General features: G+C 40.0%; 1 protein-coding gene and 1 long non-coding RNA gene across 5 annotated transcripts; one reads left to right on the plus strand and one right to left on the minus strand.

The window, feature by feature from the left end:
* Positions 1–848: 848 nt before the first annotated feature.
* On the minus strand, positions 849–42,635 carry mamdc2a (MAM domain containing 2a). 4 transcript variants are annotated; one of them, XM_042421699.1, is made up of 14 exons: positions 42,403–42,635; positions 42,086–42,211; positions 30,134–30,384; positions 27,328–27,412; positions 27,079–27,216; positions 23,545–23,801; positions 13,663–13,756; positions 11,556–11,702; positions 10,273–10,538; positions 9,975–10,071; positions 6,230–6,376; positions 5,638–5,897; positions 3,463–3,547; positions 849–3,243 (listed from the first exon to the last, which is right to left on the minus strand). In XM_042421699.1, the coding sequence occupies exons 1-14, from the start codon at positions 42,428–42,430 to the stop codon at positions 3,182–3,184; spliced, it is 2,043 nt and encodes a 680-aa protein (XP_042277633.1). In that variant the 5' UTR covers positions 42,431–42,635; the 3' UTR covers positions 849–3,181. The 4 variants fall into 4 exon arrangements, with proteins under 4 accessions (XP_042277633.1, XP_042277635.1, XP_042277634.1 ...); XM_042421701.1 differs by lacking the exon at positions 42,403–42,635 and adding an exon at positions 41,640–41,742 and having other exon boundaries at positions 42,086–42,176; XM_042421700.1 differs by lacking the exons at positions 42,086–42,211; positions 42,403–42,635 and adding an exon at positions 36,862–40,466.
* A 6,863-nt stretch (positions 42,636–49,498) lies between these two features.
* LOC121904419 lies at positions 49,499–51,753 on the plus strand. Its single transcript, XR_006098222.1, has 4 exons — positions 49,499–49,734; positions 50,401–50,615; positions 50,925–51,133; positions 51,416–51,753. It is a non-coding gene; the product is annotated as an uncharacterized LOC121904419 (long non-coding RNA).
* Positions 51,754–54,583: the final 2,830 nt, after the last annotated feature.

Here is a 54,583-nt window from a genome sequence, read left to right on the forward strand (position 1 = left end):
CTATTGCCTTGATTGTGATATAAGATTGAAGCTGGACTCAAATCCTTTGTCATAGTGGAACTGACATAGAAAAATGACTGTGTGAATTCTATGAAGAAAATGCCTGCATTGCCTTGGTTATATTCAGAGTTGAGATAATGCACGTAGGGAGAAATATCCACAAAATTATATGGTATTGGCATTCGAACTTGAAACTTGTCCATGTAGCAAAGCTTTTTTTTTTCATGTGCCTCTTAAGCAGGACCATTTTCAAATTCTAACAGCTGATATTGCAAAAAATACATATATACAGAACAGTGCAACACTGGAATAAGTAAAATTATTATAAAAACATTACATAATGGCAACTTTAATTTCTCAAAATGAATGGCCAGTCCTTTTGTTTCAGAAGCTGGATTACTGAGCTCTTCAAGCAATGGAAAGATCACAGAATGGTACGGCCCAATCTTCGTCTACAAAAGCAGAGTGTCTTGCCTACTGTTAATGCGTATGTGGTGTTTTTGAATGGATTATATGCTTTGATTCCTCTCAGTGGAACAACATGGAATCAGTAATGGTCCAGTGCTACTACGCACTGAGGTGCGTGCAAATGTGGTTCACTCCTGGTTTTCTTTTCTATGGTTTTCCAGAGGTCCTAAAGCCCAGTTAGGATGATCCATAATTAAGTCAGAACTGAAATTATATCTGACTTAAAAGAACTTAAGTCAAATCAACAATTAATTGATCTACTAACAAGTACTGTGTGTGTATCAAAGTCTGATATATATTATTCCTCTGTGCCATAGAGCTCCATTGTTGTCCAAAAACACATCAATGAGCCACACTGCTGCACTGGGTGACATGTTCCTTCGTTACCATGAACACATACACTGTAGTTTATTTTCACTCAATCCTCCACACACCATCCTGCTGCCAGAAATACTCAGTAGAACAAATGTGGATTACTCGGACACGGAAAATAATTGCCAACAAATGCACTATTTCTCCTTTTTGACTAATGTTTTACACTATATTGTTATAGGAAATTACTGAGCCTTTTAAAAAATGAAACTATATATTTTTGAGCTGTTTTTAAAGATTTACATCTTCAGAAGGCCCCAATGGACACGGACTGGGTGGTGAAGTCGAACAGTATTGAAAGATGGACTAACATTGTTGGTTTGGGTCTTTTCACATGATTTCTGGACACTATAGAATATTGCATTCTCATAGAAATAAACCAAAGTGGGATTGTCATTACCTCTAAGCTCCAGTAAACATGCTTTTTCTCACTTTATACACCACTGCAGATTTAACAATTCTCTTGTAGCGCCAAGTGTAGTTTTGTGTAATAGTACAGTTGGCAGAGCCTTAATTCACCTGGAACGCAGAGAAAACATTATTTGAGACAGACTATGACAAACCATGTTTGCTTTCTAGTTTCCACTGTATATTTAATCTGTTTAATCAAGTATCCTCCCTGTTTTCTGGTTTTCTCTCCTTTGCTGTGTTCATTTGCTTTTGCTTTTGTTTGCTGTAAAGGCAAACTCAACACATCAGTTTTATATTAAAACACTTCCAGGGGTTCCTTGTTTTTTCTGTGGTATGGGACACCTGGCAAACAGGCCTTTCTTACAACAGTTTACCCTTTTCCTCATGTAGAAAGTTTACATATTTTTAATTATTATTATAGAGTTTGAAAGACATGGGTGTACCACGCGGCGAGTGTCTGGAGGAAAGATGGTAAAAAACGATGCGATTGAGCTGAATTATGGCAAATGTGGGACTTTGACCAACACTAGACACTAACACAGACTGCACAGATTTGGACAATTCTTTTTAAAATTTGCCTGAATTTACAGAACAGCAATACTAACTTTTAGTATTCTTTATTTTTAAGTTGTGTCTCAAAAGGGCTCATGTCAAACTGTCAGTTATCAATGCACAGTGAAAAGTGCCAAACATTGGGTCAGCATTCCTATGGAAGCCCAGTATTCATGTTAAATTATTTTTTGACCCGCCATTACACCCTGCAGTGCGTATCAGACTGTGACGCCATTCTCTTGCACTGACCTAACATACCTTTAAGCTGCCTTTAAATCCTCTTACCTGAGCAAATAGCAGATACTCTTTATTGGCCGACTCCACTGGCTTGATAGGCAGTATTATCTGAATGCCACTCAGTAGTCCAGCTTGCAATCTTACAGGGATGCACACTGCGCATGGTCCTGTCACCAACCTGCTGTGATGAGGTCACCCCAAGGTTGGCATCAGCTATTCCTATTCCCACAAGTGCATTGAGAAAGTTCCATGGGTATCAAAAATGTCTGATATTGGCAAAACAGCACACCAATCAGATCACTCTGTCTCTGCCTAGCAACTTTCAGTGTTCAGTGTTTGAGACTCTTTTTGTCTCTGATATTACTAGTCATTTTAATTTAGTAAGTAACCACCAATGAAAGGACCAAAGAAATATTCAGGTTTTCTCTAGTTCCTAGTAAAATGCAAATGGGCCGACATTTGATTTATGTGTCAGCTGAAGCGAGACATATACCGTCTAAGAATACAGAATTATAGACAACAAGCATGTAAGCCTGAAAACAAACTTCATATTGTTATATACTACCCTGTGTTCCCCTTGTTTAGTGTGTCCATTGTTCCACTGTCACAAGATTATATGAGAGCTTCGGGGGAAAAATAATATAAGTGTTTGTCCTAGGATGACGTCATCATACTCCACAATGCGAGTTTCCATTTACAGTTATGTGTATTTGTGAATTTGTCTCCTGAACCTGGGCTGTGAATGAATGAACGCAGCAATGGTGCTTTTTAACTGATATCTCTGTTTTTTTCAAATCACCAATTGCAAAGAAAATAAGTGACAAAGTCTTAACACTTGATTGTGATTGTGTAATTGAGTGTCATGCAAATGAGGCGTGACTGTTAAATTATGTCATAAGGAAAAATAAAGATTTGTTAGAAATAATGATACAATACAATTCATGTATCTTGAAGGGTAATGAGAGAAACACTGAGAATTAGAAAGAGATGAGAGACAGCAGTGCAGTGTGGTGGAGGTCCTGGCAGCAACATAAGCATCACTCTACGACTTTGTAAATTGTCACATTTGCACCTCTGAAAGTCACCCAGCCAAGTTCTGAGAACCGAAAAAGCATTTATACAGAAAGGCTTCCTGTCAGTATCAGTTCTCAATCTCATTGAAGTACTCCGAGAAGCCTGAGTATGAAATAGTGTCACCAGGATCTGAGGAGGAGGACAAAAAAAACACTGACGTGAATGAAGAACTGCTTAAACTTACACACTGACATTGTACAAATATGTGCATCAAGACAAATTCAATAATTAAAAGAAACAGAATTAGAATTTTGCTCTTGTGTAATAATGTGTCTCCATTAATTTGATGTAGAGGTGACATGACACATCTGTTTAGACTTGAACAGATACAAAAAGATTTACACTGACCTTCACATGGTCCCCTTCTAAAACTGATGTCATCGATAGCCATGTCACTTCGTAGTGATGGGCCTCGGATGGCTTCAAATATAATCTGCAAGAAAAAAAGCCCCCCTATTTAGCATTTATAAGCAGTATATAAACAGTTAATAAATGTTTATAACACACTGTACTGTAGTTCTAAGCAGATATAAGGATATTTTTCATTTTATTAATGTACAGCATTTGTCAACAATTATAACTTCTCCTATTAAAACATTTTATATTATTACAACTGTGTTTTACTATATTGTGGTGGTTGAGCAGTATGCACTTTATTAGTCACATTATCATTTCCTCCTTATTTTTGGCCTGTTGGTAGTGGGCGGGCCTTATCAATTAACCCAGTGGCCCAGGTGTGATACATTTTCTTGGTAGCAGCATCCAGGAAGTGCTTTTTGTGCTGAACCACTGTGAGATTGAGAGCCCTGACACCTGAGCAACCTTTATCTCTGGCCTTGAGAACTGGAAGCTGACTACCTCCAGCTTTGTTTCCATTTTAGAACAACCACCAACACTACTGACGCCGTCTGACCTGGCTGCTCATGGGAAGCTCTTGGTTTGAGCTAGCCACTGTTGCTGAATGGAGGTAAGCCCCACACAACCCTCTGTCAGCCAGGCTTCTCTTCCTTCGCTGTACTCTGTAACTTAACTCTTCCCCAAACGGACACTTTATTTTAGAGGAATTAAGTTGACCTAGACACGCCAGGAGCCGAACTGCCAGTCATTCTCGTAACAATTGTCATTCATTATCTGTTTATACAGCAGCAAACACTTATGGGTTCCCACAGGAGGAGTTATAGTTCTTGACAAATACATTAATTAACACTTCTATCTGCTTATTACTACATTACAGTGTGTTATAAACTATTTATTAAATTGCTGTATACTGCTTTTGAGTGCTAAATTACCAAGCAAGAGTGTCTAAACTAATTCAGATAGAGAAAAATATTGTTTCGTTTATCATTACAAAGGTAAATGTGACAATGAGTCATGATAGGGAGGTCAGGTTGAGATGTATATTGTATGTTCAGAAAAGTTTCACATTTTTCAAGAGACTTATTTTTGACCAGGACAGCCCCTCCAGACCCCAGACACTGGCTGTAGTCTGCTGGTCGACTGGTCAATTAGTTGGTCGATATGCTCTTGTCCAACCAAATTTTCATTAATCAAATAATCGCTGTGTTACTTTCGTAAGGAGAAAAGTGCTGCATCAATAGCTTCCCAGTATTAATCCATTATTTCCTGCGGTTGGAGGGACAGATAGGAAACACTTCGGCTGACAGGATGTACCAATCTGTTTGGAAAAAAAACTTCTTCTTCTTCTTTTTGGTTTATAATGGCGGTTGGCAAGGTGGACCAGAGATTAAATCCTACACATTAATCCTGTCTGTCTAATAAACACAAAGAAAACTCTACTGCTCCACCCACTTGGCAGGTTCATTAAAGTTTTAATGCTGAGCTCCTGAACTCCAGTCTTCCTAAGTTCTTCCTTCATATATTGTCTTTCTTGATCATACTTAGTACAATCTATGCTTGCATGCATAATAGTCTCCTCAGCCAGCTGGAAAAAAATATGTGCATATATCGGTATCGGCATCGGCAATTGGCCACAGTGAGTTGGAAACATTGGCATATCGGAAAAAAATCCAATTCGTGCATCCCTACCAAATATCCATTCATTCGGAAATCAACAGCGTTTGGGAGCCTCTGTGCAGCGCTGTTCCAATACGTGAGTCAACCTCTGTGTCGTTGCCTGGGAAACTATTGGTAGCATAGCTCAGTTAAGGAATATGGCATTGCGTAATATGTGTACATAGTGGGTGGGAACGGGTGGGTGGGCGAGCACCAGAAAAGTGACGGTGAATGCGAGCGGAGCAGAGGAAAAGGTTAGCAGTAAGTTGTCAGTCTGGCAGTAAATGTACAGTACAGACTACAGTGTAACAGGTAATAAATGCCGTTGCTTCTTAAGACCGTGAAAAGTCACGTCTGTTATTTCCCCAAGTGCTGGAAAAGTGAAGGGGGTTAGCTCCAAAGTTAGCAACAATGGGTTAGCCTAATCTGAAGACGAAATAGTAAACAGTGAAATAGAGAACGGAGAACTGTGTGGCTGCTGAGCTCACACTGTTTTAATCTTTTTTGTACCTGGTGTCGGACATTACAGTGGTAGTCCACCATTGCTCTTATCCAGCTGACGCTCTGCTCACCACGCCGTCTCCACAGCAGTACGTCATGCTCTCTGCTGCCGTGGCGCAGGAGCACGCTCAGTATGCCGGTGCCAGATCCATACATGTGGTAGTAGAAGATTAAACACTGAGGAGTGGAGGAGCCCCGCAGGTCAGAAGTCAACAGCTGAGCTTTTTGACCTGGACGCATGAGTGACGCCTCGATGTACATGAAATAACCTGAAGGAGGTACACAACGGACAAATCCATGAATAACACTTTACAGTATTAAACTTTATTGATCCCAGTGGAGACTTTGCAGCTGTAAAAATACAATACGCACAGAATACTGTACTAATGAGAACAGAGAAAATGGAAAGTATTAAATACACAGTCAACAACTCCTGTAGTCAGACACCTTAAGCACAGTTGTGACTGAGTGGTTGTCAAAGTCTGGCTGTTGATATTAAAATCTTTAACAGTGGGGTGATGTGTCATCCCTTCATATATCACCTTATACAGGTTTCAATGTTCTGTCTATGACTGAAGCAGTGAATGGGGAAATGACTCACCCACCCCAGTGGTGTGGTCTCCTCTGGGTCCTGTGTAGGAGGTGGGCGTGTATCCTCGGACTCGCAGCCAGTCGGCGTTGTCTTCTTTCTTATCCTGGATGTATCCACAGACTCCACTTTCAAAGTTACACTGGCCTGGGAGGGAACCTGTGGAGGACACACATAGTCAGTAATAGTCGGTGGCAGATTTACAGAGAGAATGCGCAGTGTTTACAACATTTTTCATTTAAACTTCAGGAGCATTCTGTGAGTGAAGGAGAGCCCAGCAGGTCAGGTCAGTGGTGGGATTTCTATGAGATCACTATGTTCAGAGAAGGAATGATAACATAGTGATATTGTGAGAATCTGACGTCATCAGGGTTGTCTTGACTTGAGCTTCATCTTGCTAAAAGAAAAGACACTAGCTGCATTATGGGAAATGTAGGACCAGGCATTTTTTCTGGATATCTGGTTTCAGTCAGGATGTCTTGGCCACTGCTGCTTAGCTTTTGAAATATATTTGGAAATCTGTCAGTTGTGAGTCCCTCAGCTTTATGGAGGTGCAAAACTATCCTTTAAAGGGTGCTCCAGTGACTCTAGTGTGAAAGTGTGAAAGGTCACACTAAGGTTTCATACTTAGGTCATGTAGTAAGTGAACCTTTTGAGTTATTATTTTGTCACAATTACACTATATTAAACATCTATATTCACCTATTGATTAACACCCATATGCTGTTTCCCAGGTCAAGACTAAACTTCCATGCCCAAGAATAAGAATAAGACAAGAAGCAAATGCAGTGAAGTGTATATCTGTGTGTATTCCACAGGTCTCAGCATTGGGCACCACCACCATGCCCCCAGGTGGTCAGGCATGCCACATCCAGGTGCGGCGCCAACCTTCAGTGCTTGTTGTTGGCACCTCTATGGTCTGGCTCGTGGCTGTGTGCAGTGGCCAGACTTTCTGCTATCCAGGTGCCTGCGTAAAGGACATGACACCCACCACTCTGCAGCTGATTGAACAACATATATCTGCCTCTGCAGTTGTTGTTAATGTTGGTACCAACAACATCAAAAATCCAAATTTGGAGCTTCTCAAAAAGGAGTTTGTGCGCCTTGTGGTCTGTCTCCTGGATACCAGAAAGCAAGTAAATATTTTTGGCCTCCCACTGACTGCATATCTGGCTAAAGGTTTACTACGAGAGATATCCAGACAAATGTTTGTTGATAATTTTGCCGCCTTTTTGAATGGGCTTCAGCTTTTTAAACTAGACAGCTCCATCCTTGCCAGGAAGGCTCACGTCATTTATCAACCAACACTGAACTGACTTTGCAATTGTGTAAGGCTTTTACCTCCTGACTTGCAGTCAGCCCATCTGACTGTACTTTCCTGGGCTCCTACAGTATTCACTCAGTTTCCCCCTCTAGCTCCCCCCATCTGTATGGTAGTCCTCCCACTCCCACACTAATGATCATTCCAAGATTTTCAATCTTATAATCACTCATGCAGCCAGTTTAAAAGGAGAAAATTACTCACTCTGCTGTTTTGTGCTACTGCGTGCATCGCATTGAACATAGAAAACAGAGGGACAATTAGAGAGTGGTCTGAAGACATTAGAAAAAGGTAGCCAAGCATGGTCAATGTAAAGGTTACAAGACCATCTCCAAAGAGCTCCAAAGAGCAAAGATGTTCCTGTGACCACTGTTGCCAATATTATTAAGAAGTTTAAAGTCTCTGGAACTGTAGCTAACATCTCTGGATGTGGTTGCAAAAGGAAAATTGGCTCGAGATTGAACAGAGGGATTGCTCAAATGGTCGAGAAAGAACCAAGGAAAACTTCAATACAGATCCAAGCTGATCCTCAAGTTTGAGGTACAATAGATTCAATTCACACCATCCGTCACTGTCTGAATGAAAATGGGCTGCATGGTAGAAGACCCAAGAAGACTCCATTTCTAAGAGGGAGAGACAAAAAAGCCTGACTGGACTTTGCCAAAATGCATGTTGACAAGCGACAGTCCTTCTGGGAGAATATGCTTAGGACTGATTTGCATTAGACAAAATTAGAGCTTTTTGGTAAATCACACCAGCCCTATAGTTACAGAAGAACAAATGAAGCCTTCAAAGAAAAGACCACCCTGAAACAGGGAGGAGACTCAGTGATGTTTTGGGGTTGCTTTGCTGTTCTCAAGCTATCTAGGTTTGTGCTTCTTGGTGATTTTAACATTCACATTGACGATGCTTCTGATAAATTTGCTTCTAGTTTTATTAATATCACAGAGCCTTTTAGTCTTACTCAACATGTAACAGGCCAAACATCATTTCCTCCCTGATGACGTTTTCCTGAAGCTGATGGAAAGTCTTGGCTCTTAATCTTCTTCTGTTAAACCTACCCTCCGTAATCTGGGCGTTTCTATGGGTCAGGCTTTGAGTCTTAACCAGCATGTAAATTGTTTGGTTCACTCCTGTTTTTACCAGCTAAGAAACATTTCCGTTTTTGCCATGTGATTTTATCTGGATGTCTGCATTTCATGTTTGTTGCTCTGTCTCTTATATGCTTTTTTATTTGCTTTTTGTTTGTTTTTATTGTGATGCACTTTGTGACGTCTGCTTTTGAAAGGTGCTATATAATCAATCAATCAATCAATCAATTTTATTTATATAGCACCAAATCTTGGCCCTATATAAGTGTCTCGAGGAATGTGAGTATTAATATGACTGAATATTAAATAAACTTATTATTATTATTATTTGTGACTTGACCTCAGTCTTTAATAGCAAATACCGGTATGAACATTGCTGTGTTTTTCTAATCCAATGCTACTTTTTTCAGAAGCTTTGCTGGCAGCTGTTTTGCCATGAGTTTTTGACTTGCTCCATATAAAGTTAAGAATGTAAGCACTTTCGCAAACTGTCATAAGTGGATGGGAACATGTCCACTGAAACAAAACATCTGTTTACAGTCTTGCTTTAAGTGATGTCTTTCATCGCTTTGTTATTTCTTTAGTTCCTGAATACACACACTGTAACTTTTAACATGTGGTGCTTGATATAGAGTATCTTATGAGCTCAAGTCTGCATGTTCTCCATGTGCCTGTGTCTCTGCACACTGATGAAATTGAGTCAAACTGGGATGAAAATGTCATTCTGGTGGATGCACTCTCACCTCAATGCACGCCACATACAGTGAATCCATATCTTTGTGTCTGATTAATGCAACTAAATGTTCTTTCATGTTCTATCAGAATGTGTTGTATATTAACAAAAGTATGTGGACACCTCAACATTACACAAATATGTGATAGTTGTATAGGTGCTATGATTAGTTGATTAATCAATTAGTTGCCAACTGCTGAGTTAATTGTCAACTATTTTGGTAATTGATTAATCGTTCTGAATCATCTTTTAAGAAAAAAGTGCCCAAATTCTCTGATTCCAGCTTCTCAATTCAGGGAATAATGCAGTGTTACTGTTTGTAATTTGACCTCATTGATACCAGCTTCATTTACTGTTCTCTCATTAGGTTACTGCTAATGCTCTCAGCCAGTGGCTTTTATTCTGAAGCAGCCACATTTGTCACAGCATTTTCACCAGCAGCTTATTTTTTGCATATGGAACATATAATAATGGAACAGTCAGGAGCAGCAATAGTGAGCTGCTAGATGAAGAGTTGCAGATCCCCAGCAAAGTAACTTTACTGTGCCCTGCTGTTGTGTAGAAAAATGCAGCATGACATGCAGTCAGTGTATGTCTTAGTGAGTCTTCTACCTGCTGTGATTTGACAGTCCCCCAGGCTGACAGTGATGTCATCAAGGGCTACCAGGCCACACTCCCAGAAGTTCTTACATATGCTGACAAACACAATCTAGGAAACAGAGAAAAAGACTGAATACTGCTGTTCATCCAGTTATCATCCTAGTTCATTCATCATCCATCCATTCATCCATCCATTCTTTTACTTGAGCATCAATAGTAAATTGATCACTGTATATGGTAAGTTGACTAACTCTGTCACCATGTCTTTCCATTCAACCTCCACATACACCACTCGTCTAATGCTTCCTACCTTGGAAACCATGGGCTTCATGTAGGTGATCTCCACTTCTTTCCAAACAGCCCTGGAAGAGTAAGCCAGGCTCCACACCTTCTCCTGCGCCACGTTGTTCTCATCATAAATGTACAGAGCCAGAGCATTATCTACTTTCCTAAATCCATAGAGCATGTAATAGAACCTCAGACAGTATTTGTGGTTCCCTGGTAAAAAGGGTCCATGAAGCCGACCCACATATCCAGGCCTGGAAGTGAAACGAGTGTCTGCCAGGAGGAAACAGCCTTAAAAAGACAGGACAAAAAAATCAATCAAAACAGGAGGGGTATTGTTTGTTCAGTACAGTATGTTTAACTATAGATGTACATGCACAGTAATGCTCTGTACATCATGAGGCAGTGAGCAGTGGTGGAAGTACTCAGATCATTTAGTTAAGTAAAAATACCAATACAGTAATGTACAAAATACTCAATACAAGTAAAAGTCCTGCATGAAAAATCCTACTACAGTAAAAGTACATGAGTATTATGAGCTTGATGTAGTTAAAGTATTGCAGTAAAAGTAGTGGTTTGGTCCCTCTGACTGATATATTATTATATATGACATTATTAGATTATTAATAGTGAAGCATCAGTGTTAGAGCAGCATGTTACTGTTGTAGCTGCTGGAGGTGGAGCTAGTTTACACTACTTTATATACAGTTAGCTAAAGGGTCCAAGGTGACCAAAGGGTCAGCAGATAAATCTGAGGGGTCGTGAGATGATTAATGGGAGAGGAAAGAAGAAAAAACAAAGTTCTGATACACAAATCTGTTTTCAGTTTTTGGACTTTTTCTCTAATCTTTGATTTTTGCTGAAATATTGGATCATTTGAACATTTATTGAAATGAAAGCATGTGAGAAGTTTAGAGGGAAAAATCACTATTTGGTGGAGCTGTTAACAACTCATAGACATGTGAAATGTGACCCCGACTACACACTTTTTTGTAAGACGTCAAAAGCCAAAAAGGTTGGAAACCACTGGTTTCATCTTTAACAATGTGTTGTATTTTAAAAGCTTGTTATATTATCCATTGTGTCAAATCTTCCTCTGAAAAGTAGAAAGTACAATATTTCCCTCTGAAATGTAGTGGAGTGGAAGTATAAAGTGGCATCAAATGGAAATACTCAAGTAAATTACAAGTAACTCAAAATTGTACTTAAGTACAGTACTTGAGTAAATGTACTTAGTACTTAGTTAGAATGTTAGTATTGCCACTGTGCAGTATGATGCACTGGAACCTGTGGTTCAGGCTGATTCACCTGTTCCTGTAGTATGGTCTCCTATCCTGTAGGCATTAGGCTTGACCGAAACTCTGCTCCACACCTTACTCTCTGCTCTCTCCTGATAGTACAGACACAGCCCATTCTCAAAATCACAGTTGGCTATGGAGGGGTCAACGGTCGGCTCTGGAACAAAAAAACACAGCACCTCCAATGTGAACTTGCCTTGTTAACAGAGGTCAGTGATATAGGTTATGATGATGTATTAATGTATAATCTTTCACATATTTACCACTAAAAAAGACAAAGCATAAATATATACATGAAGATTCATTTTCATGTTAATATGAAGACGATACTGTGTGCAGCAATTTTATTGAATCTTTGAGACAAATTCTTCTTCAAATCTTCACTCAGGATTTGGCTGTTTAGATGAAGAAGATAAATAAATCCAAAACTCTGCAAGTCATACAGAGGACACTAAAAACTGATGAATACAGTATGTCAACTGCTCATCAGTTATGTTGGAAAATAAGCTAACAATGTTTATTTTAGTTTTATGATTTGGTTTCCATAATACTCCCAATATTACTGAAAATATTGGCTATACGCCTAGTGTTAGCCTTTTTAAGCATAACTAGCTTGTTCAGAAGTTTTACTGTCACTTAGTTCTGTTACTTGCAGTTTTGTCTGTTTGCAGTGCACTGAGCTCTCTCAGTCACCAAACTATCCAGATAATTAACATTGCTGGCTTTATTTACCTGTTGAAGAAACTGCTTTTTGCCATTAAAAAATAAATGTCCATCATGTGAATGTTTGATGACGACTACATTCAAAAATGAATTGAGCTGCATCACTGAGGGATTTTACAACTGCATAATTTTGCAGTTGAATGAGTGTTCAATGTGTGAGGGAAGCTCACACTTAAAAAGGTGGTCTCGAGTGTACTCGGGTGCAGTTCGCATCAGGTGTGAAAACTATTGTACCAAAACACAGAAATGGACTGCTATTTAGAATGTGACGTCATAACTATTTGACTGTCGTCTTCAAACATGGCTGCGAAAGGATCTCTGAAGAAATTCAATGCTTGCTTGAAATTTGAGCAGATGACAACATACAATCATAACTGGACATTACACACAAAAATATGATAGGCATGGTGCGAAGGTCGACTCCATTGGATGGGCTTGGGATCTTGCGATTTGTGTGCTTTTCTACACTGGAGCGACGACATAAACAAATGTCGCGCAGTTGATGACGCTAGTGTACTCTTCTTCTTCATATTCTTCTTTGTGTTTATCGGCAGATCGCAAACCAACTAGCTGCATACCTACTGTACCAGAGTGTGTAGATACGCAAGTGTACTCAGGTACAGAACAGCATTACTAATGTGAAAGCTGAGTGGTGGGGGAATGAAGAGGGGGGGCAGTCATACTCAGGCATGGTAGCCCTAACTTGTTTGATCTTTATAACATAACATGCTGAATTTTAATAACCCCATGACATTTTCTTTAGCACAAAGGACTAGGACTCTAGGACAACATTTACATTTTTAGTCCCACTGTCGTTTAAACCACTAACCCTAATCCCAACAGATAAACTTGAACCTAATCCTGTTGTCCTTATCATTGTCCCCATTGTATCACTCTCTCTCCCTCTTTGTCTCCCTTCTCTTCCCCTCCTTTCTTTCCCTTCATCTTTTATTCTTTTCTCTGGCCTTGTCCTTCCCTCCTCTTTCTGTGCTTCCTCTTGCTTTCCTCTCCATGCGTCCTTTTTCCTCTTCTTTCTGTTTTTTGGCTCCTTTTTTTTCTCCTTTTGTTTCTGTGCTTCTCTCCTCTGCCTCCTATTCTTTTCTTACATTTTGTCTTGAGGAGACATGGCCTCAGACCAGAAGGCTTGGTGGGGGGAGTTGTTGAGAATCTGTACACCTAACCTTCTTAAGCCTAACTCCATAAAAATCGTTGGTATATAATGCACTCTGAGTTGTAATTAACATTGCACTCTCTAGTGGCCACAAGTGGGACTTCAGACTTACAGTACAGCATATATAACAGCCAGACAAAGTGAACCAGGAGTGAGGTACAGAACATCAAATAGTGATTCTGATCCATTTTTATCCCCCTAAAATCCAAAGGTCTCCTCTCACCTGTGTCTGTGTGGCAGAACTCAGGAGAAAAGGAGATGTCATCTATGGCCACGTATCCACCTCTGGCACTGTTAAATGCTACCTCGAACACCACCTGGTAACACACATAGACATACTCAGCAACCACTAACAGATGGCCAATATATGACTTAGGCCTTTTCATCCTGAGATCATGTTCTGTGAATTGTTTAAGACACGATGGGAACTGAGAGATGAGACAGCTGTAGAAAGCAGACAGTGACATCAGTGTAAGGGTACATTCAGGAACATGGGTTAGTCAGTGGGGCGCTGTTTGATGGAAAAGCTCTGTACAACCCTTGGCTCAGCTGGATAGAGGAACTGACCCAGTTAGTAATGTTATGCAAGCTTCTTTCCACAGCGACAGCAGCAGCCCGTGGGAGGCGTTCTGGCTGAAAGCACAAGGAAAGGAAACCATGGAGTCATGAAGGAAGAATACACATCTGAAAGTTCACTGGAAAGCCACAGAGGAGTGTTTTTGCTACTCAGCTGCACACATCAGAGCACACACATGCACACACACACATGTACACACACACACACACACACACACACACACACACACACAACAATGAGAAGGAGCGGCACCACATGTTTTTCTTGCATGATATTTGGAAAAATGTGATCTTTCTGCAGCATAATATGAAAAATGATAAAAGAACTCAAGGGGAAAAAAGATCCTTATAGCAATATCCGCTTTTACATCAACAAACATGTACTGCCGTATCTGAAAAACACACTGGACTAATGACAGAAACACTTGAAAAAACAAGTTTATTACAAAGAAAATGAGGCGCTAGCAGCAACCATCTATCACGAGCCAACCAAGCCAAGAACACACCACTGATAGCGAGAGCAATTACCCAAAACATTTCACAATATTCACAATATTCTGAAAACGTTCCAGTCCAAAGCTGTTCATATGAGAGCACTCTGAGTAAAGGGGGTCACGACTGGACTTGAATGATCAATCTTTTTTTTTTTAATAATATATTTTCAGTCAGTGCAGAGAGACAAGAAACATGGGGAGACCACTTTCAAACAGCAGATGCCTGTATGACGTGGGTCTACTGAGGCACATTGGACCCATTCATATCAGACTATTGGACACTGGTCAAACCTGTGTCTTTGCCATTCATATAGAGACGCAAGTCTGGCCCACAGCATTTCTGCACACATCACTACTCAGCCAGGCGTTGCATCTGGCATCAATCAAATCTATTCTATCTAATCTATTAATAAATCTGAGCCTCATTTTCTGATATCTCTCTGCAGTCAGCTATCAAATAAAGACATAAAATCCTCAAATTATATTTTAAAAAATATAATTACGTTAGTATTTATTAATTAATAAAATCAAAAATAAATTCTTCACTGTAGTCTGTTTAATTTGCTCACTGCATGTAGGTTCCTGCACTGTCTACACTTGGCCAAAGATGGTTCTGTCAAGGAAACGTTTTGAAGTTTGAAAAAATTTAAAGTTGTTCCAGATCCTGGTGATTGCCTCACATCAATTACAGACAAGTAGCTACCAGGTAGCAAGTGCAAGTGTAAGTGTAAATGACAGACAGCTGGCGGGGTTAGCTCAGAAGCTAGTGCCTTCTACAGTATCACTCGGATTCATCAGTCTGATATCCAAACATCACAGACATGACTTACTTTTTTAGAATGTACACCATTATTGACCTCTGTGTATTTGAATTTTCATGGTGGAAAAACAATGACATCTGCAGCAAAGTGTTGTGTTTGGCAGCTTGTAGCACAAGGAACCTTTATCTGTACAGGTTTCATCTCCTGTTACAGCATCGTTGTAATAACTGACTTATGAACATGTCATGCTGAAAGTGTTTTTTAAAGCATACAATCTTGAAAAAGAAAACCAGCAGGTGTGACACAAAGTCCTGCAGGGAAGGTGTGGTTGGGAGAACACATCCTTAGTGGTTGTCCCAGTCTGCATCTGCATCTACACCAGGCCGTGACATGTGGGATTCCCAACAATTTTCAGCAGCTACAGTCAGGCCAACTCCTCTGCAATCACAAGGCCAACACAGACAGGCTGAGGCTGTGCTCCTCTCCACAGGCCATACGGATCATTTATATGGAGGCTGCCAAGAAATGTGCAGCAGGAAAGAACAATCCTCAAGCAACACACACAGACAGAACTGATACAGTTGTTTGAACCACACATGCACTGCCTTGCACATACTGTACCTCTCACCTGCAACAACTTAAAGGGGTTCTCTAGCAATGTAGTACTGTGTTTCCATAAAGTTCAGGGAATTGCAAGAGATAGGTTGTAAAGAGTGCTAAAAATTTAAGCCACAGAGACTTAGATATCCTCACTTTTTGTGTCTAGTATGGCTCAAGCTCTAAAAACACTAGATCCTACATTTCCCATATTGCAACTCGACATTGTCTTTGTTAGACCATCCCTACCTGATGAACACCAACATCTTTTAAACTCCACATCTCTGGTTTGTAATGCAGGCTTTGTGTTATAAATGTGTAGTATCAAACACAAGCTGAGCTAACCCCATGACATCATTAGTTCTTTTTTAAGACTTCTCCTCCAGAGTCACATGAGACATGAATCAGCTGTTTCCATAGTAGCACCTTCCATGACAAGTAAACAGATCTTTATGTATAAAACTGGTGGAGTACCTTGAACACACAATCATCTGGTATTATCTAAAATGAGCACTTTTTTGTTTAGAAACAATATGTATAAATGTCTTTAAAGAAGCAGCCTTTTCACCACTCAGGGGTTTTTGTTTTTGAAAGCACATTGTTTTATTGGCATATAAAATTGCCCCAGACCCCTCCGATTTCATCAGGTGGGGGACAATGATATAGTATGATGCAATTTGTTGTAAGATTTCATGTTGGTTTTCCTCCTGTCCTCCCCAGTTTTTTGAGTCACCAGCCACATGTATACATAGCATTTTCCATCCACTTGCATGAAATGGTTAGCATTAGCTTTTTCATGTAAAACTTATTTATTATTTATTTATTTATCTTATTGTTACCAACTACCCCAGTAGTCTACTAGTTATCTTGACTACTCAGCTAACTTGCAAACTAGACCATACATATCTGTATCTTTATAGAACTATACTTTTCGGACTTAGAAGGTAAGTGTTTTAGCATCTTCCATTCACTTACATGAAACGGTTAGCATTAGCTCTGCTATGCTACACTTTTGAGTGACTTATCTACGCTGTGATTAATACAGATTTGGGTGGCATACCCCAGCCTTCTAGTTAGCTTAACACAGTAGTTTTCAAACCATTTCAGGCTAATTTGAATTCTCAATCTAGCAAAAGCAAAGAAAAGTGCAATGCACTGTTTTCTCATGAGAGAGACAAAGTGTTGTGAAGTCAGCTTGGCAAGATAGCCAGATTAATCATCTTTCTCCTAAATATAAATGGGCAGACATTTATTACATAATTAATGTCCTTGCTTAGCCACGCCTAACTGCAACCCAGTAACAAGGGAGAGGAGAGAGACTTTCTAAAGAAGAGAAGTCAAAGGCTATGTTCTCATACTTTTTAGGTGTTTACTATATGCACATTAGATGCCAAATTACATAATTAAGAGCCAATCATGGATTTGCGTTTCCTTGGGCTTTAAAGCTACATCAGTTTATTAAGGTGACTGAGGAGATTTGTACTCTTCAGACAGAGAGAATCAGGAAACTCTACTTGGACCCTGTGAGACATAGCTTCATGTCTCCCACCTGCTGCAGCTTTAGACTGAGCAGCCAGAGCACCGTGTTGGTCTGCTGCAGCTTTACTGTGTGTTCAGACTAAATGTGACAAAGCAACAGGCTACAAGTCATTTTCAATGGAAGCTGGTGACATGAAACAGCAAACTGACACCTGACACTTGTCGTTGCATTACGAGCGTGACATGCTGGCCTCAACTTTTTCAGCGCTCCAATGATGAAGTGAAGTGTCAACGAATCCTATGTTTTTGCTTCACCATTTCCACTTCCCTTCTCTCTGTCCACAATTCCTGTTCCATTCTGTCTAAAAAATGAAAGAAAAACTAATTTTGACTACAAACTGGCAGATAAAATATTTTCCTTGTTATCTGGAGAGCTCCTGGATAGCACACAGACTGGAGTGATAAAGTACGTGATCTAATGCTCCATATTTTTATAATAATTCAGTAGTTATTAATAGCATTCCCCACATATTGCTTGCCATTTTGGGGGGAAGCCTTTGACAACAACTCTCCACATTAAGATATGCTTTGGGGCATATTTCAGCTAAAAAATGATTCCGCACTTAATTTTATGTTGCACTAATAAGATTTAGTAAGCCGTACTTTGTATCAAATTAGACAAAAACTAGAAATAATATGTTCTTTATTAAACAGTTAACAAACACAGTTGTAATCTAATTGGACACCATACACCTAAATTATGCTTTAATTAGAAACCACGCATGCCGTTAACTATAAAGGAAGGAATTTCTGTCTCTATGTCTGTCTGTCTGTATGTATGTATGCGTGTCCTTTGTGTATCTCAACAACTGTTCATCCGATTGACTTCACACTTAACAAGTGTACTGCTGAGGACCCAAGGAAGTGTAGTGTCAAATTTGGTGCAATTTGGACACGTGACACGGTCAGTATTAATAAACTCTGAATAAACAAGCGATCAGCGAGCCGCTCCGCTCTGCAGCAGTGGGGTGGGGCTTCATGAGCACAGGCGGAGCTGTACAACCCTGCCATGAGAGACACAAGGGGAGGATATCTCTCTTTGTTTCATAACGTTAAAAGTTAGGCTTTGTTGTCAGCTTCCCAACTCATTTTAAAAAAGACAAGAGAAAAAGACAGAGAGAAGGCGAGCAAGCTGAGAGCATGAGTGAGCAACAGAGAGACAGTGGTAGAAAGCTTTCTCTGAGAGAGAGAAAGTCTGTGAATGACAGAAATAAGTTTGATTCTTTCACAGCAGGTATATTCTAAAGCACGAATTAACAACCACTGAACATACAACAGATGATTTACTCAGGAGACTGACACTTTTAGTTTCTGTTTCATTTTCCTCCTTTGCATTTTTCCTTTTCATTTCATTCATTATTCATCCAACAAATGCAGCAGTAAATGCAAAGAACAACAGGACATGTTTTTTCCTCATGTGTGAATGCTGTGTTTCAAGCATGGCAGCTGAGGAGCATGTGCATGAGAGAGAGAGAGAGAGAGAGCAGCAGACTGAAGAGAGGGAGCAGTGGAATGCTTTCTCTGAAACAGAAAGCACGCAGATGAGATAAATGACTGACCAATCAGTGGTCTGCAGTGTTTTCATGGCACTTTTTAGTATCAGCTCAGCTCGAGAAAAGTTTTTGCACATGGTGTGCTCTAAAAAGAGAAAAGTAGGCAGTGAAAAGTCCAATAAGGTTCTAATAGTGGGAAATAGAGATGCACTGTTCTGGCAGCTTCCTTACTGGGGTAAGATAGTGACACAGTATTAAATGGTCTGATGTCTAAGTAGCCTGAAGCATTTGTTATTAGACCACAGTGCATGGGACCAGCCAAAGAAGTATGTCTTCACTTTAGTTTACAGTGCTGTTGTAATGTGTTGTAAATTACTCTCTAAGAATCTCTAATAGGGGTGACCTGATGTGGTTTGAGTTTACGGTACAGTTTTCTCCTAACAAGCATAAATGACGCTGTAAGAAAGTGAAACTATAAAGGCCCAATAAATGTATTGTTCACTGAGCTCTCTGTTATGTTTGTTCTGACTATATGCCTGATATAATATGGCATTAAATTTGTCTAATGAATAATAATAATAAATAAATAATAATAAATTTGGCTATGATAGGCCCATGTTGGTAGCATTGAATTACAGCATAATTTGGTAGAATAGCGTCTAACTGTAGCATATTTCAGATCTGATATGGCATTGTATTTGAGACTAATTAGACTATGATCCTGAAAAATTGTGTCTATTAGTGTATCAAGATCTCCTATTTGGTTTCTAATTAGAACGTAATTTGGTATAATAATGTCTAAGTAGGCCTATATTTTGGGTCTATGCGGTTTCTAATTACAGCATAATTTAGATGTATAGTGTCTAATTAGGGTATAACCGTGTTTGTTTACTGTCTAATAAAGAATAAACTACAGTTTATTACGTCTGACTAGTGTACTGTAAAATAAAGTGTGACTGTAAATTTTAGAAAAAAGTTATATACTATAGCTCAAGGTCGTCAGTAAAAGTACTTGGCAAGCACCAGAAATGACCACAAACAGGTCAGACTTGGATGGATGGATGGACAGACGGATGGCATCATTAATCCCAAAGGGAATATAAAGTGTTAGCAGCCACTTGACATAAATCAACATACAAAAACAATGAGGTGAGTTTCAACCACATCTCACAATATTCATTTAGTTTGCTCACTTGTCATCATGTGACCTGAGTATGCAACTGTTTCTGTTTAAAGAGCCCAGGGCTCCGAGCCAAACCTCCGCACAAATCAACAAGCCAAAGCTGGTGCGCTCATCGTAAACACAATTGAGACTCTTTTAGACACAATTCAAAAGAAATCATGAATCGTATCAAATGATAATATGCAAAAAAAATAATTACTTAGTGCTGAAACTTTTTCCCTAAATGTAACTTGAATGAATCCAAAAGGCACCCAAACGAGAGAGTAAAGTAACTACAGCCTACTGATTTTTGCTGAGGAAGAGGAGCATGTCAACATGCTCAGGAGAAAGACGCGAACGCAGCCTGGTGACAGTTAGTCCAGCAGCTGAAAAACACCCGCTCCGAAGGGACCAAAGTTGCGGGGATGCAGAGGTATTATTGCGCTAACTTCACAAGCCTGGGAAACCTCACTCCCACTTTCCACCAGTAGGGCTGCAACCAAGGGATGGCAGAGTCTCCCTCAGAAAGTTCTGAACTTCTGTTTCAATGCCGGTGTTGCGTTGAGTGGAGTATTGTTCCCTGAGGAGTAGCGCCATAGAAGAGGCCTGCATGTGACTCCAGCATTGATGCGATCATGGGGGTGGATGACACCGAGTCATCACACTGAACCTGTCAATAAATTATGAATAAAATGCCTCATCTAATCTTCATCTTCTCAGCGAGAAGATCAGCTGTATGCCGGCCTGGCAGTCTTGCAGTGAGCAGGACCACTGAGTTCATTTGCCAGTCATCACCGATGCAGTGGCAGGTGATGGTGAGGTAGCTCTCTACTGGTAGTCCAGCAGTCTGTGGTTAAAGAAACCCTGTCATCTGTGGCTTGATTTTTGAACAGCTCCTGCTTTAGTACTTTGTAGCGAGTTTCTATGAGCCTGGTGATGGTGCGTCAGGATGGAATGCAGTATACTTGCTCTATAAAATTAATTTGATCTCGAAAACTTTTGCCTTCAACAACAGTTGTGGGCAGCATATCCATCTCAAACAACTTGCAGATCCCTTGGGTAATTTTTTCTGTCTGTTGTGCATTGCAGCTCCTCTGTGCTAACACTGAGGTGATGGTAGGTTGAGAGGAGGAGGTGGATTCATTGTCGGGTGTACGTTGTTCAAGTGGTACATCATTGGGGTCGTGTTGTAGGTATACACGGCATTGCAATGTTTACAATGAGCTTTGTTGATTTTTAGCTCCAATTGGTCCCACACCAAACTTCGCCTTGCTCTCTTCATGTTTACTTTCCATTTCTACAGCAGCCTGTTTTCCCTGTTAAATTTAGATTGCGCCCCCGGCTTGTTGTTGCACATAGTGAAATTCATTGCAACTTCAATACACATATATACATAATTCCACATGATCAAAAAAATTCTTAATAATCAATTGTTGATCATCAGTCATGCCCATCCCTTGATGAGATTTTGAGATTTGAGATGTTGAGATGTGAGTTGTAATAACTTGCAATCATCCTTTAAATCACATCCAAACTTCAAACTTCAGATGATTTGCAACATGTATCATGTTTTTGAAAAGAAGCCAACATGATGAGCAGATTTCTGTGGTTGAACTACTCATCTAGAGTTCTTCATTTTCTTCTTTTATGGTATTGTACACATACAACATGTGTACAATGCCACACAGGAACTAAAACAATTGTCTTTTGATTTAATTAGGTACAGTAAGACCATGTTGACTTTAAAAAGCTCCACATACAATACACAGCATTGTTTGATTCCTGTGCTGGCCTGACCACTACAGTTGGAAAATCAGTCATTTGTTCCTCAGTATTTGGATGCACAGTGTAATAGCCTCTTGTGAACAGTTAGCTGAAGTTCACTTGATCACTTGCTCACTTCTTGGGTTACAGAAAGATTTTTGTTATGCCAGATTCTATGTGTGTCTGTGCTGTACTACTGGTTTATTCCCATATGAGAACAAGGGCTGCAGTGACCAAGACCTATTTCCACACACATAATGGCACGTCAGTATTGTATTGAGACCACTGGCACCGGAAACAGTGGGGCCAAGGGGACATTGGCCCCCACCCCTTAGCCCTCCTCCAACATTCTTTTTAAGTCACAAATCACTGTATCCCCTCAAATGCCCTATATTGCAACACTTATGGTAAAAAAGTGCGCATCTTGTTTGTGTTCATGTCAACAGCTCGCATATTTCTGCTCCTCGAAACTGGTATTTTTGGTCCGGGGGGCAGACACCCTCTCTACGTTCAAGAGTAGGCTTAAAACTTTCCGACCAGGCTCACTTTGGATCAGCCCCTAGTTATGCTGCTATAGGCCTAGACTGCCGGGGGACTTCCCATGATGCACTGAGCTCCTCTCTACTCCTCCTCCTCTCCATCTGTATGCATTCATGTAACATCAATGCTTGTCACTAACTTGGCTTCTTCCCCAGAGTTATTGCTACTGCTGTTGCTGCTGTTATTGTTATTGTTATGATTGTTGTTATTCTGTCCCTGATAATTTAACCAAGTGGAACTTAATGTGGAGCAACAGGGGGAGGGGGAAAAATACAGTGCTCCACATAACAGTAACAGTACAGGCAGTAAAGTTGCTGTTTACAGTGAGTGGAGAGGTTTCCAGTGTTTCAGGCTTTTCTCCACATTTCAGCACAGAGTGGTCCACAATGAAAACTGCAGAGAGCACAAAAGCCTTAAATTGCGTGTCTTTAATTAGCAGAGGTGCACACACAGAGCTCATCACAAACCAACTTCCATGTATTTTGCATCTATAACATGATCTACCGAAATGTCCGTCAGAATAGACTCCAGCTATTAATGTGACTCAGGCAGGTCTGAGACATGTCAGATTAATGTCTGAATTTTACATTGATGTCGTTCAGGTGTCACTGAATGTATCCAGGATGTTGCAGAAACATCAGGACTGATCTGTTTGTTGCTAACTGCTGCTGTCAGGATCTGACGGTAATTAATGTTCTACCTTCTGCTACACATCTACACCATTGACTGTATATAAAAAGGTCAGCTGTTACACACAGATTCCAGATTTCTACAGTGGAATTGTTTATAATAAAGCAGCCCTTATGGATCACCCTTGCTGAAAACAGTCCTGTGCTAAACAATGCAAGGGGCTGAGTTGGTGTGGGCGTGTTGTTTAAAGTGTCTGTGAGACAATGAAATATGATCCAGCAGTCCGGTTGGAGTAACAGATTAATGCATTTAAAGGCTGATCAGAAAAACACTGCACAGCTGTAATATTCACAACCCTGTTTATTATCTGTGTCCACAGAAAATATGAAAAGGCCTTAACACACACACACACACACACAGAAACTTTTTGGCCCCCACACTTCTGTAATGAATCCGGTGCCCCTGATTGGGATAGATTTGAAAAAACCTGAAACTATCCTTTAAGCTGGGTTACTCACTATAATGGTGCATGCTAGCTCCAGTACTGACCTCCAGGGGGAGTGGGGCCTTGATGTCAATGCCGACCAGAGTCCAGCCCATGGTGGTATACACCTCTGGTCTCCAGATCTCTTCATAGTGGCCCAGCTGGTCTCTGGTGAAAACAGAGAATATGTTTCCCCTCTCCTGGTCCCGGTGGTAGTAGAAGGATAAGCAGCCGGCCATGGGCACTGTGGTCATGGGTGAGGTCAGCTTGGCCACTTCCTGGAAGTGCTTGGCATACACAGAGTCCACATACATGTAGTGGCCTGGAGCAGTGGAAGATATAGATGAGCTGGAGGTGGTTATGAGCTGATACAGTCACATTTATGTGTGTGGGTTACATGTTATCAAAAGACTTTAAAGTGTTAAAATGACATATATGTGTAGTCATTCACACACCTCAAGTTTCAGGTTTTTTCTGCATGCTGCAGTGAGAAATGACTATGTTGTTGCATATAAAGCAGAGATAAAGCAAAGAAAACTGCTGCTCCATATTCCAACCTGGAGTACAAAAAAATTCAGCAGCAATTCAGCACTGAAGTTGAGTTGATAATAAGAAAATTGTTTGGGGATATTATCTAGCTCCATCTTTAGAAAACCTTTTTTTTTATTATGATGCAGCCATCTGAAGTGAGTCTGAAGTATGAAGTCAGGTCAAGTATGAAGTCAAAATTGTTTTTCATGTCTTGAGCATACAAAATGAACGCTGTGGCTGTCAGGTCAGTCAGCTGCAGCAGTCAGACCTCAGGACTGTACAGCATACCTCACAATAATAATCAGTTGCAAGCACAGACACAAACAGCTAACCAGACCAGTGACAAACGGATGCTGTATACTTTGCAAAAATATGTGTTTGGAGTGTTTGTAACATACAGGATCGCATAAACTGACGGAGGAGAAGTGGATTGTGCAGCAGTGATGGTTTTGAAAAGCTTAAATGTGTATTTTGTTACTTTTTTTGCAGAAAAACTGTGTTGACATTGCTAATGTACAGTATATTAGTAAGCAAAGTGTATATTCAAAAGTTTGTACTCTCATTTTATTTTATTCTGGTTTATTGATTATTATTTAACGTTTTTTAAATTGTGTTTTGTTTCTTAGCTACCTTATTTGTTTCATCATTTACAGTTTGTAACTCGGCTGCTGTTACACCAGAATTTCCCTTTGGGATTAATATAGTACTCTGTGTATGTACAGAAAAGCAAAGTACAGGAAAAACCAATATAAATTGTCTTAGTAAGGTGTCTTAGAACAGCTTCAGTGCACCTTGGCATTGATTCTACAAGTCTCTGGACTCTTCTGGAGGGATGAACACCGTTCTTCAAAAAGATATTCCCTCATTTGGTGTTTTGATGATGGTGGTGGAGAGTGCTGTCTAACACATCAGTCCAAAATCTCCCATAAGTGTTCAATTGGGTTGAGATCTGGTGACTGTGAAGGTCATAGCATATGATTCACATCATTTTCATACTCATCAAACCATTCAGTGACCCCTGTTTCATCATAGGATAAAGGTGATTACTCAGAACAACATTGTATTGACCCTTCCCTCTAAGGGTGTGTCCATTTCCGAGGAAAGAATTGTGACCAAAGAATTTTAATTGATCCCATTGTTGGCCAGGAGTTTGTTAACACTCCCATATTCACTACGAAGTGATTGAGTAATTTGAGGGGACAGAATCTTTAAGACAGATCTCTATGTAAGGCCTACACATCTTTTAAGCTCTCTTTTCCCCTTTTTTTCCTTGTTCGAACTGAGTGAATCAGGAGTAAAATGACATGTATGACAACACATGTGGTCTACCTATTGAAATGTCCTTGTGGGTTTTCTTATGTGGGCAAGACAAAAAGGGAACTGAGAATTAGGATCTCTGAGCAGAGAGAGTAGTATCAGAAATAGGGACAAGAGGTCTCCTGTAGTCAGACACTTTAATTCCCCTGGCCATGGAGTTTGTAGGATATGGTTCATGGGTATTGGGGCTGTTAGGCCACTGTTGAGGGGAGGAGATAGGGAGCAGAAACTTATAGAGTATCAGTATTATAGAGTATCCTAGGGGCTTAAATGATGAATTGTTTTTGTCTTGTTTTTTATGAATACAGATGGGTATTACTGATGTATATGTATTTGTATTTTCTATGGAGGTTCTGCACATGAATGAGTTTACATATGTACATACATGCATTTTCTTATCGTTAGTGTGTAAATCAATTGGTTACTTATTGTTTGTTGCAATAACAGAATGTGATATATTTCTTCTTATGACTTAATTTAGCCTTTTATGTTTAGCCTATTGATGATTTGAATCAGCTGGTTGTTAATCACCAGCAGGTCCCTGGCTGCTGTTTACTAGGGGTCACACCCAGATATGTCTCAGAAATGCTGAGGAAAACCTGAGCCTGAAACGCATCCGTTTCCTTCTGCTGCTGTGCATTATTAAAAGTGTTAAATACTTATTTGTGAGTACAGATGACTTAATTTGCTAGACAATGGACTCAAACCATGCCAGCAAAATGCCCCCCACAGCATAACAGAGACACCGGATCCCCTCACTGTAGGGGTCAAGCATTCAGGCCTCTACTGTTCTCTTGGTCTACGCCACACATACACTCTCCCACTTGTCAAGAATATGGTGACGGATGACTCATCTGAGCATATCACTTTTTTCCACATCTCTGTAGACCAGTGCCTATGCTTTTTGCACCACTGAACTCTGAAATGAATGTGCGTCCATCTTTGTAATGAGGGGTTTGTGCACTGCAACCCTATTATAACATCCCTCTCTATGTAATTGTCGACGGCTCTTCTTGCTGACAGTCTGATTACGTCTTGCATTGACATTCTGAGTCACCTGAGGAAGAGTTGCTCTTCGCACTAATGCACAAGCATCATGGTCATCAAATGTGCACTGTTGACCACAATTTCCAACCCTATTATTATTATCTAAATGCACTTTAGTCACTGTTCCTAGTGAAACATTAGCTAGTTGAGCAGTCTTTGTGACTCAATCTCTTGCCATCCAACACTGAACCTTTTTTCAAAAACATTTAGATCTTTTCTTCTTGCCATGTTTATAGAAAGTCAGACTCAACTGGGCCTGCTCAGCATTTTTATACATGCCACATATATGACTGGATGTTAATTACTTCATTTTACCATGCAGTACACCTGTGTGGAAGCATCTGCATTCATTATGTTTCTCCACTCATTTATTTAGGGCTTTCCTTTCATTTGTCACCCGTCTGTATGTATACATATCTGTTGTTTTGGTGGTGGATTTCTTCAAGGACAGTTTTTCTAACCTCATGCATCCTACAACCTGAACAACACTCAGTTGCCTAAACTTTTGGGAGTTGTGGATGTAGTGTAGGTTATTAGTGTTGATATACTGTGTATGTCAATGTGTATGACGTTATGAATATGTAACACAATTTAGCTATGATCAGGTTTTTTATATACAAAAACATAAAAATAAACACCAATTTGACCTTCAACTATAATTCACTCTTCAACTAACAGATGCTCAGACAAGTAACTGCATTTACCTCTGCGGTTACTGTTGGTGTGGTTTTCAGGCAGATTAGACTCAGGCTCTGTAGTCATACTCCCCCCAACGTACCAGTTGACATTTGGGTTCCAGCTGTTGCTGTAGCCACACAGATGATGCTCCTCAAAATTACACTCTGGTGACGATAAAACAGTAGTTTTGTATATTTACTATCAAGCTAAACATGATTCCTTTATAAATCTTACACATTTTGTATGAATAAACTTGATATAATGTTGACACTGACCTATGCAGTAACCAGGAACAATGTGGATTTCAAAGATGGCCACACTGTTGCCTGAGCCACGTTCAGGTCGACCTTCCAATAAAATCTGTGGCAGAAAAAGGAGAATTCCAAAGTAACTGGGACAGAAAGCAATCACCAACATTGTCTCACCATGTCATCATGTCACATCACATAAACATCATGTCAGGTCATGTCCTGATAGTAAATGGACTGCATTTATATAGCGCCTTTCTCAAAGTGCTTTACAACACATGCCAACATTCACCCATTCACTCACACATTCATACACTGATGGCAGAGGCTGCCACGCAAGGTGCAACCTGCTCCTCAGGATCTAATCTAATTCAAACACACAGACACTGCTGGCTCAGCCATCGGGAGCAATTTGGGGTTCAGTATCTTGCCCAAGGTCACTTCAACATGCAGACTGGAGGAGCTGGGGATCAAATTTAAAAGTCAGCTGTGCAAGAACAAGTACTGATAAAGAATACACAAACACAAGGGTCATACAGAGAGTCAACTATATACGCACACATACATGGGCTTGTGAATGAAACAAAATGCACATATGTAAATAAGCATGTGCGTATGACTGTATGCCTCAGCTGTAGTGGTTTGAAACTTATGTTGTGGTAGCTGCACTGTGTGTATCAATAGTACGTGTGAGAAAATAGGTGTACACATAAATGTACGGCAACAATACATCAATATATCCAATCACATCACACATCACAGCCCATAATGTCACAGCATGCATCACATATCCCACCACATTATCCCAGAATCATAATCACATTAACACATCACCTCATATCCAGTACACTAGAGTACACTGGCAAATGATACCAATGATACCAACCTTTAAATGGTTGTCATGCCATTACTTACAGTGCCAACACGGTGTAGTTTTGTTTTCCCCTCATAGAGTAGTATGGCATGTGGGACAACTTTAAAGTCTCTAGTACAGAGCTTTAAATTATGGCATGTTCTTTCTCAGGTGTAATTATATTAAGAAATGGTCCTCACAAAGAAAAAAAAAAGACTTTTCTGGAAGAGGTTAGTGCTTTGGTTAACAATAATGAAGCAGGTTAAATTTAGGAAGAGGCTTGAATGACATCATGTCTTCTTTTATAGGACTTGTGGGCCTCTGCCTCAAACTCAGTCTGTACTTAAGGAGGGTTAGCTTTCTTTAAATTTAGATTAGCAAGCAAAACTGTATTTATATTGCACATTTAATTCCACAGGGAAAGCTGCTTTACAGAAAAAGCAAAGAACATGAAAAGCATACATACAAAGATATATAAATACATGCAGTACATAGTACAAAGTTCCAGAACAGCTGCTAAATGGACCTTGAGGTGAGGTGAGATTATTTGTCAAATACCTTTTCCAAGGTCAAAAATTAACTTTGAAACTCAACTGCAAGCCAACATTGACAAGAAAAAAACCTTGAAGTGCTCAGCAAAAAAAGAAAATGGAAATTCGAGAAAATCTAGTTTTGTGACAACTGGGTAACCTCCACCTGTTAAAGAGGTTATGTGATATGATCGAATTCTGCAGGACCGCTGCTGTTTTGTAAACATACATACATACAAAGTATTTTAACAATAGAGACACTATTAAATCGCTAATAAAAACCACAACACTAACAAAATGTATCAAATATGTACAAGAAAAAACAATAAACTGAGAAAGTATTCCAGCAGCTGGGAGCATAAAAACTAAACACAGCCTCACAAGCACTTTATTTAACTCCTGAAGCAATCAGAAGGCTTGTACCAAATTACCCGCGAGCAAGCTTGAGGGAGCCAATCAAAATGTCTCCAATTAAAAATCAGCTGCATTTTGACTGAGCCAACAATCTTTAAAAGTAAAGATCAGTGAGGAAGGAAACATAGTATGATAAGAAGCCTTTTACTTAATATGGTTTTAAAAGTGATAAAGGGAAGTTTTAATTGTGTCATCATGTTTCTGTGGAATGTAAATTAAGAAGATGTCAGACGCATAAGTCTGGAGCCAAATAGGCCGAGCCATCTCTTTCTACTTCCATCACACTTTCAATTCAATCATATTCAATGCTGCACTCAAATGGTAGTAGCCATGGTCCTGGTAGCCTAGTGTTGTGAGATGCATTAACAACAACATGTTTGATTCCTGACACATCTTTGATCTCTGACCTTTTGCAAAAAAGGAAAAAGTCCAGAGAAATGCAGGGTAGGGGAAGTTGATGGATTTTAATTTTGTAACACTTTCCAAGCCTGAAATTTTTCCAAAACTACAGTGAACTCATTAAGAGAGATGGAAGGAGGATTATGATTGGTTGAAGGAAAACTGTATGTGATGCACAAAATTTTCTTCTGGAAGAGGATAGATAATTGTTTGTATTTTTTCGGATAATCTATAAAATATATGGATGAAGCCAATGAATATATCCATCCATTCTCTAAAGAGCTTATCCTGTTCAGGGTCTGATGTTAAGCACCTTGAACTGCCATTGTGTATGAGAAGTGCTATACAAATACAATTGACTTGACTTGATATGATGTTGGGCTAAAGCTTATCCCAGCAGGTACTGGATTTTCAACAAAACTTTGATTTAGACAAGACATGCAAATGACCTTGACAGCAAAGATGCGAAAATAGAAAGTGAGGTTTTCTGAACATTGGTTTCTCCAGCCTCTAACCCAACAACTGATCAAAACAGCACTGATAAAGAATCATTCTGATGACTTTCCTATTCAAATTGCTAATTGAGTAAAAGTCTCCTTAATGTGACTGTGACTGTGATCTTTACAGAAATTCATACCTGGTAGGGGGTGGTCGTGTTGGCTAGGTCCACACTAGCAATGAGCCAGCTGTCAGAGGCTTTGTTGGCGGTCCAGAGCCTGTAGTCAAAGTTATCACTGTCTGGTCTGAGATGGAGCTGCAGGGAACCTTGTCCAGCAATCTGGTACACCAGCCTCACACAGCTCCACTCCTGCTGGTCCAGAACTGGACTGACAAGAACCGCCTGTTCCTGGTCATATAAGAAGGCTGAGTCCACTGTTATCAAATGGCCTACAACAACAAAATGAAGATGTGTCATATTTATGTACATGTGGAATATTACAGATGCTAAGAGGTGCTGATGCATTTTTAGACCCACTATCTTGCAATTTTTCTTATCTTTACTATTTTTACATTATCTTAAGATAACTAATAGTTATATTTACAATATTCTATTGTATTTCATGTGTTTGTTTTATTATTACGCCACTTAAACCCTAAATTTGCTAAACATGCTCAACAACTCACCAACTTTGGCTTGCACATCAGGTCTGGTGTCGTGAAAAATTTGATAAAATGTAAAAATAAACCCCCAAAGTGCCAAAATGTGCTCTCTAGCGCCACCTATGTAACTAAAATGGCTGCCTGTAGGAATGTCATAGAGAGATCAAACCAAAACTCAATTATCCATCTCATCAAGACCTACAGATTATATACTGACACCCCTGACCTAAATCCAACAAGTCCGCAATTAGCCTTTCAAAATAAGACTTTGCCTCAATTTTGGCCCCCAAACAAACACTATCTCCTCCGAGGGCATTAATGGTATCAGCTTCAAACTTTACTAGATGACTTATGACACTATGCTGAAAAAAAGTTGTTAAAAACTTTGTAATAACTGAAACTGTTTGGATTTTATAAGCCCTCAAAGTTGCAGTGCCACATCAACTTTACAATGTAAAACAATGGGGAGGCATGAACTTTGTGTCAAACAGAGGCTTCTGATGTCTAAACTATAAGTCTGACCACTTTCAAACCTGTATCAATGGATTTGCTACGAAATTTCCTGCTGAAATATGATTTTTAATGTAAGATGGCCAAGGTAATGGGATTTATTATAGGATATTTCACAAGAAGTGTTCTCTAAAATTCCCCTCTCCAACTGCTTCTGGTGATGTCAATCCCTCAGTCCTGTGACACATTTCACAATACACACTCATTATAAAATCACAGAAAGAGCAAGAAAAGACTTTAAAACTCAGACTCTAATATCTCAAAACAGTAAAAGAAAAAACATGTAAATTCAAGATTTGTAGGTCAAAGTCTCGTGACTCATTTAAAGTTCAAATGAAGTGGAATGTGGAAGCAGTAAATGTTCAGAAAGGTGTGGGTTCGCTCACACTCTCCATTCAAATCAAACTTTGACCAGGTCATGTGGGTTAAAAGTCTTTCCTTTTCTAAAAATAGACTTGATGAAAATTAGGAAAATATTTTGTTTTACACACAAACTCATCAAGAGTTTTCAATTTACTAATTGAAATCCAAGTGAATGGGCCCAAAACTTGCATGATTTTGATGACACAGGTGTGGGCAAGACAGACATGTCTCACCCTGCAGAAAATTCTCATTCTGTCAATCAATCTTTCAAAATAAAAGCACACCACACTTGTAATAAATATCCCTCATTTTTAAAAAAACAAAATGATCTGATCCCGACGGGCCAGAGTGTGAGGTCCTGACTAACGCTGCTTGCAGCTTTAATTATATAAATATTTTGTTTGGTGGAATATTTGTTCTGTGTATAAAGTTCAGCTTCTAGTGATCAAGACTTTAATGTGTCATTATGTGTAATGGGCATCTGTGCTTCATAGCCTAGCAAATAAATCATTCTCATCCATTAAGAATCAACCTTGACAGAAGGAGAAGGGGGTATTCTTGAACTCACAACCTCAGCATTGTTCTACAGTTTACTGTCTTAACAGTACTGTGCACTAAATGATTGTGTCACTGGAGCCCACACAAAGAAAAAAGGAGGAGCAGCAGGAGCTTATAAGCTTTGCAATGGAGAACACAACACTAAAATACAACATACAACATACAACACATATAAACACACAAAAACCAAGACCTTCAATTTATACTTTGAAAAAAACAAGGGAAGCAGAAAGACTGCAATAATGTTAAGAGGAGAACATACAGAGATAAGAAATAGAGTTTCTTATTTCAGTATTTGGATATGTGCATTACATGACAGTCATATTATGAATTGAGGCTTATTTTGATTACTGACACACTGGAATAAGGTTTCCATCTTCCCTTTATGTCACAATCCACATAAAGGAGAGTCTTCTTACCAATTCACACAGGTCTGAGAGAGCAGAGAGACAATTTAGTGGATATAAACAGTGTTTATGTAGAGCTGGTTTAAGTGCACTGAGTTCTAAATCAGGTTGGGGAGGGAAGGCAGGGGTATTTGCAGTTGTATCTGTGATCCCTTATTTGGTCAAATGAACTTCATAGAGAATCTTACCAGCAGGAGAGGTCTTTGAGCAGTGATTTTCTCCAACAACAAGTCATGTAGGAGCAAGGAGGACAGGCAGACACAGCCCAACATGTACCAACGTATGCAGAAAAGACAATATAAGCCTTCAGCCTCACTGATCCACAGCTGATGTGACTGGGTCAGATATACACTGGTAATCAACAATTTTCATTCACTGAGTCACACTGACTGTACCTGGCTTTACATATATAAGCCAAATTACTACATATCACATGTTCTTTACATCATAACTGAGCATTTTGCATTCATGTGCCTGTGTCTTAGAAATCTTAATGTATGTGTAGACTCTTGAAAGTACAAACTGACTGCACTTATATAGCACTGTTCTTTCCTTTACAATATTTGCCTCTCAATCACACATAGACTCACACACCGGTGGCAGCGGAGCTGCCTTGCAAGGCGCTGGCCTGACCATCAAGAGCAACTTGGGAGTTCAGTGTCTTGCTCAAGGACACTTCAACAAATGGACAGGAAGAGCCAGGAATTGAACTGCCAACCCTGCTGCTACTGGACGACCCGCTCTACCTCCAGAGCCACAGCCTCCCTCCTGACCTTTCAAATCAATCTGTACTCAAACTGCTTTAACAATGTATGCAGACTTAATGAACTGTGACAGATTATACAACTAAAACAAGTTTCAATAGTCAGCTAACTGATTTTCATACTGCACATATATGAATGGAAACCAATGCCCACTGCCAAGAACAACCAGGACTATAAAACATAGACTGCATTTAAAATGGTCTGCTGAAATGTGAACTCTACTGGTAATTAAGGAATTAAAACCTGCAAAAACAGTCATGATCTCGTATAATCAGCACTACATATGTGACAAATGTACTACTATAGTAAACCACATTCAACATTGTTATTTAAATGATGATTACACTGTGTATGAGTGTTACTATTTTATCTAGATCATGATGAATTGTTCCTGTCTTGTACTGCAACTCTGCAACATCAGCAGACTTATCAGCTAAGGTTAAAGGAAGTTCAGCATTATATTTGTAAAGAAGAAGATGTAGAAATTAAAAAGGCATAAGTAGAGGGTGTGTTAGAGCCATTTTTTGTGTTAATTGCAAATTATACTCTCACAGTTTGCCAACGTGATGTAAATCTTATGATCTGACTTATGAATCGACTTATGTCAGCTTAATGTTTTGAGCAGTTATTTTTGGATTTATGCTGATTAATCAGATGATGATGATCAGCTGTGATAGAAGGAAGTGAGAGGTCAGACCAGCTGGTCATCTCAGCTGCTAGCAGGCCGACTCCTGAGATGATCGGCTGGTCAGCATGTTGTCATCCTGGGGAGAATATGATCAGATGAACTGATCTGTGCAGCTCTTTGGTGATTTACTGCTGGCTCTAATATCTAAGCAGCATTTTGATATATGATATAATTCCTTTTGGAAGATAAATGTTGGTTTCAAAGATAAATCTAACAATTGTAGCTGCCACATTGGTTTGTCTGAATGTAAATTGAAACTTCATGTTTTTACTGGACATCCTCCCGTCTTCAGAAGTTTGCGCTCCCGGGTCCAACTTGCCCAGTCCGAACCATGGAAGTATTACAATACATTATAATATGTCCATGGTCCGAACTAGCGAGTATGCAAGTCCGAACTTGGCATACTTAGTATTGAGACAGGCCCTGTGTTCCATTTGGGAAACCAGTTCTACCCAGGTTAGGCATTATTGGCCATTGTTAACAATACCAGTTGATAATGCATTAAGGAGTATTGTGTGTACACAAACACTGTAGCAACATGTCCACAGATAGAAGTTGTACAGTACTGTGTATACGACTGATTTAATGAGACACATTAAGACAGAAGTTCTAAAAAAGGGTATATTACTACAGTTTTCACACTGTTGATGAGTTGAGCAGCCATCTTGGATTTTGAGGTCGGGGTTGTTGAGGTTCTTCCCACTATCTGAGTCGGAAATCCGACTTCAGGGGGTGTTCCAGTTGAAATTTCTGACTGGGAACTTGTAACCTCCGACTTCCCAGTTAAAATGGAATGCACAATGAGTCACGGAAAAATGTAGGAAACGTGTGTAGAACGGGGCATCGGTACCGTCTTTGACCTCACATTAGACTTATAAAAAATTTTTGTTATCTTTGTTTACAGTGAGAATAAATTAGCCAAATGAAGGCAACAGAATCAGTGGCTGCAGTGTTGTGGTTTGGACTGTTTAATGTGTGAGTCAAGAAGCAGAGCCCTGTCAAGGTGGCACAGTTTAAAAGAAATTTCAAAGAACAGGCCACAACACTGGCAAACTGCGATCTGTGTGCCTGATGCATGTTCATCAGTTTTATTGGTGAAGGCAGAGTTAATGGCACTTTGCACCTCAGGCTTTGATTCAATAAAATAGAGCCCTTATTTTTGCCAAAAACTTTCAAAATTGTCAGTACCTACACACTCATGTTTCAAGAGTCTGAAACACGAGAGGAGAGAAGATGAGAGGAGAGGAGTTTGGACTGGAGGGCCACTAACATTAGCAGAACTTTTCACCTTACATTGTCAACATATTCTAAGTCAGAAATTGGCCAGGAGAAGCTCTAAACAGTCCAGGCAGAGAGATAAGGAGTATTCGTCTTGGTGGTCTGTGGGACAGCTGTGAAGGCCTGACAGCTCTCCACCTCACTCTATCCATCCCTGCCTGAGTGTTTATCCTATTTCAGCACAGCCTGAAGCCTCTGTCTATGATGTCTCTGTTTAGTGAATATAATCACCTAGGACATCCGTTCTCATTTAACCACAAACTCTGCCTTCGTTCTTCTTTTTGGTGCAGCCTCCTCAACTCACCCACATTGCCATGGCAACCAAACAGCAAACACCACCGTGGTTACGTCTTCTTTTTTATGAGCCTATTTATTGCAAAACTGGGTGTAATCTACCGCCATCTCCAAGGTCGAGCTACAGCCTGGAACTTATTCCATGTCTGTCTGGTTAGTGGTTTAGTGAGCACCACGCTGGGTCTCTGCTGAAGCTTCTGTTTGGGGTAGAGCTCTGTTTTCAGTTTCATAGGAATATGCAGCATACTAGCTACACCCTCAGAGCTCAAGGCTTGGCTAGAAGAGAAATGGCACACACAATGTCCAGTAGAGCCACTTATTTTTACAGTGTGAACATAAACTGTGCTGACAGATGATCATAAACAGAGAGAGCTGCTTTGGGATGCTCTGAGGCTGGATGCACACAGCAGCGCAGGCAGTGGACACCTCTGTAATGCGGGAGATCAAAATTCAGCACGCTTTACAATATGAAATCTCTCAATTTCAGTGACATAGTTTCAGTTCAGAGCCTGAAATTATCTAGTTATCACATTTCAGAGCATATAACCATGAGTTCAAGTCTTATGATGATGAGTTCTGACACTATTCACTATACTATACCTGGCATCAATTTTCTTGGAGGAAGAATTCTCCAGAAAACCTTCATTTTTTGTTTTTTGAATGATTATGAAGGAGAATTAGGGCCACTGTTGGGAAAAGGGACTTTTTGAATTGTAATACTTTCAGAAAAAAGTCATAAAGTCATAATATTGATAGAACTAAGTTGTAATTAAATAAAGTCATCATTTTGGAAGAAAAATGTCATGGTGGTATGATAATTAATAATAATCAGTACTGTTTGTGACATCTCTCATCCAGCCAAGAAAAAGTCATAATACTTTGTGATAAATTAACAAAAAAACAAAACAAAACAAAACAAAATTTCATGAAGTTATTATGGAAAAAAAGTTATTATATTATGATAATAAAGTCGGGATATTTTGAGAAAAAGGCTGAGAACAACAAAATGGGGTTGACTGGATTACACATTTCCTAAATGTTCATATGTTACTTTCTTTGCAAAGGACTGCATGTCACTTTGCTATAATTGGTACACAGCTCCCTCCCGCTACTGACTGCTTTTGTGGCAATGTGCAGGAGGGACCGGAACCGAAAAGCACTAGTCTGTTTTATTCAAAATGCTACATTTAAAGGCAGTCTGTTGTAAAGAGTCGTTAAGAGAAGGTATGTGTGAATAAGCATTTTTCAATCAGCCTACCCAGAGTGAATATCACAGTAGGTGCTCAACAACAAATTTACTTTCTCTATTTGTTTTCAACTTGTGTATCCAGTTTTCAACATTTTGTATCAATTTTTGTGTCTTAACAAACATTTAACATTTAAAAACTAGGACAAAGCCCACCTGACTCTTTAGGCGAGGCTCCCTCTAGTCCCTGAGCCAGTGCTGCTGCAGCCTCATCTTCCTGCCTGGCAGCTCCGCCTGTGGTAACACAGCTATCCAGGCAATATTTTGGTTTGGTATCCCAGTGTGTTTGACCCATTTAAAGAGTCTCACTGACACCACACTGCACCTTACTTACAACAGATTCTTTCATTAGATGCCACATTCAAACATGTTACTGTTAAATGTAGCTGCACTACTGCTGTGATAAATGCTTTGATTGGCAAAATAAATTCTCTAAATTCTCAAATAATAGGTGAGTCTCAAATAATTATAAGGACAAAAAAAACATCACTAATAAAGGCCATAGAGGAGGCGTATGATCACCTGTACTATAACATGGTAAAGGGTTTCCCACACTCATAATTGTCTTTATAGCATAAATACTGTTTTTATTCACACTCACCTCTGTTTTGCTGCCCCTTAGATTGCTGTTAGTGACTGTAAGTGAAACTTTCTGTGTCATACAGATGTTTCAAATGAAAAGCATATGGTAAGAGACAGGAGCTGTTATTATTATGGACTATTATCTAATATTCAAAATATCTGTGACAGAACTGTTGGGTTTCATTGTCATGAGCTTAACAGTGATTGCAAATACTGCAAAAAGACTTGATTGAAATTAGAGTATTTAGTGAGCGAGAACAGTATGTTAAAAAGAAAACATGATGACATGACTGTTGACCGTCCCAACAGTCACATGACACGCATCAAGTGCCGCCCCTAGCACCAATAGGAAGCGTTGCACTGCAGTAGTAACCTGGGTATAACTCCAGTTCTATGAGTACAGGACAGTGAAATGTCAGGGGTGAGTTGCCTATTGTAGTTGTCTAATTTTTATTAATAACTTTAAAAAATAAGATTAACAACAATTAATTAATTTTTGCCTTTTAGATACAGGTACAAGTGTGCAACAAACTAGTAAATAACATCTGTAGTTGGGCCAACACTGTATTGAAGTACAAAACAGCTTTTTCTCTGGACGACAGCTGCAAATAGGACAGTAGCATGAAGTGTTGCAGGGCGGAGCGTCACTGGCGAGCACCTAGCTGCCCTAGCTGCTAGGAGTTGTACATGGAAAATAATAGGAGTGGCTGTTTTGATGCACGCAGTTCAACATCTGTGTGTTTTGGCCTTTTCCCTAACTTTAACAATCACAACTAAATACCTAACCCCAACCCTAACCCTAAACTGAACCTGAACCCAGTTCTAACTTTAACCCTAAAACCCTACTACAAACAGTACTTTGCTCAAATGCAAATCTGATAACTGCACATACTGAAGAGAAGCTTACAAAAACTTTTTCTGTCGCTTGTAAACACCTGATGTTTAATAGTAGCGAATGCATTTTACTGAGATGTCAGAAGTCTGATCACTTGAGTCCAAAAATAAGCAAACGAACCTGCTGTTTGGTTATTGGTTGTGGCCCAAATCCTTCTCTTTGTCCATCCTGTTGGTTTTGCAGGTGCTGTTTTGAAAGATGAGGAATAACTGGGTGCCCCTTCAAATGGAAGGGATGCATATTATACATTTTTACTGATGCAGCCAATGAGGGATCCTCTCATTGTCATGAGCAACTCCTAAAAAAGAAGCAGCTGATGAACTTCTTGGGCTCTAGGCCTGCATGTTTTTTCAAAAGCCCTCAATATTTTAGGTTTTTAAAATAACTTTGTGTCATTTCCCCTCAGTCTCTCTGACTGGACAAGCAAATCAGAGGAGCACAAGTTCTATTACTGGGGAAATATCACCATCTAGGTCTGCCCTAACATTGTCTTGGGGGGTTATTGTCTTATTTGTGTTGTGTTTCATTAATTCATGTCACCTCAGTGAGCAAGCTTGCTAGCTAGCTGGCTAACTAGCTTATGGACTATGGACATAAAGTTTGAAATAAAAGACGGAAAGAGAAAGTGAAGAAAATAAAGGAGGAGGGAGGAGGACACACATCAAGGAGAAACAAGGAAAGGAGAAATGTGTGAAAACAGGCCAGGAGTGAAAAAAAGAGCAAAAAGGAAAGGACAGGGAAAGTTGTTGGGGTTCCTTAATTTGCAGTCAGAGCAGCCGAGATTATTATGGCTTATGGATTTAAATGTAGCAGATTTGTCAGCTAAACATTCATTCTATGAACTCTACTCCAGCATAGTATAACAAAAATAGGTGTCAAGATTAGTAATGCTGTTTATGAAAATTCCTACCCTGCCTATGTTAAATGGTAAACAATAGTTGTATCGGACAATTTTTGCCTCTTTTTAGGTGGCAGGAGTGAAAATGAGTCATCCTCAACATTTGTTGTGTTATGGTTTCAGAATGATGAAGACAAATGGAGAACAATTAGATACAAAATAGGATGTAGGCTCTACAGGATGATTTTTTCCTGGGCAACTATCATATTTTTCCCAAATGATGTACAGATTTTTAGGTATTCTATTATCTCGAATAGCTTCAAAAATAGTGCATACAGCTGCCATACATGGAAAAAAAAAAGGTTTGGGCTAAGCCCCGAATGTTTACAATGTCTGGCTCCACCCCTGCTGATGAAACTCTCTTTATCACAGCAGACACGTTGTCTACGCCCTCTTAAGGACAATAGCGCAGTTAAAAGTGAAAAGCTGTGAGGACAACTACTCATTCTGAAGTGACAGAAGAAGTCAACTTTCTGAGTCAAGGCTGTGAAAGCAGGAATGCAAGCCTGCAGCCATCTGTTATAATGTATCATTACCAAAGCAGCAAGCTACCATGCAAGGTGCTGACCCTGCGATTAGTACGTGACCTGCTCTATCTCCTGAACCACACGTGATGACTTGAAATACCTGCAGAAATCATTGATCTTATTGTGTCTTTAGTCTCATATAGTACATAAATGATCATGAAATTGATATGATATATTAAAACTGAATTCTGGACAGTTTTTGGTGCAGAATTCCTTCTTTTCTTCTTTTTTGATTTTCTGGAAGTGTATTTTGTATTTTCAGTATGTAATGAGAAACCAGTAGCTGAAACATTTTTCTGCCTCTTTCCTAATATGTTGCAAAAATGGTGTTAATGCTTCCGTCTCAAAGAGTCAGAAACATAACACATGCTCGCCATGCTGTGGAGCATCGCAAGATTTCATACGTTTCAACTGAAGCTTGTGGCGTACACAATTCTGATCCACTTATTTCTACCTATCGTCCAAAAAGGTGAGATTCAGCCTACTTTCACAAGTGCCACATTTTCCCAGATTCCCCTCTGTGCCTGTTCGTAACACGCATACGCATGCTTATCATTTCTTGAGAGCCACAAATATATTTATCAATTGACAAACATATCAATTAAAACGAAGGATTTAACAAATTAAATGGTTTTAATCCAGACAGAGGCCCATTAGTTGATTCTGCTGCCAGGCAAATGTGTCTTTGCTCTTATTGGCTGGTTTTACTGCCTCTAGCTCTGTTTTTTTCTCCTGTGTGTGCTTGTTCTTTCCTCTCCGGCAGTTTAACTGATCGGGGCGTGTGCCTTTGTCCCGCTCAACAAGTCAGAGCCCAGAAGCCCCGCCCCACTGTGATGTGACAGTGTTTATATTAAACAGCCCCCACCGCACTCAGACACAGAGCTGAGCGACTCACTGTTCGCTTGTTTATTCAAAGCTTATTAATATTAAACGTGTCACGTGTGTCACGTGTGTCGCCTCGTATCTCTCATGGCAGGGTTGTACAGCTCTGATCAAGACATGACATGACAATCGCAGAGCCCAGAAGCCCCGCCCCACCGCTGCACAGAGGAGCAGCTGATTGCTTGTTTATTCAGAGTTTAAGTTTATTAATATTAATTGTGCCACGTGTCCAAATTGCACAAAATTTGACACTGCACTTCCTTTGTTCCCCAGCAAGGCAACTGCCAAGTGTGGTGTTGATCAGATGAACGGTTCAAGAGATACACGAAGGACATACATGCAGACATAGAGACACACAGACAGAGATTCCTTCCTTTAGTAGCTAGATTTCAAGGTACAGTATATCCAGGATGTGCCAATGTTGGAGCGAATGTGATAAAATACCTCCTTTCACAATTTGAACAATCACTGAAGGTCAAATAAAAGCTCACTTCAATGACGTGAAACAAAGGTCACTGAAATGCATACTTCTACAGTCAAATCACTATCGCTCAAAAACATTTTTTGCAGCTTTCAGTTGCATCTTGTGGTCTTAATGAGTAGATCTCAGTTGTCATGGAGAAGGTACAGTTGTCAATTTCTTTGGTCACCTGATGACAACTGGACCATCTTCATCTCTGAACCATTTCTATGACAACTGAGCAAACTGCAATCTGCTCTTGGAAGGTGACTGAGATGTGATTGAAAGCTCCAGAAAAAGCCAGTAAATGGACATTTTAATTAATTCTTTCTATTTTATGAGGATGCGAGCTCAGTACAACAACAGTTCACACAATGGTAGTGTCCAGTGGGAGACATGATGTCATGTTTGAGATTAACAACAATGAATGCTAACCTCTGGTTCTGTGTCTACAGACAGGAAATCCTCAAATAGCTGTTTTATCACAGGAAAAACCCTGCTCACGTTTTTTTACTCATCTCGGTGAGTATGAAATGACTCACATACACTCAACAACTCACATAAACTCAACAACTCCCTGACCGCTAAACTCAATGTCTCCTTCTATTAATTAGCATATAATAGGTCAGTTATGCAGAAGTTGAGGTCCTGCTCAACTGCATACACATATAGCTCCAGCTGCCAAGTTACCTTCTGATGAGTACTGATTTATCAGTGGTGTCCCACCCTTTCTGTTGACTACATCTGTCTTATGTATGAACATTTCAGTGGTTTCCAAGCTGAAGGTCAAAACCTATAAAATAGGCAGAAAATAATAAAAAATGACACTTTGCTTTAATTTTTGTACTTTTCTCTAGTCTTTGATTAATCCTGTGATATATAGTACTTTGAAGTTACACTTTAAGCCTCTGAAATGATTTACATGCTGACATTGGTGAATGGCTCTTTCACCAACCAAGCCAATATCCGAGCAGATTAACCAAGTACGTTTATCCGCCCATGGATGAGAGGTCACAGGTAGATACAGCTTTGTATTGAGAGGCCACGTGCTATCAGTTATGCTGCTATCAGTATACGTGATACTGCATTATTCCAAGCATGTTTATTTCAGTCGGTGACACGTAATGACACTGTACCTTCTTCATTCATGCTCCAGCTGCCATACGCAGGGTCTGATGTGTAGCCACATGTGCCCAGCTCAAAGTTGCAGGACCCGGGCAGCAGCAGCTGCTGCGCCCTGAGGAAACCGCACAGTAGCAGCGCTGCAAGGAGAGAACAGACAAGCATCCATGCTGCACAGTTGATGTCCAATTTATCAGTGATTCATTCAACCTTGTTAACTTCGTGGATGAAACTAAGCACACAGATCAAAGTTAGAGGAACTTGGCTTAATTACATTCACAGTGAACTGTAGGACTGCATTTGCACTCAAAGTGAAATGATTTGGATTTACCTTGCAAAGTGAGACAAACGCTGCTCATCGTAACCGCCGCTGCAGATCCCGCTGTAGTTTACTGATCGTCTCCTGTTAAATTAACCAAATAACGGCAGCGCCACCAGCTCGTCGAGACCCTCACTGGTTGCCTCTCACATGTTGTAACAGCAGGAGAGATGGAGTGTTTATCCGGCTGGATGAATGGAGGTCCCAGGGGCGGGAGGGACAAGCAGCGGGTCCAAGTCTCAGCTCTTCCCCGCCTCCTTCTGCTCCTCTGATCTGTCATGCTGATGAACCAGGGCCGGACCCAGACTGGTTCAGGGCCCGTCTGTGGAGCACGCAGCCACCCTGAATATGCTTCACCATCTGAGTTGTTTCTAGTCACACAGTAACATGCCTTTGAAACCTCGACATTTCTTCTTATGAAAAATATAAATAGTCTGTAAAAACAGACAACAACAATCATACAACAGTATTACTTTGGAAAGAATTGATCGAGCAGAGAAGCTAAAATGGATCTGTGTTTTTAATACATCAGTTTGCTTCATTCATTTAAACTAGGAGCTATAAGCAGCAGAACTGCATTTTGTTTGATTATTCTCTGTAGGTTCATCAAGATGAGCAGCCTTGATCACGTTACACATAACTACCCCACTCCCATTACATTGTGCTGAGACGTTTTGCTTCTGCCGTTGAGAGCTCTCGGTGAGCTCCTTATGATCTTCATAGAAGACTAAAGTAGAGGAATAAACTTACTTTGAGTTTCCTCTGTATGTCTGTGTAGCAGTAATGATGCAGGATGGCAAGTCACTAAAACTTAGATCTGAGTAGAACTTAAATAGATTAGAACTAAACAGCAACTTACAAACATATAAGCTACAGTGAAAGCATCACTGCCAGTGATGAACTTGTGGGGTCAATTTATAACATTGCAGATTTTCAGCTTGAGAATGTTACATCAGATGAAAAGCTTTTATAGACAGCTGGGGTGTATCATTGTTTTAACTTGAGAATTCAAATAGTACTACATAGTACCCACAGCTTTGCTGTGCAGAATGATGTATGTGCAGAGTTCATCTGCTGATAGTGGAAAGTTTCTCTGGGCTCACTGAAAATCTGATTTTAAGGGGTTGGTCAATGAGCATGATTTGTGACATCACAAATAGTCACAAGTGTGATGAGGAAACTTGAAGCCTCCAGTGTACAAATACTGAGAATGGACTTTATAGTGAAGTAAAGACATCTTATGTCCAGCAGTTCAACTTTTGAAATGAAAAATGTTTGCATATTTATAGACTCTGGAATTCTTAGTGAAGTGGAAGGAGGAGATGTCATTTTAAGGATTTTATCAACATAATTTAATTTTTTTTTTGTTAAAAAACCCTATTGTACATATATTCTTATTAAAAGTAGAGTATTTTATATACATCCTCAAACAGGTCATTAGGGGATCTTTAAACAAGAAAGTTTAAGACAAGTCTTGACCTTGTGAATAGTAGTTTGACAAAATAATATAAACTCAAGGTTCACATTGGCGTACAGCCTAAATGTGGAACAAAGAACATGTGATAATAAGTTGTTGTGCAACAATTTGTCACAGTAGGAGTGGTTGATGAGAGTGCCAGCCTGACTTACAAGCAGAACAGACACTACTAAACTAGGGATGACCACCAGAAGCATCCCAGGAGGACTCCCTGTTGGCTGGACTGGCAGAACATCTAGCCAGAGTCTTCAATGAATGAACACCAGAAATAGACATCATCTGTCTATGAACACCAGACCGAAACTGCTCACAGCATCCGCTGGGAAGAAGCCAAAGGTCATGGAGCTGGAGTCAGTGGACGACCGGAGAAAGACACATGAAATCTTTAAACAGAGACAGAGGTTGCCATCTCCCTCCATATACAACCACCTGTTACCACATGACTGAAGTCATGTTATGTCATGAAATTATGTGATGACAACTGAGCAATCTCCTTGACAACTGCACATATTACATGTGCTGATGCGGACTGTGTGATGTAGTTAAAAGTTCTGGGAAAAGCTTTAAAATGGACCTTCAGTTAAGACTATTTTGTTAATTTTTTACTGGTAGATTTTGGTCTGCACTGTAATATACAGTCATAAAAAATAGTGCTTACATTTTTTGGTTGTTTGACAGACACACTGCTATAGTGGTAAATAGAAAGAGACATTAAATATGTGACAGGAAGTAGAAAATAGAAGATGGACCCAAACGCAGGATACAGGAGCAGATAATGCAGGCAAAGCAGAATAGAATTGGATGAACCAGAACAAGACACAACTGAGCAGAACAGAACAACAGATCCAACAAGACTGAACTGAAAACCAGTACTAAAATACAAACTGAACTACTGAAACAAAAAAGGGCAGGCTGGGAGCTGATTGGCTGGGGTAGACACAGGGAGCAGGGCAGGGCTAATGAGACTGATGCAGGGCAGGTATGGAGGGAAGTGTACAGAGAAAAGCAGATTGGGGACACAGGAGGAAAAACTCAGGGCAAACAGAAAACCAAAAACACAATCCTCTTATCCAATAAGGCCATCTAAGAATATACATAATAAACTTAAATACACAAGTACACTATAACCTGAAAACTCTTATTTACAAATTCATAATGATGCAGTTCTTCTCACATGGCACACAGAGACTGTAAATGCAAATTATTCACATCCACAGAAACCAGAAACAAATGTTAACAAACTAATCTTTTCATAATATGTTGAGGATGAGTTAAGGAGAGTCCAACCACTGAACAAACACCTGTCAGTTTCTGAATAAGGACGTCTGCTAAATGCCTTGAATGTAAATACAGAAGACGTGGAATGAACTGCCTGGTGCATGAATTGCTGTATCCTTCTAACTAGGTGCATCAAACTCCTCAGTCACATTTCACAACTACTGTGAAAGCAAACTTCAATGACAACTTTAAGGGCATACTGCCACTCAGTCCAGTTCACCAAACAGCGAAAAAGTACAAAGGACATCTGGTGGACTGGTGGAGAGACATAGAGCCAGACAGGGACAGAACCATGACATTATGATGTCCAATTGGTGGTCAGGAGCCACCACAACCACCAATACTGAAAATAATCAGTTCTAGCCACAGAAAAGCTTCCATTTCCCCCTGAACAACTCTTTCATCATGTAATTTTCAACACCATATGATTGTCAGATATCAGCAGCCTCAGAGCACTGTGCAAATAAATCACAGGATGAGCTTTGTTCATGTGGATTCACCCTCCTCTACATCCCTTTATATTCCCCTATTTCCTGTTTCAAAATGAGAGTGATTTTTCCAGGGAATGAAACATCCAATGTGAAATATATGTGGGCCCTGCAGGATATACCCAGAGCTCAAATGTCCACAGTTGCCTACTGTGGAAACATATTACACATCTGGATATGGTTATATCCGAAAACATCACATCCCAATACATAATACTACAAGTCTGCTTCTGCTTACTGAGCAAAAATATGTGTTGCTTTTTCCTCTGCGATGATAATGACATAACAGAAAAAGTGAAACAAAGAGGTAGTTTTGATCTCCAGTAGCCTTCCTCCTGCATTCTTTTTGAAATTTGAAACACGAAGTTTACAACATACTGAGGGGAGCTTGTACTGGAATTAATGCATGTGTAATTGGAGAGAGTCTTGTGGCCGAAAGAACCTAAGGGTCTTAAAGCATCATACCACCATTTAACAGGGGTGGAGCCAGACATTGTAAACATTCGGGGCTTAGCCCAAACCTTTTTTTTCCATGTATGGCAGCTATATGCACTAAGTCTGAAGCCATTTGAGATAATAGAATGCCTAAAAATCTGTACATCGTTTGGGAAAAATATGGTAGTTGCCCAGGAAAAAATCATCCTGTAGAGCCTACATCCTATTTTGTATCTAATTGTTCTCCAACTGCCTTCATCATTCTGAAACCATAACACAACAAATGTTGAGGATGAATCATTTTCACTCCTGCCACCTAAAAAGAAGCAAAAATGGTCTGATACAACTATTGCTTACCATTTAACATAGGCAGGGTAGGAATTTACATAAACAGCATTACCAATCTTGACACCTATTTTTGTTATACTATGCTGGAGTAGAGTTCATAGAATGAATGTTTAGCTGACAAATCCGCTACATTTAAATCCATAAGCCATAGGAACCCCAACAATGCCGAGTAAATGTGGTCTTCAATACTCTGAATTGAATCTTAGAGCAACAGAAGAACATATACTCAAATGATATTAGATTTCTTTGGAGAATAGCATAGTAGGATAAACAACATGGACATATATTATTATCTTATGGTTCTTTATTGATCTACTCCTGGTCATTCTGTTCTCCTCTCCTCCTCTTTTCTTCTTAACTTCTCTCACTCTCTCAGCTCCACTCATCCATCCTTGTCCTCCACTGAAAGAAGCAAATATAAAACAAAAAAAAGTATTAAGATTTTCTGATCATAAACTTAAGATGCAAAAAAGATTAAAGGCATATCTTTTTGTTTTACATCTACTCCTGGTACCTCTACCTCTCCTTTACTCCTCTGTTCTTCATTCCTTTCTTCTCAACACATTCTCCACAAGTTTCACATCTCATTTCCTATTCTCTCCTTCACTGCTTTCTTCATTTTCTCTTTCATTCCTCCCTTTCTTCTCTCTCCCTCACTCCTCAAATCCAGACTTCTACTTCCACTTCTGTCCTCTTCTCACCAATTTTCCACTCCTCTCCTCCTGGCTCCTCATCATACATTTTTCTCCTCTCTCCCTCTCTCAACTTATGTTTTTCACTTCTTTCTCCTCCCTGGAGGAGTTCCTGATCAGTGGGGTGCCTTTGAATGTCTGGTTTTGTTGCTGCACTGTACCAAACAGTGATGGATGATGCGAGGATGGACTTGACAATGGCATAGTAGACCTTGATCAACACTGCCTGTGGCACATTGAGCTTCTTCAGCTGTCTCAGGAAGAACATCCTCTGTTTGGCCTTTTTTGTGAAGGAGCAATTAACTGCTATTCAGTAAAAACTAGTGTTTGCTGCTGAGCAAGCAACCCTTTCTCACATCAAAATGTGTAATAGCTACATTGGTTCACAGCGCAAAATTAGTTTCACAATGGCTCTACAATTGTGAGATGCCTATTGGCCATCAGCCTGTGTCCACGTCATGTGACTGTAGAGTCTCTGTCTGCTCAAACAAACAAAATGGCTGACATTCCTTTATTCTCAGTGGAAAATGGAATATTTTAAGATAGCTTGGGCATTAAAATGGGTTTTGATAACATTTCTAGCTAGAAATGTGCATTTTACAATGACATTTATGAAAAATTTCAGTCTGGTTTTAGAGGTAGACATAGCACCTAGACTGCACTGACATAAGTCATAAATGATCTTGGAACGAGCGCAGAGAAAGAGAAAGCGTCTGTCCTTGTCCTTCTGGATTTCAGTGCTGCGTTCGATACCATCGATCGTGAGATACTTCTGAACACTTGAGAAACATAAGAGTCACACTTATCCTCTCCTTAGAGGATGCTAAGAAACTGACTCATGCCTTTGTATTCTCATGCTTAGATTATTGCAACACACTTCATACTGGTTTGCCATAAAAAAAAAAAAATATTAATCAGCTGCAATTCATCAAAAACTCAGCGGCAAGAATTCTCACCAAAACCAGAAAAAGAGGTCACATTACCCATGTATTAGCATTTTTGCACTGGCTCCTAGTAACCCTGAGGATAGATTTTAAAATTCTTTTACTTGTTTTTAAAGCTCTGCGCTACCACCTTCCCATCTATCAGATTGCCTGTCGGAGTATGTTTCAAATTGCTCACTCAGATTGCATGGTGCCGGTCTGCTGAGGGTGCCACTGCCGAACAGCAAGAGGTATGGTGATGCTGCCTTAAGTAGTTATGCTCTGAGGATTTGGAACATGCTCCCTCTTCATATTAGACAAGCAACCTCAGGTGACAGTTTTAAGAAGCAGCTCAAAACCTACTTCTATGACCTTGCCTTTAATTTATTTTGTTTTACCTCCATGATTTTATCCTTTCCCAGGATTTTATTGTCTTTTACTCTTTTACTATGTCTTAATTGATATTTATCCCCTGTTTTATATATGTATTTTTTTTTTTGTAAAGCACTTTGAGTTGCATTTTATGTCATGAAAGGAGCTCTATAAATAAATAAAGTTTATTATTTATTACATGATCTCCAAGGCTGAAATAAAACTTCCTCCCTTTGATGTATGTTTTGAACCAGTTTAACACACAGTCAGAAAGACCAATCCACTTTTCAAAACGACTGATTAGGATGTCATGGTCAATCGTGTCAAACACTGCACTCAGGTCTAAGAGGATGAGAAGTGACACTTTATTCTCATCATAGTTCAGTCTGAGGTTGCTGATTATCTTGGGGAGAGCAGTTTCAGTGCTGTGGTTTGTTCTAAAGCCCAACTGAAACTCCTCCAGGATATTGTTTTCTTTGAGAAAGGAATTTATTTGGACTGAAACTATCTTTTCAAGTAATTTACTAATAAATGGAAGGTTGGATATTGGTCTATAGTTAGTCAGTACATTACCAACTAGGTTTGGCTTCTTTAATAAAGGTTTTACGACAGCTGTTACAACAGCTGTTTTGAAGGCATCTAGGAAGATGCCTGTTCTAAGAGATGTATTTATAATGCTCAGGACATGACCTGAGACACTATTAAACATCCGCTTAAAAAATGCAGTAGGTACAGGATCAGTGCATGAGGTGAAGGAGTTACACTCAGTGACAGTTTTGCAAAGCTCACTTAATGTGATACATGTAAATGTATCACACAATGTATCATGGTTACATTATAGTGTTTGCTGAGATCATCTGTGTTTACAACAGCAGCAATACTGGCTGTAATTGAGGTTATTTTGTTGTTGAAAAACAGTGTGAGCTCCTCACACTTTGCTGTTGAAGACTGTGGAGGGTCTCTACAGTGGAGCTGGTCAATAGTGGTAAACAGTACTCTAGAGTTTCCAGCGTTCTCTGTAATAATTTTAGAGAAGTACTCCTTTCTTGCCATGCGTACAGCTTTGTTATAGGCAGTCGTGGCTTCTTTGTATATATCGCAGTGAACTGTGAGCTTAGTTTTCCTCCATGATGGAATCCCTCCTTGGCTAACAACAGTTTATACGACAAAGACAAATAAACAGAAGAAGAGCAAGCTAAAAAGAAAGTATTAGACCAAGCCTGAGATAAAACAAGGGTAAACATCAGCGTGGCTTTTCAGAGGTAGAAGGAGCTACAGGACCTGAAGGGATTCATTACAGATGCTGAGTTAGCCACATTTCTGCTTGATAGGTAATTACCCCTAGTTGATTTATGTTTGATTTGATTTTCAAAAAACCTTAACCACAAAGCTAAGACAGTAATGGTTACAGTAACACTCATGGCGAATATCTCATGTTACTGTGATGGTACAGTCAGGCTAACGTTAGCTTGTTTCCGATGGTAAGGCTACTGGTTAGCGTTGTTTTATTCGAAAGTTGCTGAAAATATCTTTGTGAAATGCTCTGGCAGTCGTATTGGTTTGGCGTTTGTCCTGATATTTATATATTTATATTATTATTTATATTATCAAACATCTAAGCACTGAAATAAGTGTGTGCTCGTTCTTTTACAGAATACATATTGCTGTAGATTACTTGTCATGTCGAAAAGATTTACTTCTGCTTGTTTGTTGGCCAGCAGTCTTTGAATTCCTTTCTGAGAACAGCCTGTATGACCCAAATCAGTCCGGCTTTAAGCGGGGTTACTCTACTGCACTCTTGACGGTTATGGAATCTATCCGCTCAGCTAGAGCTGCTGGTCAGTCCTCAGCCCTTTTGCTGCTGGACCTGTCAGCTGCCTTTGATACAGTTAACCACCAAATCCTCCTCTCCACACTCACTGAGCTACCTACCTGTGATATTTTGGAGGGGAGAAATGTCCAATTATATAATCTGACTATTCCCACTTAATTTGTAGGTCAACTGCAGAGCTGGAGTCCTTTCCATAATCACATTCTGATGTATGCCAAGAAGCGCTTCAGCCTCAGCCCTCCAGTCTATGAAGCCCCGAATCTTGCTAGCTGGCCTGGACTACAACCACCATGTCCATGGACCACCCAAGAGAAGGCCTGATGGCTCTATAGAGCATGTTATAAGCATAATAAATGTTATCAAGACTACTAGGTGATTGAGGTGTGGAAATTTCTCTAATCAAAAATGCAAAAACAGAGTATAATTTTGATAAAAATAAAATTGTAAATTATGTTGCAACATCGCTCTCTTGCATTGAATTGTGGGCAACATTAGGCTAATATTTGAATCATGAAGCCAGTGAAGATTCACACCTCTATTGGGTGGTGGGTGAATCCAGATCAGTGTTATGTTGGATAGAGACAATTTAATATTTATAAGGTTTAATTTTTCTGTAATTTGCAAGGAATATAAAAAGGCATTATTTTGTCATATTTGGTTTTCATATTCTTGTCCAATTTCTAATTTCAGATACCGCAAACTCTATGATAAGGAGGAGGAAGTGGAGTTTGTATGCCATAAAGGGGGAAAAGGACGACAGCTAATAATGAAACTGGTGTCCTCAGGATGTGGGCTGCCTCTACAACAACCATGAGGCCAGATGACTCATGTCAACATGGAGTGCTGTCTAGTGTGCCAGCTCCAACCACCAAGGAGCTATTGGAGACAGCAGGGGGCAGGTATCACTTAATAAAAATTACCATTATTGTCAGCGGTTTACATTTAGACTGTGGTCAGTTGTGGTCAAGCTATCATGGCTAGATACTGCCTTCCTAATTGTTTCTAAGCTTTAAAAGGCACAATAATATATTTAAAAACAAACCAGGCCTCATCTAGCCAGGCTGAATTCTAATTTTGATTAGGATTATTTTAAAACAAATGTCTTTTTTTCCCTCAAGATGTAATCATTCATAAATCAAACTGTCTGATCACACATCCAATTCTTTATGCTCCTTCCACAGGTCAGACATTACCACAGACTGCACTTTGAGGAATCAAGAATCATATCTTCCAGCACAAATCAAAGTTTATTTTGACCTTTAATAATTGACACCTACATACCTATGCAATATTACTCTGCAGCCAACCTACTTTGATTTATTCCTATGCAAAATAAAGCTCGACAACATTTCTAAAGTGTTATTACTTGTTTTTGGGGTATGTGACTCCTCGGACATTGCTTTTGAGACATTGCATGCCTAGTATTGACCCAGTGATTCTAATTTCTCCAACTGAAGGTTATAGTGTTTTAAATTGGTCCAAAAGGTTTTTCGATAATATAATATGGTATAGTGGTATATTTGTTTTTACATTTATGCAATTAGAAACAAACACTTTAGAATGTAGAATGTCTATATACAGTATTGCACAGCACTTGAACTATTTACAGTTTACAAGGGTAACAGCAGCTATACCCTCCTAGGAACTAACCCCCTATATTCCCAGATAGCAAATTTGCTGTGGTCCAGATCCAGCCCACACTCGACACTTTCGGCACTTTCATCCAACCCACATACCGCTTGGAATGATGGCACTTAGGCGGTCCACTCCTGTTTCCCAGATCTGGGTCACAAGCAAGCCATATGTCAACCAAGAACAATCCAGATAAACCAGAACTGGCCCACATCCAGAATACACATACCTGAGAGCAATGCATCTTTACCGAAAAAGGCCCACATTTGATTCGAGATATTTGGGCCATATTTACTATTTTACATATGGGCCATTTCAGGCTCACATTCATTTTGTCCAGGCCAGAAGAAAGCCAGCAGTGCTGCATCATTGCCTGAAGTGACCCACTTCCGTATGCTATCTGGGTACTGCATCTGGGGAGGGACCAACAACATAAAGGCGGATAGATGAGTCTGAAACAGAACAAGCAATGTCATTTATTTATATATTTATATATGTATATATATATATATATGTGTGTGTATGTGTGTTAATAGTGTGGGGCCTGGGATCAAGCCTTGGGTACACTCTTCTTAACAGGGAGGGGCTGACAGAGGGGATTCGTGAGGTAGTTAGAGAACCACAGTGAGTGAACAGAGACCCCAATGCTTCCCAGCCTACCAGCAAGGATAGCGTGATCAACAGTGTCAAAGGCCATAGCTAGCCTTAGACTGCTGCACAATATTCTTTAGAATCTAAAGTGAAAGAGATGTCATTAAGGACATTGAGGGTTGCAGTGACACAGCCAGATGACAGTGATAGAAACCAGATTGACCATGCGACAGAATATTATAAACATCCAGGTAATTAGTAAGGGTGGACATGTACATTACCCGAAACAATAAGCAGAAGAACAATCAGTGCACAACAGAGAATAGTGAGAGCACTATATTAGCTTTTTTTAACAATAGTTTTTAGAGCATCACATGTTAACACAATCATTTTGAAAAACAGTCTAAGGATGTGACATGATAATAGCGAGAATAGAGAGAGAGTGCAAATTGGGATTTAAACCAAAAGCCCTTGTAGTAAAAAGGGAGTTAATGTCTCTATGCAGGTGTAAAAAGACAATGTTTGTTCCACGGTCAGAAGTGCCGATGAGCACATAAAGTTCACTGACACAAGCTTGTGTTGAGGAGAACTCAGAAAAAAACAAAGAAAAAATAAAGCAGTAGCCATGGTTAGTCCAGAGAAAAAAGAGCTATACCTACTCACACACCAAATGCCAGGCAGTTCACAGTCATTGCAAGCTAACAAGCTAGCAGGTGGGGATAGAGGGAGAGATGGCTGGGGGTATGCCAGAAGATACAGCTGGCACAGCAGCAAGAAAGTGCCCCAACAGTCAGGGTTTAGAGCAATGGCCAAAACATCCTTAAAGGGCTGCTGTATGTGGAGAGGAACTATGTGCGCAGCCCTCTAATGGGCTTTGCTATTGCTTTACCCTTTCGAGGCTCCGCATCAGCACCCTGAGAAAAAATACTGGATTTACACTCTCCACCCAGTTGGGAGGTACCACGCCCACCGCACCCTCCCCCCACAAAGGCCCATGAACCCCATTGCTCGTCTCCCTTTGAAACTCAGCAACGATGACTGGGACCAGCTGGGCTTGTGGTTAGAGGTCTATGCATGTATTCACTGAACTGGAGTTACATCCAGGTAACTACAATTTCTATGTTGTACGTGCTTTGCCCTCTAACGGGCTTCATATAAAACCTAAGGGGAAGGCTGTTAGGAATGAGATGCACCCCCAGCTGAGCCTGAACCCACCACAGTCCAAACCCAGTCAAAAGTTAAAAAAAGAGAATATAAACAGTCCACTGGCCAAGCATCGCCTGACTGAGGGTCTCAGCAAAGCTGGTCCACCTCAGACAGTGTACTGAGCACTGAATGGGACACAGAGCTTGCAGTCATGTCCCTGAGATAAGACTGCACAAACGTCGAAGTAGATGACCAGGAGGCAGCCAGATAGATGTCTCCACTGAGACGCCCCTGAAAAGCGCCATTGAGGAAACAATGCCCCTGATGGAATGTGCCTTCAAGCTTGCTGGAGAAGCGCGATCCACTGCCTCATAACTCTTGCGGATTGCATCACAAATCCAGTGAGCAAGTCATCGAACAGACAGAGGGGCTCAGCGACCTGCAGAATTGCACTGCGTCCAGCCAGGCTGAGGGAGGGATGAGAGAGATATAGCTAATGTGGTGTCCCTGTCACCGTCTTTCCTTGGGGCTGCAGAGCTAGAGGGGATAGTTTGCATCTGGCCCTCACGTCTAACATCACTAGCAGACACGGGGGTAGCCAAACCGCCATGGCAGTGGTTCCCTCTAGCTTGTGTACACCCTGCTTGGACCATGTGTAGTGAGCAATGGCCATGGTGTAGTGAGCCATGGAACATTCAATACCAGTCAAAGCAGACTGACTTTAGCGGGTTGCTGGCCGCTTTGCCTGGAACATAGCCTGACTACCATAGTGTTTTGGTCACCATTTTGTGTCTGAATCAGGGTGGCAAGAGCATGGCTGCCGCCTTTGACGTCACCCAACACAGAGGTAGAGGAGCCACAATGGTGGCCAGTGGAGTCAACATGAGGGCAGCTAGCTGAGCCAGCCAGACTAACAGTGCTAATGGTGGTAGAAGAACAAGTCTGTAGAGAGGGGAGCATTGAGCAGGAGGTGTTGCTCA

The sequence above is a fragment of the Thunnus maccoyii genome, chromosome 9, assembly GCF_910596095.1.
Source record: "Thunnus maccoyii chromosome 9, fThuMac1.1, whole genome shotgun sequence".
Taxonomy (NCBI): domain Eukaryota; kingdom Metazoa; phylum Chordata; class Actinopteri; order Scombriformes; family Scombridae; genus Thunnus; species Thunnus maccoyii.

Bases quoted from the DNA above. Each gene is read 5' to 3' on its own strand.
- mamdc2a (XM_042421699.1), bottom strand. From the start codon at position 42,430: ATGAGCAGCGTTTGTCTCACTTTGCAAG. The intron at 10,072-10,272 runs GTAGGAAGCATT...TCTGTTTCCTAG, and splicing joins TGAAGCCCATGGTTTCCAAG to ATTGTGTTTGTCAGCATATG. The intron at 3,244-3,462 runs GTCAGTGTAAAT...CCTCCTCCTCAG, and splicing joins TAGAAGGGGACCATGTGAAG to ATCCTGGTGACACTATTTCA.